The sequence below is a fragment of the Neophocaena asiaeorientalis genome, unplaced genomic scaffold, assembly GCF_003031525.2.
Source record: "Neophocaena asiaeorientalis asiaeorientalis breed wild unplaced genomic scaffold, Neophocaena_asiaeorientalis_V1.1 scaffold43, whole genome shotgun sequence".
Classification (NCBI taxonomy): Eukaryota; Metazoa; Chordata; class Mammalia; order Artiodactyla; family Phocoenidae; genus Neophocaena; species Neophocaena asiaeorientalis.
This window is the reverse complement of record NW_020173674.1, coordinates 11,672,386-11,741,655: the sequence shown is the minus strand read 5'-3', so window position 1 is coordinate 11,741,655 and position 69,270 is coordinate 11,672,386. Positions and strand designations below refer to the sequence as shown.

At 48.8% G+C, this 69,270-nt stretch overlaps 4 protein-coding genes across 9 annotated transcripts in view; 2 read left to right on the top strand and 2 right to left on the bottom strand.

Annotated features, from left to right (window-relative positions):
• LOC112402024 (serine/threonine-protein kinase LMTK3-like) overlaps positions 1 to 990 on the top strand; it is a 2,841-nt gene extending 1,851 nt beyond the window's left edge. The window contains exon 4 of the mRNA XM_024748548.1: positions 751 to 990. Within this exon, the coding sequence (XP_024604316.1) occupies positions 751 to 837 (87 nt within the window). The 3' untranslated portion in view covers positions 838 to 990. The remainder of the gene's footprint in view (positions 1 to 750) is intronic.
• An 8,571-nt stretch (positions 991 to 9,561) lies between these two features.
• Positions 9,562 to 11,893, bottom strand: TIMM10 (translocase of inner mitochondrial membrane 10). 6 transcript variants are annotated; one of them, XM_024749066.1, is made up of 4 exons: positions 11,597 to 11,818; positions 11,451 to 11,514; positions 11,225 to 11,340; positions 9,568 to 10,003 (listed from the first exon to the last, which is right to left on the bottom strand). In XM_024749066.1, the coding sequence occupies exons 3-4, from the start codon at positions 11,293 to 11,295 to the stop codon at positions 9,802 to 9,804; spliced, it is 273 nt and encodes a 90-aa protein (XP_024604834.1). In that variant the 5' UTR covers positions 11,296 to 11,340; positions 11,451 to 11,514; positions 11,597 to 11,818; the 3' UTR covers positions 9,568 to 9,801. The 6 variants fall into 6 exon arrangements, with proteins under 6 accessions (XP_024604838.1, XP_024604834.1, XP_024604835.1 ...); XM_024749067.1 differs by having other exon boundaries at positions 11,451 to 11,510; XM_024749070.1 differs by lacking the exon at positions 11,451 to 11,514 and having other exon boundaries at positions 9,562 to 10,003; positions 11,762 to 11,876.
• Positions 11,894 to 20,400: 8,507 nt separating this feature from the next.
• SMTNL1 (smoothelin like 1) lies at positions 20,401 to 29,586 on the top strand. Its single transcript, XM_024748547.1, has 8 exons — positions 20,401 to 21,405; positions 21,550 to 21,837; positions 22,089 to 22,221; positions 22,334 to 22,385; positions 23,621 to 23,779; positions 23,961 to 24,075; positions 24,228 to 24,379; positions 29,129 to 29,586. Exons 1-8 carry the CDS (start codon positions 20,725 to 20,727, stop codon positions 29,271 to 29,273), a joined length of 1,725 nt encoding a protein of 574 aa, XP_024604315.1. The 5' UTR covers positions 20,401 to 20,724; the 3' UTR covers positions 29,274 to 29,586.
• Positions 29,587 to 30,827: 1,241 nt separating this feature from the next.
• Positions 30,828 to 43,088, bottom strand: UBE2L6 (ubiquitin conjugating enzyme E2 L6). The gene is made up of 4 exons (XM_024748870.1): positions 42,793 to 43,088; positions 38,288 to 38,383; positions 35,107 to 35,293; positions 30,828 to 31,595 (listed from the first exon to the last, which is right to left on the bottom strand). Exons 1-4 carry the CDS (start codon positions 42,817 to 42,819, stop codon positions 31,444 to 31,446), a joined length of 462 nt encoding a protein of 153 aa, XP_024604638.1. The 5' UTR covers positions 42,820 to 43,088; the 3' UTR covers positions 30,828 to 31,443.
• Between the last annotated feature and the right edge of the window lie 26,182 nt (positions 43,089 to 69,270).

Below are 69,270 nucleotides of genomic sequence, written 5' to 3'. Positions count from 1 at the left end.
AAGTTAGACCGAGGTCTGAGAGTGGACTTGAAAACTGGCCTGGGTTATCCTGAACAAGTTGCTTAACCTCTCTGAGCCTCGGTTCTCATAACAATAGTACCTACCTTACAGCAGTACCCACAATGGTACTGCCGAGAGGTGGGGGCTGGGATTGGGGGTTGTGAGGCAGGTAAAGTGCTCATCACAGCGCTTGGCACAAAGTAAGCATAGTAAATGTTCACTGTTGTTACTACTGTCATTATTATTATTTTAGAAGATGTGGTGATGGGATGCTTCCAGCCACTTACTGATTCCTGGTAAATCTCTCAACCTCCCAGAGCCTCAGTTTCCTCATCTGTAAAATAGAGGGTGAACTGTGGTGTGGATTAATGGGATGAGGTCAAGGGCAAATAGATACAGATGTGAGTTTATTAGTGTGTAGAGAGTGATATTCGTGATACTCACAAAGCTCTGTGGGCATGTGAGCAACTGCCCAGGAAGTTCCAGACCCCAGACAGGAGGGGCTCTCTGAACGGCTGAGCCATCTAGCCACGAGAGGAACTTACATTTGCCGAGTGGATACTATATGCTGGGCACCTTCCAAACAAAAATTATCATTAAATCGTCCAAACATTACAGGCTCATCTAAACCTCAGAGCTTTTCACAGAGGGAGAAGACTGGAGGCTGGCAGCTGGAAAATGGTGGGTAGAAGCAGGATGCAAAGTCAGGTCTGTCTGGCTTTGAAAGTGTGGCCCTTTCCATTCCTCCAGGTCGGGAAGAAACAGCAAGAGCAAAGGCTTAGCAGCAGAAAATGCACAAGGAGTTCTCTCTGGCAGGAGCACAGTGTCAGGCTCTGATGCTTTCACTTCTCAAAATGAATTACTGGCTCCCAGAACTTCCACATCAAGGTCAAACTCCTTAGTTTCGCACAAGGGGCCCTAGAATAAGGACCCCCAGAATAAGGACCCCCATGCTCAAGGCGGTCATGGATGGATCCCTTTGAGAATGCAATAAAGTTTTATGAGTCCATTCCCTATGAAAATGCCTGTGTGAACATGAACACACACATATATTTACATTTAATTTCCAAGGGTTGTGGAACCCCTCTACAGACTCTAGGGGTCCATGGGCCCCCGTGGCTGAAATGCTTGCCGCTCCTTATCTCCAACCCACATTTTGATATTTTCCCCATGTGAACTGTCAGCTCCATGGGGGCAAGGGTCTGGTCTGCTGTGGTCACTGCTGTATCTCCAGCACCAAAAACAGCACCTGGCACCTAAGACGCATTCAGTAAATACCTGTGGAATGAAGTGTGAAGCCAGCTGGTTTCACACCTCCTGCCCTTTGCACCTGCTGTTCCTTCTTCATTTCTTTTTTATTTTTCCTACATATTTATTTTTGGCTGCGTTGGGTCTTCATTGCTGCGCATGGGCTTTCTCTAGTTGTGGTGAGCGGGGGCTACTCTTCCTTGTGATGCGTGGGTTTCTCATTGCGGTGGCTTCTCTTGTTGCGGAGCACGGGCTCTAGGCACGTGGGCTTCAGTAGTTGTGGCACATGGGCTTAGTTCCAAGCTCCACAGCACGTGGGAATCTTCCCTGACCAGGGCTCGAACCCGTGTCCCCTGAATTGGCAGACGGATTCTCAACCACTGCGCCACCAGGGAAGTCCCTCCTTCTTCATTTCTAATGCGCTCATCCTTCACAACTCACCTCAATTTCACCTTTTTCTGGAAGCTCTGATCTCTTAGGCTGGGTTAGGGGTCCTGCCCATGTACTCCCCCCAAAAGCGATTCTGTCCTGAAATGAAGCCCTCACACTGATCTAGAATCATCAGTTAGTTGCCTGCTCCCTCCCCATGAGCTATAAATCTCTGGGGGGCACCTTGGGAACCACATTGTAGGTGATTTGTATGTCTGCTACCCGTCCCAGGACCAGGCCTGTAATAGCCTGTGGTAAACATTTATGGAGTAAGTGGAAGAGGGCAGTGGGAGAGGGAGCTGGAAAGGTAGGCTGTGGTCAGTTTGGAATGACCTCTGCCAGGCCAAGGATTTCCCACATTGTGAGATAGGTGATGGGAACGCCTGGATTTTGTCTTCTTGTTTTATTTTGGTTTACTCTGTTTGTTTTTAAGGGAGGAGATAGATATGGTCGGGTTTGTGTGTTTAATGAATAGAAAGGAGAGGGACTTTAAAGCAGTTAAGAGGCCACTGTAATAGTTCAGATAATTAAAAAAAAAAATAGAGGAAAGAAGAGACTTTTTTCTTGGCCACACCACATGGTGTGTGGGATCTTAGCTCCCCCACCAGGGATTGAACCTGCGCCCCCTGCATTGGAAGGGCAGAGTCTTAACCACTGGACCACCAGGGAAGTCCCAGAAAAGAGACTTAAGACACACTTCCATATCAGAATCAATAGGACTTACCAACCCCTCCTCCTGTCCCCAGAAATAATCCCTTTTTAGACTCTGTTCCCTTGACACTACCCATAGCTTGAGTAGAACAGTGCTATCACATTGGATCTCCTGCAGGCCGGTGGCCAGAGTCGGCCTCACAGCTGAGGGAACAGGAGTACTGGCTCCTAATCACAGGCCGGGTCCCAGTCCTGGCTCTGCAGCTGATTAGATGTGCAGTTTTGCCCAAGGCACTCACTCCCGAGCCTTACTCTTCTAGTCTATTATGTGCTGGAAAAAATAGTATCCAGTTCACAGTGAAGAAATTATTTATTCAGCCTGACAAATAGTCATGGTAAACCCTTGCGTGAGGAATGTAAATAAATAGCGCAGCCACTTTGGAAAAACGGTTCGGCTGATCCTCAAATAGTTAAACAGTCACCACTATGACCAAGCAATTCCTCTCCTAGGTATATACCCAAGAGAACTGAGAACATATGTGGACACAAAAACTTGGACACAGGGCTTCCCTGGTGGCGCAGTGGTTGAGAGTCCGCCTGTCAATGCAGGGGACACGGGTTCGTGCCCTGGTCCGGGGAGATCCCACATACCGCGAAGCGGCTAGGCCCGTGAGTCATGGCCGCTGAGCCTGCGCGTCCGGAGCCTGTGCTCCGCAATGGGAGAGTCCACAGCAGTGAGAGGCCTGTGTACAGCCAAAAAAAAGAAAAAAAGAAAAACTTGGACACAAATGTTCATAGCATTGTTATTCATAATAGCCAAAAAGTGCAAACAACCCAATTGTCCGTTAACAAATGGATAAACAAAATGTGTATTGTGGGAATCCCCTGGTGGCCCAGTGGTTAGGACTCTGCGCTTTCCCTACTGAAGGCCCGGGTTCAATCCCTGGCTGGGGAACGAAGATCCCACAAGCCTCGAGGTGTGACCAAAAAAAAAAAAAATGTGTATAATAACAGTGAACGTATTATGGTTTGGTCATGAAAAGGAAGGAGGTACTGGTACATGCTACAACATGGATGAACCTTAAAAACATTATGCTAAGTGAAAGCCAGATGCAAAAGATCCCATAGTGTAGGGGTGCGCTCATGAAATGCCCAGAATAGGCAGATACGCTGAGACCGTAGATTAGTCGTTGCCAAAAACTGGGGGGAGAGACGGGAAGTGACTGCTAATGAGTATGGGGTTCCTTCTTGGGGGTGGTGAAAATGTTGCACTCTTAGATAGTGGTGATGACAGTACAACCCTGTGAATGTACTAAAATCCATTTAATTGTACACTTTAAAAGGGTGAATTTTATGATATGTGAATTATATCAGTTTAAAAAAATTTTTTAAACGCTTTCACATGCATCAGGCACTAGGGATTGAAGGATGAATAAGACACAGACTCCAACCTCAGAGAACATAAAGTCCAGTGGGGGAGAGGAGTAGATGAATCAAATTATCACATAGTAAGTGTAATTACATCTAAAGGAAGTGCCATTCAGTGGCTAAGAATCTGCCTGCCAATGCAGGGGTTACAGGTTCGAGTCCTGGTCCAGAAAGATCCCACATGCTGCGGAGCAACTAAGCCTGTGCGCCACGACTACTGAGCCTGTGCTCTAGAGCCTGCACGCCACAACTACTGAAGCCACATGCCACAACTACTGAAGCCCACGTGCCTAGAGCCCGTGCTCCGCAACAAGAGAAGCCACCACAATGAGAAGCCCACGCACCACGACGAAGAGTAGCCCCCGCTCACCGCAACCAGAGAAAGCCCGCGCGCAGCAACGAAGACCCAATGCAGCCAAAAATAAATAAATTTATTTTAAAAAATAAAGGAAGCGCCATGGAAGAGAAGTAACATATCATTGGGGAGGGGCGTTGATCTAGACTGGAGGGCAGGGAGGAGTCCTTAAAGGTGTCTGTGCCACAATCTGAAGATATAAGACTTCCCGTGTCTGAATCAGTAGGATTTATCAACCCCCAAGAGGAGGACACAGCGTGCAGAGGCCTACAACAGGAGGATGCCTGAGACATTCAGGGAACTGAAGGAGGGCCTGAATGGAAGAACACATAGGATGAGGCGGGCTGTGGCATGAAGCTGCAGCTGGAAAAGTAGATACAGGCCAATTGTACCGTACCTTCTAAGATAATAAGTGCTCAGTGGGACTTCCCTGGTGGTCCAGTGGTTAAGACGCCACACTTCCAATGCAGGGGGTGTGGGTTCCATCCCTGGTTGGGGAACTAAGATCGCACATGCTGCGCAGCACAGCCCAAAACATTTTTTTAATTTAAAAATTAAAATAAAAAGAAGTGCTCAGTGATGACAGAAAATGACCTTCCTCCTTCCTCCCTAACTCGCTCTACCTCCGTTGCTGCCTGTGTCCGTAAAAGCACCACCTTGCACACAGTTGCTTAAGCTCAAAGCAAAGTTATCCAGACTTGGCTCCCAGCCTTACTTTCCACGTCCAACCTACCAGCGAGCTTGTGGCTCCTGCCTTTAAAGACTTCTCCTCTCCATCTTCTGCTGGCCCCCAAGCCTAGGTCTCATCAACTCCCGCCTGGACTCCTGCGACCCTTTCAGCCTGGCCTTCCCAATTCCACTCGTGCCAGTGAACCTACCTTCCAGTCAGAATGATCCTGGCTTCAACCAGGCCTCTCCCCTTGGAAGTTTCCACGACTGTTGGGCAAACGTACAAACTCCCAACAATGCCCCCTAGTCCATCCGGGCCCTCCTGCTGCCCCCACCTCCCTCTGGCCTCTCTCTTCTCTATGCTTTCACTGTTGTGACCTGTTCTCATCCATTAAAACCCCGTGTTCTCCCACCTGGGCCTGGAACATTCCCCCACCCTGGCCTATCTAACTAATCCTTCAGATTTTGACTTAACGGACACTTCCTACAGGAAGGCTCCTTGCCTGACTCCAGCAATAAATCCCTTTGCTATATGACTCGTATAACATTCGAGTCACCCTTTGATAAAACTCATCACGACGTGTCTGTTTCCTCTGACAGACTGTATGGGCCAGAGGATAGGGACCTGAGCCCACCTTCCCCACCACTATCCTCCCACCACTTAACAAAGAAGCCACCACCCACCACTGCCCCCAACCTGGCAAATTCCTACCCATCCTTCAAATCTCACTCACCTACATCGCTTTCAGGGGGACAGCCTTCCCTGAGCACCCAGACTTGGGGGGGGGTCATCCATTTACATAGCCCCACACTTCCTTGGGCATCTCTTACAGCACTTATCACAGCTGTAAAAGTGACTGATTTTAATATGTCTCCCCCCTTTGATTTTCTGTCTTGTTTCTCTTTGCCCCAGCATTTTAAAAAATGCTTGTCACAAGACTCCCCCCAGGTCAGCCCACAAGAATTCTTCCGAAAATCCCTAAAATTGCATGCAAAATTCTGTGCGAGAACAATTTTCTGAAGAACCAGTCTGTGGCTTTTGTTAGTGTTTCAAAGGGGCCCAAGATGTGAAAGGTTAAGAACCTTCTCCCAGGAGCTGAAGGGGCTGTCTTTCCTTCAAAACAGCCCTGCCAACCGACTTCTATGCAAAACCATTGCCCTAGAATATAAGTTCCAAGTGGGCAACAATCTTTATTTTGTTCATTGGTGTACCCCAAATGCCTGGAACGGTGCCTGGTCCCTTCCAGGTGTGGGTGTAGAATGACCAAACATAGTCTTTGACGACTATAACAGTTGTGAGAACTGTGTAGTGGTTAACTATTGCTGCATAACAAATTCCCCCAAAATGTAACAGCTTAAAACAACATTTATCACCTCAGTTTCTCTAGGCTGGGAGTCAGCGTGCAGCTTAGTTGGGTCCTCTGCTTCAGGGTCTCTCACAGGGCTGCAAAGTGCCAGCCAGGGCTGTAGTCATCTGAAAGTTTGACTGGGGAAGGATCTGCTTCTGAGCTCACTCGTGTGGTTGCCAGCAGGATTCAGTTCCTCACTGGCTGTGGGCTGGAGGCTGCCCTGAGTTCCCAACCACATGGGCCTCTTCATAGGGCAGCTCACAACATGGAAGCTTGCTTCAACAGATCTTGCAAGGAGGAGGAGAGGAGGAGAAAGGGAGGAAGAGAGAGAGAGACAGTAACAAGATGGCCATTACAATCTTTTGTGTCTTAACCTTGGAAGCAGCTTTCATCCCCTTTGCTCTGTTCTGTTAGAAGCAAGTCTCTGTTTAGGTCTAATGCACACTCAAGGGAAGGAGATTATACTAGCAATGAACAGGAATGAACCGCAGTGGCAGCATCATTACATGTTTTCTCATATAGTGTCTGGCTCATCTGAAAACCCGAAGAGCAGAAGGTGCAGACCAAATGCCTACAGGTCAAGCAGATGGTGACGAGGGAAGAAATGAGAGGTGGGAGGTTTGGCGGACAGCTGAGCCTCTACCCATCCTCCAGCAGCAGACCACTGCCAAGCAGGAATGCAGGCTGACTTGTCAGATCTTCTAACTTTTCAAAAGAAGCCAAAGTCCTGATTTTTATGAGACACTTCCCGGTTTTTAAAATTGATAATCGCCGCAGAGCAACTAGGCCCGTGTGCCACAACTACTGAGCCTGCGCTCTAGAGCCCGTGCTCCACAACAAGAGAAGCCACTGCAATGAGAAGCCCGTGCACTGCAACGAAGAGTAGCCCCCGCTCACCGCAACTAGAGAAAGCCCACGCGCAGCAACGAAGACCCAATGCAGCCAAAAATAAATAAATAAATACATAAATTTATGAAAATAAATAAATGAAACTGATAATCTAGCAAACACACGTGAGCAGTTTTTGACTCTTCTCGATGGCAGAAAAGGCCTAACCTATTCTACTACTCTATATGTTTGTTCCATCTCTCCTATGCCCTCCCAATCGCCACACTTGTTCACTGAAGGCAGGGACCTAGTTAATTCACTTGCACACTTCCTACAGCTCTCTGCATGCAGCAAGCCAACAGTAACTACTGCTGAATAGAATATGTCATGGCTGACATCAGGGAGCGTGCCCCACCCACACCCGCACTCCAGTCCTAGAGGGGCGGGTAAAAGTGGCCGCTCATGTCTGAATTAGCTGGAAGCCTGGCTCTAGCACTTGCTTGATGTATGACCTTCAGCAGGTTACTAACTTTTCAGAGCCTCAGTTTCTTCACCTATAACAATAATGGTACATGCCTCAGAGTTATGAGTTTTAACTGAAATAATATACTATTAGCACAATGTAGCAACTCGATAGCTATTCTTACTGGCATCATCCCCCTGTTTCCTCACCAGCTCCCTGGCATGTCTCCCCTGAATCCATTAAGCCATCATCTACCACTATCCACCTGGCTGACAGCTAGAGGGAGCTTTAAAATGCAGATCTGTCATTTTCACTGCCAGGGTTTACATCCTTCAACAGTTTGCCGATGCCCTTTGGAGAAAATCCAAACTCTTTTAACTCAGCTCATCGGGCGCTTTGGAGCTGCGCCTGCGCAGCCCTCGGGCAGGTCTCATCTCTCACCACTACCTCCCTTCCCATTTGGCACTCCAGGCAGGCCAGAGCTTTGTTTCTTCACGGCTCCACACTTTCTGCCACTTCAAAGCTTTTGCAAGTGCTCTCTGTCGAGCTGGAACCTCTTCTCTCCATTCTCTACCACCCCCTCTAGATGTTCCAGCTATGTGCTCTGAAAATTTCTGACGTCCCTTGCTAAACCTGAGGGCAGGTACAATATCTGTTTTCCTCACCACTCTGCTCTTCCTAGTACAACGGCCGCAAGGGATACACCAATAATACACATTTGTAGAACTGGCCACAGCAGTGCTGATTCCCGTGAGCAGACAGCGCCACCTGTTGACGCAAGTTGGCACTTCAGTACCTAGAAAGGAGCCTTAGCTCTCTGCCCACGCTTAAGGTAGATGGACAATAGTTTTGAAGTTTTCAGGGGATCTATCTCGAGACTCCTTACATCAAAGTTAGCAATTAAAAAAAAAAGAGCTAACATTATTGAGTATTTAACGTGGGAGAATTAGGCACTTTCCTAAGTGCTTTAGTTATTAACACATTTAATCTTCACTCCACTCAATGAAGTAGGTACTTTTATCGCTTTATAGATAGGGTAACTGAGGCACAGAGTAGTCAACTGCCTCACCCAAGATCACACAGCCAGAAAATTTCATCCCAGGTGGTCTGACTTGAACCTGGATTTTTTTTTTTGGCCACACTGCGCAGCTTGTAGGATCCTAGCTCCTGACCAGGAAATGAACCCAGGCCCTAGGCAGCGAAAGCGCAAACTCCCAACCACTGGACCGCCAGGGAATTCCCTGAACCTGTACTTCTAAGCCTGAAACTCACTGCCTCTACCGTCTCCTTTCCTGTGAGCCCAATGACCTGGTGAGGTTACACCCCAGACACCTCCCTCTGCTGTGAAGGCACTGCTACCTGAGGCACTGACATCAACCAAAATTCCTTCTGCAGTGAACCCTACATTTTGAGAACTGCACAGTTCTGCAAGGGCACCCTCAGGACAGGAAGCAGATGCGGCCTCTCCTCCGCGAGCAGTCAACCCTGACCTCCGTTATTGCTCCTCGCCTGTGACCTCCAGCAAACAACCACCTCTCTGAGCTCCCTTCTCCTAACAGGGCCTTTGGCCTGCTGAGTGGATGAGGCTGGATACCCCATGAAGAGTGAGGAGCGCAGTCCCTGATTGAGATTCAGGTGAACACTGAATGGCAGTGGTTATCACTCGGTCCCCTCCCTGGATCGCACACATCACACATGAAGCTGGGTCCCTTCACGTTTCGATATTGCTGTTTAGAACCAAGAGGTTGTGGCTACTTCATGCTTAGGTTCCATCTACTTTCCACTCTCTCCTCTAAATCATTCCTTTATATCATTGAAGAAAATGCCTGCCTGCACTTGATTTTAAGTTGTTAGACATAAATAATATATACCAGGCACTTTCTATGGCCTAGTCATTATTCTAGTTTATTCATATTAACTCATTTAATCATCACAACAGCCCTGATTCTCCCCACTTTACAGATGAGGAAGCTAGGCACAGTGAAACGACACGTTCAGGGTCACACAGCAAGTGGCTGACGTGGAATGTAAACTTAAGCCATGGTACCAGTCTACGCTTTTAAACACTACGTTAGACTCCCTCTGCTGGTAGAGGCTGTGTCTGCTGCCTTTACTCCCAAGTGCCAGGCACACTGCTTTGCACACTGTAGGTGTCAACAAACTTGTTTTAATATATAATATATATAAACACACAGTCACATGCCAGTGTGACAAATACCCCTTCTCCGACCGGGAAAGAGCTCCATCATACCCTGGGCTCCTGGAGACTTTCCAGAAAGAGCCTAGGCCTGGCAGTCTTCACAGATGACACCCAATGGGGGCACTTTTATTAGACAAGTGGGAAAGGACAGGGTGCACCTTACGGTGTACTGCCTGGGGCCTCATGCAGGCCCAGAACTCTGCTGCACCCTCTTCATGAGCTCTTCGTCCTGCATAGACAATTCTGTCAACTTTTTGCCCATCCGCTCATGGATATCCAGGTACTTGGAGACACACCGGTCCAGGCACACAGACTCGCCCTTGGACAGTTCTGCTTCCTTGTAGTGGGGAGGCACGCACTTCCGGTGGCAGGCACTGGTCATTCTAGAAAGAAGGAAGGGCAAGGTCAGGTCAGCAGCCTCCTGTGGCATAACAGGAACCCTCAGCCATTCCTGCCCTGCTATACTGATTTCACCTCCCCGAGAAGGCAGTGTAAATCCTGTTTGCACCCCAACTATCTTGGAAGATCCTTGAGAGCAGGAACCATTAGCCATGTTTATGACTAATCAAACAGGAACCATTAGCTGAGTACCAGCTATGTTCCAGACATCGTGCTAAGTGCTTGACAGGGATTCTGTCATGCAGTTTTTACGATAATCCCAAGAGGTAGGCACCATCATTATCCCTCTTTTTACAGATAAGGAAATGAAGGCACAGAGAGCCTCAGGATCACATAAAGCTGGGCTATGAACCCAGGTAGCCTGACTTTACAGCCTACATTTAAAAATTATTCTGGTAAATAGCCTCCAAGATAAAACAACTAATCTAGGGAGGATACCAGAGAGCTCAAGCCAATAAAAATAGCAAATATTTGTTGACTGCTTACTCGACTTGTGTTGGGCTTAACGCTAAGAGCTTGTCATATACTTTTACATTTCATATTGATAATGTCTCTGTGAGGAAGGTACTATTATTAACTCCACTTTACAGATGGGGAAACCACTGGTCTAACAGTCCATGTAACTTGCCCAAGGCCATAGTAGTGGTGGTTGGTGCAGCTACGATTTGTTCCCAAATTTGCCAGATGGTTATGGGCACTAGTTAGGAGTCAGACTGAGTTACTGGTTCTGACATTGCTACTGACCAGCTGTGGACCCTGAGAGAGTTATTTAACCTCTAGAAACCTCAATGTCTTCACCTTTAAAAAAAGATAATGCATATAAAATGCTCAGCATGTGTCTGAGATGGATTAAGAGTTTAAGAAATGTTGACTACTAAGTGAGCTACGTGCTATTTGTCACAAGGCAAATGCTCTACTCTTCCCAGAACACAACCAGAGCCTGGACGGGACCTTCTCTTTCTGCTCAGCTCCTACGTCGCCAATTCCATCCGAACCTAAATGCCCAGTTCCTTCTAGTGACCCCACCCTGCGTCTGCATTAGCCCTTAAGCATGGGGTGGGAGCTGGGGGTGCTGGGAGGGTAAGCCCGGGCCTCAGGTTTCCCCGGAATGAGGAAAATAATCTTCAGAAGTTATCCACCTCTGCCTTGGCAAGAGTGACCTGGGATCATTCTCTAAGACAAGGCAGCGCAGAATCAGCCCTTACCTGTTGTACATATCAGCCATCATCTCAACCTCCAGCTCTGCCGCCAGCTGCTGGGCCCTAAGCGGGTCCATTTCAGCCCTGCACCGTGGAAGAGATCTCCCTCTGGCCTCCTAATCCTGGGGGCAGACATCATGGTCAGCACCCAGCCCTCCCATTCACCTTCCCATCGCAGGGGCTGGAGGATGTGGAGAAATCAGAGGGCATCAGACCAGCAGGGGCCACTGACCTCAGTGAATTCAAACGTCCCATTTCACAGATGTGGGAACTGAGGCCAAGAAGGGGAACACTGCCTAGGCCAAGGTCAAAGAACATGTCAATGGCGGGTCTGGAAATCGAGCCCCAGAGCCCTGACTCCCAATCCCTCTAGGTCACCTCTATCCAGGAGAAGAAGGGGAGACCGGAACGCAGCATGAACCTGCGGGGCCGTAAGAATTCGATCACACGCGGGACTAAGGCGCCCGGGCCCCAGCCCAGGGTCTACACCTCTGAAATAGCGGCGCCATCATCAGGATCACCTTGAGGTCAGACGTCACTCACCACGGCCTGGGGCCTGCCACAACGCCCCCTACGTCCCCAACTTCGGGTAAACTACAAACTCACCGGGCGCTCAGGTAGGATAGGGCGGAAGCACCGGGGTCACTTCCGGGAGGGAAATCCCGCCTCTTCTCTGATCCGCACGCACTTCCGGAATGAAGTACCAACGAGGCGGCGCGGGAAAATCCGCTACCATAGAGAGGGAGCTGCTGGCCCGGCCTAAGGCGTCTCCCAAATGCTAGAGAGGACTCCAAAATACCATAGAGGCTTGAGCGGGGCGCAGAGCGCCTGCAGACTGGTTAGAATTCTTGTCTTTAGGGGTGTCACGGAGAGATTTGAGTTTATTGGTTCTGTGAGAGGGGCAGGACCACAGGACTCAGTGAACCTCGTCGTCACCTCCGGAGAGCCGAGGCCAGAGCGCCAATCAGGCGCAGAGTAGGAGGAATGCCGCCGAACTGCAGCTCTCAGTTTGTGATGTACTTAAGGTCACCTGGGACGCTTAAAATAATCCCGAAGCCCAGGGCTCACTTCGTACCAATTAAATCAGAATCCCTGGGAGTAGGACCCAGGCATCAGTACATTTTAAAACTCCCCAGGTGATTCCCATGTGCAGCTAAGTTTGAGGACCAATGCTCAGAGGCCCTTTATATGAACACAGCTGTGTGTAGGTCACTAAACTCTCTGGGGTTGCAGAGACAAGCGAGGCACGGTTTCTGCTTGCAGAAAGATGAGTCAAGTATACAATATGTTTTAGTCAGCTTCTGTTAGACGCCCTGGGCCCTAAAGAGATGAATAGGGCCACTGTGGCCGCCACCAGAACTGACCTAGTGTGTTTGGGTGAGGAAGACAGAGGGTACTTGTGAACTTGCAACCCCCCCCCCCAAGAAAAACCCACCTCAATCCCTGGATTTTTCAAGGGATTTCAAGGGATGCAGTGGTACACTGCCTATAGGAGAAGGTGGGCTAGACACTTTATATGGCTGGTCACCATATGCTTCCCTAAGGAAGTCCCAATTCTGAATATTGGCCTCATTACTGCTCTAAGGACTCAAACTTCTTTGTCAGACCCTGTGCCTTGATACTTTAAATTTTAGGTATAGCATTCAGATAGTAAAGTAGTAAAATACACAAGCTTAATTTTTAAATATACATTCAGTTTTATAACTATCTCCCAGATCAAGATACAAAATATTTCCAGCACCTTAAAAAGTTATCTCATGTTCCTTCCCCGTCAATACTCGCTCTTCTGCAGTGAACCACTATTCTGACTTCTATCACCATCAGTTAGTTCTGCCTACTCCTGAACTTCACGTAAATGAAATTATACATTGTTTTCTGTTTTGTGCCTCACTTCTTTAGCTCAGTGTAGCATCCGTAAGATTTCATCCATATTGTCGTGTGTATCTCTTATTCCTTCTTTTTTATGGCTGTCTAGTGTTTGATTGTATAAATAAGCCACAGTTCATTTATCTATTCTCCTACTGATGGACTTTTGGGTTGTTTCCAGTTTGGGGCTATTATGATAATGCTGCCACGTATATTATTGTATATACGTTATCCTGGTTTTTACTTTTGAGAATCTAGTCAACATATTATGGAGTATTAAGAAATTGCATGGAAAAAGGAGATGGGTTCTTAAGAGAGGAATCTGCTTCCTAGATGGGATTTTTGTTAGGTTTTTTTTTTTTTTTTTTTTGCGGTACGCAGGCCTCTCACCGCTGCGGCCTCTCCCGCTGCGGAGCACAGGCTCCGGACGCGCAGGCTCAGCAGCCATGGCTCACGGGCCCAGCCGCTCCATGGCATGTGGGATCTTCCCGGACCGGGGCACGAACCCGTGTCCCCTGCATCGGCAGGCGGACTCTCAACCACTGCGCCACCAGAGAAGCCCTATTAGGTTTTATGAAAGGTTACATACTGTATGATTCCATTTAAATCACATTCTCAAAATGGCAATATTATAGAGATGGGAGAAGAGATTAATGGTTGCCTAGGGTTAGAGTTGGTGGGGGGAGGGAAAGAGGTGTGCCTAAGGGGATAGCACAAGGGAGATCTTTGTGTTGATGAAATTGGTTCTCTGCCCTGATTGTGGGAGAAGGTGTTTATTCAAATCTAAGCTGTCATAGAAGTATACATGCCATTGTACCAATGCCAATTTCCTGGCTTTGATATTGCATATAGTTATGTAAGATTTAGCCTTCAGTGGATAAATCTTAAGTAAAATTTAACCTTGTGTACCCTCTCTGTACTATTTATGCAACTTCCTATAAACCTATAATTATTTCAAAATAAAGTTTTAAAAATCATTACAAAACAAACGAACAAACAAAAACATAAAAGTGATATTGTATTTAAAGCACCTAGTCCGTGACAGATGCTCAATAAAAATGAATCTTTTTGTTTTAGATTTTTATTTATTAGGGAAACTTATTAAAGTACACGGAAGTGGAGAGCACAATATATTGAACTTCCACATATTAACCACCCATCCCCAAGATTTGACAGTCGTCAACATTTAGCCATATTTTCTTCATCTAATTGTATTGCTAACAGATGAAGTCTTTTTTCTACAACGACATTTTTTTCTTTGTTTTTCTTTCTTTCTTTCTTTCTTTTTTTGTTTTGGCTGCATTGGGTCCTCGCTGCGCACGGGCTTCCTCTAGTTGTGGTGAGCAGGGGCTACTGTCCGTTGCAGTGCGCCGGCTTCTCATTGTGGTGGCTTCTCTCGTTGTGGAGCACGGGCTCTAGGAGCACAGGCTGCGGTAGCTGCAGCACGCGGGCTCAGTAGTTGTGGCGCACAGGCTTAGTTGCTCCGCGGCATGTGGAATCTTCCCAGACCACGGCTCGAACCCGTGTCCCCTGCATTGGCAGGCGGATTCTCAACCACTGCACCACCCGGGAAGCCCCCCACAATGCCCTTAAAATTACAGACGTCTTATCACTAAATGCAGCTGGCAATCAACAATATTGCACTGTTCAACCATCGGTACCCAAATCTGGCTTTCAGATCATCCCAGGAACAGGCCCCCAAATTCCCGTTCCATAAATATCTACTAACTAATTAAATTATTTATTTAGTCACTATCCATTTATTGAGCACTTCATATGACCCAGGCGATTTGCTAGGTCCTGGGCATACAGCCATGAACATGACAAAGTCCCTGCCCTCATGAAGCTTAGAGTCTAGAGAGGAAGTCAGGTAACAAGGAAATAAATAAGGTAACTTTGGATTCCAATCCATATTCCATAAGAAAATAAAATATGCAGAAGCGATGGAGAGGATCTCAAAGTCATGGGAGACCTCTCTGTGGAAATGAAATTTGAGCTGAGAGCAGGAGAATGAGAAAGAACCAGCCTTGCAAAGAGCAGTTTACAGTCCTGAGTATGGAAAGGAATCGACTCATCGGAGGGATACGAAGGAGGCCAGTGTTGCTGAAGCAGTGGGGAGGGGGAGGGGGAGTCACAAGCCCCTCACACATTCTCCAAAAGTAGTACCTTTCTTAGATCACAGGACACCTACAGGAGGTAAAGGTGTTTCGTCTTTCTGAGCAAAATCTCGATTCAGCACAAAAATCTGTTGAGAGCCTCAGCTCCACGTAGAACTCGGCTTTGTATTTCCTAGACTCTCAGCGCAGCGACCCATCAGCTTGGGCCATCACTCTTCTCTCTCTCCCCAGCTGCTCCCCGTGCAGTGGGAGCCCTGAGAGACATCGCCACCTCCGCAGCTGGCCCCCACCCCTCCTTAGCCCACCCTTCCGCAGCTACTTTAGTCTGAGGAAGGGTAAAAGGGACTATTTAAAGGAACGTGGTGGGGGGGGGATGCAGAGAAGGCCTAGCTTGGGCTCTGGATGGGCAGGGGAGGCCAGACAGCTGGTGACCATGCTCCAAATGGGCCTGCAGATTGTCTGGGGAGTTGCCAGGGCCAGGCGAGTACATCGGGAAGGGAGATGATCGCAGGACGCATGCTGCCCCGTGTCAGGCGGGAGGCACTGGCTGTGATTGAAAGGTGCCACCTGCCAGATCTCCATGGGAAATCCGAGCCTCCCAGTTTGGGAAGGGGGAGGGGAAGCGGGGACTGAAGAGCTGGGGGCTAGAAGCCACAGGGACTTGAAGACAGCCCGGGAGTGCAGCCGCTCAGCTGGAGGAAGGAGACAACTGCAAGCCCCCAGGGAGAGGCCCTACAGGTAGGAGAGGCCCTGGGCCCCTTTCTAGGCACCCCCTCCATCTGCCAACTCCTCTCCCATCTTCCAAGGACCTGAGGAGCCTCCAAGCAGGGCCCCACAGTTGGAGAAATCCAGGCTCCTTCCTAAGTCTCTCCGTCACTATGTCCACTCTTTTTCAATGCCAGAGTTCGGGGACTCAGCCCTGCGGTGCTGGGCAACTTGAGGTCACCCACCGAGCAGCCTGCAGGTGGCCATCCATGTGGACCTGACAGGCACAGAGGGCCTTGGGAGACTTACCAGTCCAGTTGGGGTGGGAGGCAGAGTCTCTAAGCAGTTGAGAGTGGCATCTCCAAGGGATGTCCCCACTGAGGTGAGGGATGGTGAAAGCTTTAGGGCCACTGGAAGACAGACTGGGGGGCAGTGGGTCGTGGAGGTGTTAGCTGAACCATCAAATGTTGTCTGTACCATGTGGGGCTTGGAACTCGGCCTCCTGAGTACTTTTCCTTCCAGTCTGCTGAGAAAAACAGGAAGAGAGAGAGGGGAGCTGTCTGCAGTGGACACAAAACAGGGGTGGAATGAATCTTTCCTTCTTCCTTCCTGGGGAAGGAACGAGGGGGGAAAGTGGAGAGGAAGGTCTGCCATGCACTTGGAAGAGAGAGCTGACCTCTTCAGCCATATGTGAAGGGGGGTGGGGTGCCCCTCATCCTGGGCTGGAACCTTTGAAGGGACGCTGGCGGAGGAGCTGGCGGGGGCAGTGTCTCCGGCACACGCTCTGGACTGGTTGTCAGGACGCCTGGGTTCTAGGTACAGTTGGGCCACTTAACTGTCCTATGACTTTATCAAGGGACTCAACTCCCCAAGCCTCAAATTTCTACTCTGTAAAATGGGGCCAGTAACACTTATTCTGAAGGGTTAGAGTGAGGAAGTAGGAAGGTAAAGCAGGGCACCACAGTACAAGCTGTAAACTGCTATGGAATTAATGCTGGGGTGGGTGGTGTTATCCGGGTGTCTCAGTATTCTGAGTTTCTTCACTCCTTGGCTATTTATGACAAGCCTGGAGGGTGGAAAGCTGAGGTGATGAGCGCACAGGATGGCTGAGGGGTGTGTGTGTGTGTGTGTGTGTGTGTGTGTGTGTGTGTGTGTGTGTGTGTGTGTATACACCTGCCCTTCCCCTCCACCATGCTAAGTGTGTAGCATGTAGATGAAGGGTAAGATGGCTGCAGCACTCAGCTATGTCTTAGCCAATTACTCCCACATTTTTTTTTTTTTTTGCATTACGCGGGCCTCTCACCGCTGTGACCTCTCCCGTTGCGGAGCACAGGCTCCGGACGCGCAGGCTCAGCGGCTGTGGCTCACGGGCCCAGCCGCTCCGTGGCATGTGGGATCTTCCCGGACCGGGGCACGAACCTGTGTCCCCTGCATCGGCAGGTGGACTCTCAACCACTGTGCCACCAGGGAAGCCCTACTCCCACATTTTGAGGTATAAAAACGGCTCATCGGAACTTCCCTGGCGGTCCAGTGGTTAAGACTCTGCACTCCCAATGCAGGGGACACGGGTTCGATCCCAGGTCGGGGAACTAAGATCCCACGTGCTGCATGGCGCAGCCAAAAAATTTTTTAAATAAATAAATAAAAAGGGCTTATCATCTCATTGGTGTTCAGTTCTTTTTGCCTTGTCTTTTACCAACTAAATGCCCTCATGGCTGAGTCAGGACCTTAATCTGGCACAAGGCTGGGCAGAGGCCAGCCTACACCATACAAGCTGATGTATACTGAGTGCTCCTTCCAGGCCAGGCACACCCCAAAATACTTCCTATGCATTGGCTTCCTTAACCCTCCACTGTCCCTGTGAGGTGAGACCTATTTTTATCTCCAGAAATCAAAATACAGGGAGGGTAAGTAGCTTGCTCAAGGTCACAGTGGGAGAAGAAGTGGGAGCTGGGATCCCATCATAGGAAGCTCCAGAATCAATGATTTTCACCACTCCTCCATACCACCTTCCGAACAAGAGTGCAAGGCAGGGGTGTGTTGTGTGGATCATTTAGACCGGCACTTGACATAGTTTCTTCTGCTAAAGGTGGCATTGCTCAAGAGGGCAATAGATGCACCTCAGGGAAAATAAAGCAAAAAGAAAAGGAAGCAAGAAAAAAAAAATCCGTGGCCACATAAGTTTGGAGAAAAGTGAGTTAAATAGAGCTAAGCAAAATTAAGGTTCCTTTACCATGGGGTGTCTGGAATCCATTTAAGTGCTAATGAAGTTGTAAGACTCTAAAAGAGTCAAGAGTAGCCTGTTTCTGGAACAACCTTAGCCAAAGAACACCTCCCCCGCCACCGCAGCCCTTAATAAGGTCTTAGGAGACACCAGTTTTCCACAGAACACAGTTTGCAAACCTGATCTAGACCAATCCTGTCATTGTATTGGAAACCGAGGCTCTCTCCAGAGAGGCAAAGAGACATGCTCAGGTCTCAGACCAGGAGGTGGGGATCAAGGCATGCTCCTAGCTCCCTGCAGATGTGCATTCCATCTCCCAGGCTCATTGGTTTCCCTCTAACTTTAATAGATTCCCGGAAGGGAAGGGGCCCTGGTGGGAGGGGTGGAATTGGAGGGCAGCGTGAGCATCTTTGAAAATCCCAGCCGACTTCCTAGGAAACGGTGGGAGACCAAGTCCAGGGACACCAGGACTTTGATCTGGGGGCAGTAAGACCTGAATGGGTGGCAGAAACAAAGCCCTGTCCCTCATATGCCTGTCTTCTTGCCTCTGTCCCAATTACTCAGGTACCCTGGGTACTGTATCCAGAACGATGGCCCTGCAGAGGGCAGGAGGTATTTTTAGCCAGTGACAAGGAGTGTGTACTTCTTTTACTGCCTGAGTCATGCCCTGAACACGTTATTTGGGGATTATTTTCTCTGTAAACAGTCCCTCCCCCCCCAAGAAGGGCAGAAGGCTGAAGGAGCTGACCCTGTCCACGCCACACACACCCACCCCAGCTGTTTTTGTTTTTGTTTTTGTTTTGCGGTACGCGGGCCTCTCACCGCTGTGGCCTCTCCTGTTGCGGAGCACAGGCTCCGGACGCGCAGGCTCAGCGGCCAGGGCTCACGGGCCCAGCCACTCCGCGGCATGTGGGATCTTCCCGGACCGGGGCACAAACCCGTGTTCCCTGCATCGGCAGGCGGACTCTCAACCACTGCGCCACCAGAGAAGCCTCCCCCCCCGCAGCTGTTTTTGTAGATCGGACAGTACAATCATCCCTTGATGTCTGTGGGGGATTAGTCCCAGCTTCCCTTGCGGATATGAAAATCTGCGGATGCTCAAGTCCCTCATATGAAATGTTGTATTTGCATAGAACCTTACAATCCTCTCTAATACTTTAAATCATCTCTAGATTACTTATAATACCCAGTACAATGAAAATGTCATGTAAACAGTTGTTAATAACAATGTAAATGCTATGTAAATAGTTGAAGTGGCAGCAAATTCAAGTTTGCCTTTTGGAATTTTCTGGAATTTTTTCTTCAAATTTTTTCCATCCAAGGTTGGTTGAACCCACAGAACCCATGCAAAAGGAAGGCTGACTGTATATACAGTACTTGAATAGGAAACCTCATGATAAAGTTGGAGGATCAGATCTCCCTGCAGAGGTTAGTTAGGGAGAGTCTCTTCTGTTCTTCACCAAAAGAAACTCTTCCATGCCCAGTCCCAGCTCTTCAGAGAACCACACACACAGGCTGGCAGTGTTGGCAGAGACCCAGCGACCAAGCTGGCCCAGGGTTTCCCAAATTTCAGGCATTTTAACACCACCTCCATGATTTAGGTATTTTGTATCCTGTATTCCGCTTTCCTGAACGTCTTCCTTTGAATTAACTTACTTTACTTCAATAAATGTATTCATAAAATAAACTTTATATCACTATTGGAAATGGAAACTCGGTATCACTGGCCAGAAACAGAAAGTAACTGTAAAAATAAATACAATTGAATCAAAACAGTATTATTAGGGACTTCCCTGGTGGTCCATTGGGTAAGACTCCGAGCTTCCAAGACAGGGGGCCTGGGTTCGATCCCTGGTCAGGGAACTAGATCCTGCATGCATGCCGCAACTAAAAGATCCCATATGCCTCAACGAAGACCCGGTGCAGCCAAAATAAATAAATAAAGTAAATACTCAAAACAAAACAAAACAAAAAACAGTATTATTAAGTTCTATCTAGAGACTTCTGTCTGCTTTGGGCTCTGAGCATGAGGGCAGCTATCTCCATCAAAAGGGGAGAATAGGGGCTTCCCTGGTGGCGCAGTGGTTGAGAGTCCACCTGCCAATGCAGGGGACGCGGGTTCATGCCCCGGTCCGGGAGGATCCCACATGCTGCGCCATGGTCACTGAGCCTGTGCGTCCGGAGCCTGTGCTCCGCAATGGGAGAGGCCACATCAGTGAGAGGCCCGCGTACAGCAAAAAAAAAAAAAAAAAAAAGGGGAGAATAGCAAGTGCTCCATGGGGGTCTAGGAGGCTAGTCAGACTCTAACCACCTCACTGGCTTATTCAAAAAGAGGCCAAATCATTAACAAGGCATCACAGAACCCAGTGTTCCTTAAAGCCCAAGTCACAACCTGCAGAGGGCCTTTAGGTGAACGCACCCAACATCAGGTAAACGTGGCTGGCCCAGCACCCCATTGTGGGGGATGTGGTGCTCTACCGTTTCATTTAGCCAAAGGGAAAGTGGATACTTGTGTCACATGTCCGAGTAGTGGGGGACCCAGGACTGAATCGCACGTCTCCAGACTCCAGGGCCTTCACCGGCAGAGAGGGGGCATGACAAGGCCTGCTTGTCTTCTCTTTTCAGAGATGGAGCAGAAGGAATGGAAGCCCTCTGAGGACGGGACCCCTGTGTCCCCAGCCACGGAGGTCCCAGAGGCAGTGGGAGGGGGAGCCTCTGCTGAGGAGGAGGCCACAGGCCCAGCTGAGAGGACCATCACAGAGGGGCCTCCAGATGGGGCAGGAAAGCAGGAGAGGGCACCCGCTGAGGACAGCATTACAGCTGAATTCCAGGGGGAATCCAAAGGGGAGGCTGAACTTCAAAAGGTGGACAGCGGGAAGAAAGAGACCACCGTGGCTCCTCAGGAGATGGCTGATCGGAAAGAAGAGACCAACTCTGAACCCAAGGAGGCTGAGGGAAAAGAGGAGATCACGTTGGCCTCTGAGAAGCAGCAGGCTGATGAGAAAGAGGCCAAGCCTGGATCTAGGGAGAAAGCCAATGTGAATGATGAGGTGCAGGCTGCTGGGAAGGAGGAGGCCAAGGCTGGAGACAGGGAGGCTGCTGGGAAGGACGAGGCCAAGGCTGGAGGCAGGGAGGCCAAAGGGAAGGAGGAGGACAAGGTTGGAGGCAGGGTGGCCAAAGGGAAGGAGGAGGCCAAGGCTGGAGACAGGGAGACTGCTGGGAAGGGGGAGGCCAAGGCTGGAGACAGGGAGGCCAAAGGGAAGGAGGAGGCCAAGGTTGGAGGCAGGGAGGCCAAAGGGAAGGAGGAGGCCAAGGCTGGAGACAGGGAGGCCAAAGGGAAGGAGGAGGCCAAGGCTGGAGACAGGGAGGCTGCTGGGAAGGAGGAGGCCAAGGCTGGAGGCAGGGAGGCTGCTGGGAAGGAGGAGGCCATGGCTGGAGACAGGGAGACCAAAGGGAAGGAGGAGGCCATGGCTGGAGGCAGGGAGGCTGCTGGGAAGGAGGAGGCCAAGGCTGGAGGCAGGGAGGCTGCTGGGAAGCAGGAGGCCACAGTGGCCTCTCAGGAGGTGAGCAACAAGACGGAGGAGCCCAAGGCTGAAACCCAAGAGAAAGCCAGTGCCCCAGAGGCCAAGTCGGACTCTCAGAAGACTGCCGTGGAAGATGAGGCCAAGCCTGAAACACAGGAGGAGGAGGAGGTGAAGGAGGAGGTGGTGAGTGAGGAAGAGGAGAGGAGAGGAGGGAGGAGGCCCCACGATTCTCCGGAGCCCCCTGCCCAGCCCTCCCCCAAGCAAGCCCCTCCCCTGCTTTATTCCTTTGGGACAATCCAGTCTTCCACCCACTGATATCAAGAGCCTGGGGTGGGGGATGCAGCACTGTGGCTCCAGGCTGCCTTCCAGATCTTTCTGAAGCCCTCACAGAGCCTCAGGCAGGTGCGGGCCCACACAGCCCATGTTCATTCCAGGAGCCAGGCTGTCCTGATGAAGAGCAGGACCAAGGTGCGGAGAAAGGGGCGGAGGAAGGGGCAGGAGCGCTTCCCCGGTCCGCCGAGGAATGGCCCGAGAGCCCCACGGAGGAGGGCAGCGGCCTCAGCCCAGGTGAGTGAGAGCCCAGGAGCCCGCTGACGCCGCAGGGGCCTCCCTGAGGGAGCACGCGGGCCGCGCACCACGGGTCACCCCAACCTGCCTCCCTCCCGTTCCTTTCCCCTAGATGGGCTGAGTCCAGACACCGCAGCTTCCGGAGAGACCAGTCCTTCAGCCAGGTAATGTCAGGCTCTGGAGACCCAGATCCAACCCCTGCTACCGCTTGCTTCCTTTTTTTATTTTTTATTTTTTTGCGGTACGCGGGCCTCTCACTGTTGTGGCCTCTCCCACTGCGGAGCACAGGCTCCGGACGCGCAGGCTCAGCGGCCATGGCTCACGGACTCAGCCGCTCCGCGGCATGTGGGATCTTCCCGGACCGGGGCACGAACCCGTGTCCCCTGCATCGGCAGGCGGACTCTCAACCACTGCGCCACCAGGGAAGCCCCCGCTTGCTTCCTTTAAAGGCTGCCATCCCCTGGGCCTGGGCCTCCCCAGTGCTGGTCTCAAGATATGCCAGGAATTATGGTTTTCAGCCCTCTAGCCTAGGGCAGAGCCCAGGAGACAAAAGGAGCCGGAGTGTGGGAGCAAAGGGGCCGTGGAGCACACCTGGTCCGTCTCTCACTCACTGCTGAAGCCTCCTGGTCTTGCTTGCCTCCGCAGTGTCAGCCTCACCCATAAGCGAGTGAGCAGAAAGCCTGAGTTTGGACAATGACGCTGCCACTTACCACCTGTGTGACCTTGGCCACATCACTGCCCCTTTCCTCCCCTGTGAAGTGGGCACAGTCACGGTACCTACCTCGTAGGATTTTTGTGAGGCTCAAACGACATCTGTGTATAAAGCCCTCAGCCCAGTGCCTGGTGCCTGGCTGGTGCTGGATACCATGATAGCCTTACTCTCGCCAGGGCACAACTTTCGTCATTAAAGAGTCTTCCTTTATTTCGAGCTGAAGCTCACCTCCGTGTCACCTTCTTAGGGGAAGGTACCAGATTGAACGTTCGTGGAGCGTGGTCTACACTCCCCCTCCCACGCAGGCCTTAGAACCACCCTGTCAGGTAGCTATTCTTGCCCCATTTTACAGATGAGGAAGCTGAGGCTCAGAGGAGTGACACGACAGTCCCAAGATCACACAGCAACTAAGAGGCAAAGGCAGGATTCAGCACCAGGTCAGACCTCAGATGTGCTCTAGCTCTGTCCACACATGCCACCAGACCTCGTGCTCACCAAAGTGAGACTGAGCCTTACTATTCCTTCCCAGCCCCTCCCGGTGCTGGGCCCAGAGGAGAACGTGTGCGAGAGTGGGGACCACAGCTTCGTATGCCTCTTGAGACTGCAGGGGCCGTGCTCAGCCAGCCTCCTCCCTCCTCAGTGGCTGGTCCCAGCCCCTCTCACCTTGCTCCGAACTTTTCCATGCAGTGAATCTTCACCCAGCGACGTGTCCCAGAGCCCCACGGAGCCCCCTCCCTCACAGGAGAAGAAGAAAGACAAGGCACCAGAGCGCAGGGTGTCAGCCCCTGCCCGGCCCCGGGGGCCCCGTGCCCAGAACCGCAAAGCCATCGTAGACAAGTTTGGGGGGTAAGATGCGGGCGAGGAATGGTGGGGGCTGGGTTGGTTGGACAGTCGGTGGGGGGCAGTCCTGAGGGGCAATAGGAACAGCCTGAGCCCCAGCAGGAAGACTGACATCTGGGGCTGGGGCTCCTCCCTGATGGGACCCTCCCACCTCTCTGGCCTGACCTTCTCTGTCCCTTGTGCACAGGGCAGCCTCGGGCCCCACGGCCCTGTTCCGGAACACCAAGGCCGCGGGGGCAGCCATCGGCGGCGTTAAGAACATGCTCTTGGAGTGGTGCCGGGCCATGACGAGGAACTACGAGGTGCATGGTGGGCCAAGGGACCCTTCCCCAGGGCAGCAGTGCTGGGAGGGTCTGTGTGGTGCAAAGCCCAGAGGGTGGGAGGTCCAGAGGGGGCAAAGTCTGGGTCCTCTGGCTGAGGCTCACCGAGGCCTCTGGGCCCCGCTTGCCCGCAGCATGTGGACATCCAGAACTTCTCCTCAAGCTGGAGCAGTGGCATGGCCTTCTGCGCCCTCGTCCACAAGTTCTTCCCTGACGCCTTTGACTATGCTGCGCTGGACCCAGCCAAGCGCCGGCACAACTTCTCCCTGGCCTTCTCCACAGCCGAGTAAGCCATGCCAGGGGATGCAGAGGTGGGTGGGAGCTCGGCTCACCTACACAGAATCGAGGGCCGGATTCACAGGGGTCGGGTAGTGCGGTGGTCAGGTAGAGGCTGTCACCACACATTCATGAATTCAACAGATATTTCTTTACGATTTATTTATTTATTTTTGGCTGCATCGGGTCTTAGTTGTGGCACGCGGGATCTTCACTGAGGTATGCGGGATCTTTTGTTGCAGCGCACGGGCTTCTCTCTAGTTGTGCATGCGGGTTTTCTCTTCTCTAGTTGTGGCGTGTGGGCTCTGTAGTTGTGGCGCGTGGGTTCCAGAGCACGTGGGCTCGGTAGTTTGCAGCACGTGGGCTCTCTAGCTGAGGCGCGCGAGCTCAGTAGTTGTGGCGCGTGGGCTTAGTCGCCCCACGGCCTGTGGGATCTTAGTTCCCTGACCAGGGATCGAACCCGCGTCCCCTGCATTGGAAGGCGGACTCTTTACCACTGAACCACCAGGGAAGTCCCCAACAGATATTTTTTGATTGCTGGGAACTGTTTTAGCACATAGCAGTGAGTGAAACTTACAAAATCCCTGCGTGCCTATGACACATTCTAAAGGGAGAGACAGATCATAAACTCACACACACGTGTGAAATATAATGTAAGGGAACAGGTGCTGTGAAGAAAATGCAGGCAGGGTAAGGGGTAGAGAAGGGGCAGGCAGGGTGGTTGCTGGGATTTAGGGCCAGATTCTGACTCTGCCATTTGTTAGCTGTGTGATCTTGGACAGGCTCCTTCACCTCTCTGAGCCTCCATATTCTGACCTTTAAAACGGGCATGACATTTCCTCTTTGGCAGGGCTATGGTGAGAATTAAGTAAGTAAGTAAGTAAAGTCCCTATAAACAGTGCCTAACCCATGGCAAACACTTCAAAAAAAAATCTTAGCTCCTATGTTATAATGAATGATATCACACTTGTTACGATAATTATTATTCAGTGTGGGACCTGGAGGGGATTTATTGCTGGGGTTCACATAGCTGGGTGCCGGGGTGGTGGAGGGATGGAGACAGGGGTGGACTAGACAGGCAGGAGGGGTGTGAGGATCAGTGTGGCCCAAGGAAGAACCTAAGAGACCAAGACACGGCTGCCAGGTGGCAGGGGAGGAGGGGGCACTCCCACCACCGAAGCATCAAAACCAGACTCAGCCAAAGGCCTCCATCTCCACCCACCGGAGAGACATGACCTGATGGTCTTGGGGCTCCCAAGGAGCTCACGCCTGGAGTGCCCGTCCTTTCCCACCTGGGAGGGGCTTCTGAGCCGCCCGGTAGAGATAGGACTATGCATAGGGAGTGGTCCACGAGGACAGCTCTGAGGCCCGGGAATGCATTTCCCACTGAGTGCATTTCTAAAGCCTGGGGGCAGGGAATAAGTCACTGGGGATGTTAGCAGCACCTTGGTCCAGGAGGCTGAGCCCTTTGGTCTAGTCCAGGCCTGGCCGCCAGCCTGCAGGGAAGCCTGGGCAGCAACCTTCCCCTTTCGGGGCCTGCGTGTCCCCATCGGCAAGACGAGATGGATGAGATGGCTGGTATTGATCTGTGCTTTTCAGATGTTTTTTCCCCCCGACAGATTCCTCAAGCAAAATATTAAATGAATGCCCAACATATTAAACAGATTTTAGGGAGGCCTTTTGAGGTTGGGAGGGGTTCTTGGAGCACTCCAGCTCTGCTTCCCAAGATGGTCCCTGAAGCATGTCTATAGGGCCCTAGGGCACCAAGGATGCCGTTTGAAATCCACCAGACTTGGTGCTACAGAAGATCCCTTCCAGTTGGTCCCGCCAAGGGAAGGGGGGAGTGCCCTGGGGTGGGGGATTGAGGGCATCCGGAGCACCATGTCCTGCTCTGGGCTCAGAAGCCCCTTTTTTTTTTTTTTTGGCGGTACGCGGGCCTCTCACTGTTGTGACCTCTCCCGCTGCGGAGCACAGGCTCCGGGCGTGCAGGCTCAGCGGCCATGGCTCACAGGCCCGGCCACTCCGCGGCATGTGGGATCTTCCCGGACCGGGGCACGAACCCGTGTCCCCTGCATCGGCAGGCGGACTCTCAACCACTATGCCACCGGGGAAGCCCCAGAAGCACCTTTAATGGTGATGAACCAGGATTGGAAAATGAAACTCCTAGTCGGGGCTGAGAGCTCTTGGTGAACATCAGAAGAGCACGTGGCTTGGCCCTGACCAGGTGTCCCCGGCCTGTGGGGCGGGGTCGTGGTCCTCCTGCAGCTGCCTTGCCTTGGCTGCAAGCCTGCAGAGCCACAGAAAGGCTGAAGGAATAATCAGGTGATGGTGACAGGCTGAGAGGAGGCATCAGGCAGCAGTGAAAAGGGAAGGATGTGCAGGGGATGCGTGGGGATGGAGGCTGGAGGGAGAAGAGGTGGGGGGTGCCTCCTTCTTCCTAGCTCTTTTTTTTTTTGGCTACGCCATGAGGCATGCGGGATCTTAGTTTCCTGACCAGTGATGACCAGAGATCGAACCTGTGCCCCCTGCAGTGGAAGCTCAGAGTCCCAACCACTGGACCTCCAAGGAAGTCCCCCTTCCTAGCTCTTTGACCCTTGGCAGCTGACTTAACCTCTTTTAGGGCCTGGTGTGCAGATTAAGCGTGCAAAGTAAGGGGGCCCCTGCCGCAGCTGGCTCCCTTCTAGAAGTTGCCTCTGATTCCCATGGAACGGTCAATGCTGGGGCCCCCAGGTGGCTTGATCGGCTGTGCTGCTCGAGGAGCCCGACCCCGTTCCCCAGGCCCAGTGGGAGTGAAGCTTTTGCCTCTCCTGCATGGGAACAGCACCCCAACCCACATCCAGGAGCCAAGATCACTGCATTGGTTGCAGGGAGCTTGTCCCATTCTTCGAAATCCTCCAGTCTGTGCTCCTGCCTCCCGCTCCCAGGCCAGCCCGGCTTGGGTTTCGGTCCAGCTGCCTCAGCTCTAAGAGAGGATTTCCGCTGGGACCCTGGTTTCTCCTACTGCCAGCACCCATGGCGGTTTGGCAGGCTGGGACTGCTGAGACCCGGCTACAGGGCAGGGATGCCAGAAGCATCAGGCAGGCCTGCGGTGGAGTCCCAGCTGTGTCACTCACTTTGACGTTGGGCAAATCACCAAAATGCTCCGAGTCTCCAGTTCCTCTTCTGCTGGTTGAACACAGAGGAGTGGAGTAAATGAGACCATTCAAGGGAAAGCACTGGGGAGTTCCCTGGTGGCCTAGTGGTTAGGATTCCAGGCTTTCACTGCCATGGCCTGGGTTCAATCCCTGGTTGGGGAACTGAGATCCTGTAAGCTGTGTGGCGCAACCAAAAAAAAAACAGGGGGGAAGGGAAGCACTTGATCAAACTCCTGGCACATGGTGGCAAGGTCCCAACAGTGGTTAGATCAGATGATCGGCTTTAGCAAAGCCAGGAGTAGCACATGGCCCCAAAGAGCAGCTGGGAAGTTAGAAAAAGAGGACTTGCTGCTAAGTTCTATGCGGTTGCTCAAACACATTAAGCATTCCTGCCTCAGGACCTTTGCACATGCTGTTTCCTCTGCCTGGAATCCTCTTCCCGCAGATATGTACCCGATCTACTCTCTTTTTAAATTTTGTTTAATAAATTTGTTTTATTTATTTGTTTTTGGCTGTGTTGGGTCTTCGTTGCTGTGCACGGGCTTTGTCTAGTTGTGGCGAGCGGGGGCTACTCCTTGTTGTGGTGCATGGGCCTCTCACTGCGGTGGCTTCTCTTGTTGCGGAGCACGGGCTCTAGGTGCGTGGCCTTCAGTAGTTGTGGTGCACGGGCTTAGTTGCTCCGCGGCACATGGGATCTTAGTTCCATGACCAGGGATTGAATCTGTGCCCCCTGCACTGGAAGTGCAGAGTCTTAACCACTGGACCACCAGGGATGTCCCCAATTTACACTCTTTAAGAGAACTTTCCTGGGCTCCCTATTAAAATTCTCCTTGGAGAATTCCCTGGTGGTCCAGTGGTTAGGACTCCGTATTTTCACTGCCAAGGACCCAGGTTCAATCCCTGGTCAGGGAACTAAAACCCCACAAGCTGCAAGGCGCTGGCACAAAATAAATAAATAAATAGATGAAAAATAAAAAAAATAAAGCCATTACTAACATATTTTTAAAAATCCCCTTGAACACAGAAACATACCCTGTCCCCCTTCCCTGCCTTATTTTTCTCCACAGCAACTCTCATCATCTGATGTACCATCGATTTCTGTTTGATAACTGTCTGTCTACTGCAGTGAGAATGTCAGTGACATGAGAGTGGGGAATTTTTATTTTGTTCAGTGCTGAATTCCCTGGAAGAGTACCTAGCACGTAGTACCCCTCAATAAATACACGGAAACTGGTTGAAGCTGGAGATGTTGCAGCTACAAGCCAACACTCTGGCTAGTGTTGGGGTTCTGTCTTTTAAACTCTCCCTGAGGACAGGTATATGAGCACGTGGAAGGGGTGGGCTAATGCAGAACTATAGACCAGAAGGTCCCGCTCCTACGTGAAGGCACACAGTGCAATGAAAACAGGGGCTTAGGAATCAGACCACGCTGAGTTTGAGTCTTGACTGTTGGGCCTCAGTTATCTAATCTGTACAATGGGATGGTTGCCCTAGGTGACCTCCCAGCTCTGCCACACACAGTTCTGTGGGTTTCATCCTCGCCGGGCTGTCCCCTTAGGCCCCGCATCCTTCACCGTTGGCTCTCTGCTCCACCCCTCCTCACCCCTCCCCAACCTGCCCCTCAGGAAACTGGCCGACTGTGCCCAGCTGCTGGAAGTGGATGACATGGTGCGGCTGGCAGTGCCCGACTCCAAGTGCGTCTACACCTACATCCAGGAGCTGTACCGCAGCCTCGTGCAGAAGGGACTGGTGAAGACCAAGAAGAAATGAGGGAAGAAATGAGGGGCTGACCAACCCTGTGGGCAGAGGCGGGCAGGGAGCCCAGCTGACCAGCCGTGGCCCAGAGGCTCACTTCTGCTCATGGTGGCAACAGTGCTGGGGCTCAGACAAGGGCAGATGGCACCAGTCTTAACTACATGAAAAGTTCTTTTGTAAAATCCGTGCTCCCTCCCTAACCCAGCAGGAACATCTCTCACTTGGATAATAAACCCCGGCCGCCAGGGTTCCTCATCTGACATGATTTTCTCAACAACCATGAAAGGCAATTGGGAAAGGAGAGTGGGCTGGGTCCTACCACTAACCAGCTGTGTGTCCCTGAGCCAGTGAGTGAACCTCTCTGAGCTTCAGTTTACCGTCTGCATGGGGATGATAGGAGCTCAAAATCATGCAGGCGCTGTGAGCGTTGAATGAGATCATGAAAAGGACAAACAGCCTTGCCCGGGGCCTGTCACATAAGTGTTCTTTAAGTGGTGGCCCAAAGTAACAACACATCTTACATTTCCAGCCATGGGTGGCACTTGCCCAATTCTGTTCCCTTTTTCCACACTTCTCCCAGATTAGGGAATTCCAGGGCAGGGACTAGAGTAGAAGATTCTCTACAAATCTCACCCCAACTAGGCTAGTGGGGCCTGGAGTGATTCCCCTGACTCAAAGATACCCCATATTCTGTCTCTTAAAAGCCAGTGGTCTTCTAGGAGCTTAGAACCACTGCACCCAGAAAGCTCCTCCTTTGTGCTAAATTAATCCCTCCAACCCTGGCCAGAGTTTTGGCTTGTTTTTGTCTTTCTGTGGCTCACTAGAGATGAACCCTGGAACTGAGTATAATTTCCCGCTAACAATCTTGTCTGGCTTTATCAGCCACTTGGAGCATGTGCGCTGACGAGAACAGTTCATGAAAAACACAAAAACAAAACCCAACCAGCTTGGCACTGCAGCTGGAGGGGTGGCCTCTGCCCTGATCAGCAGAGTGGACCTGGCCACCCACTGAAGCGCTCTGTGCCTTGGTTGCGTCCTCTATAAAAATGGGGATGTTATCCTTGTGGACGTGTCGACGACCGCTCAGGCCAAGGGTGGTCTAATCCCTCATGGCCAGCTTTCCCCACAATGCTTGGGGTCACACAAGGCTCCACGCCCAGCGAGCCCTCAGCTGATGGAGAGCAGGGTCACACCTTTAGCTAGGCTGCAGCTAAATCCCCAGCCTCCTCTTCTCCCGATTAACCACCCATCCCCTCAGTGAACACTCAGTTGGACTCCACGGTCCATCTGTGGCTTTAATAGCTGGGCAAACACATGGTCTCCGTGGCTCCCGTGGACTGGAAGCTGGAGGGGAAACACCTCCCCGCCTAAAGCCTGGTCCCTAGGAACCAGCAACCTAATGGGATAGCAAGTGGTTTAAAACCGTGTAGTCAGGGGACCTCCCCAGCGGTCCAGTGGTTAAGACCTTACGCTTCCACTGCAGGGGGTGTGGGTTCGATCCCTGGTTGTGTGGCCAAAAAAAAAATTAAAAGGAAAAAAAAACAACAAAAAAAAACCCATGTAGTCAGATTTCTGGGATGGAGATTAGTTTCTTCACTTTATGATTCATCAGTGGAAGAGAAAAGGTTTTGCATCTATACATGTCTATCAGCGGTCTGGCTGTTTTCAATCACTCAATCAACAAAACCCTCCTCCCTGTGCCCTGTCTCCCTCCCATACTCCCCCCTGCCCCTCTGCCCTCCCTGCAACCCCCATGCCTGGGCCCTCAGCGGAATCTGGTTGGCTGCTGGGCTCATTTCCTGCAAGCTGGCCTGCAAGGCAGCCTGAGTCTCTAAGGATCAGGCTTCCCACATCACAGAGCGCTGGAGAGCTGGCAGTGCGACCCTGCAAACCTAAATGCCCCTGGCTCTGGGGCAGAGAAAGGAAGTGGGGAAAGCACACCTGAGGCCAGTGGATCCCCGTACCACACACATAACTGCGGCCCCACCACCACCAAACACACATATGCACACGCACACACGCACACGCGCGCACACACACACACAAATGACTAACAATCTAAGAAGGAAAACTTGGAAGAAATGAACAGGAAATGGACCACAAAGGGGCTCTGGCCCCTAGCCTATGACATGTGTCGGTCCATCACACAGAAAGCATCCAGTGCAGAGATGGGCCAGAGGCAGAGTTAGGAGGGTCGGTCCACTCCAAACTGGAGGGTGAACTCTTCGGCCCTCCTGTTGAATAGCTCCGGGTCCTGTGTCAGCTGGTCAGCAAGCTCCAAGCGAAGGGGCTGCCCCAGCTCTGGTTTATTCACCAGCACGTTGAGGGCCTCCAAAACTGGGGAGAGAGGTCAGATCAGGACATCAGGATGGGAGGAAAAAAATCCTGGGAAGGAAGCGATGGCTGCCCACTCCCAGATCCCCTGAAACGTCACACTCACTCCTTGGGAGATCCCCCCAGGAGGTTCCATGTCTTAGGATGACGCTACAACCAAATGAAATGCCTCTTACCACATTCACTGATGATGCCCAAAGCCACAACCAGTTACATCAGTGCTTTTCAAACTATGTTTCACGGTGTCACAGAAGCTACCCATCATGGGGGTTGGTGAGATAAACAGGGTTTCTGGGTTCTATTCCCTTTTCCAGAAGAAACACTTTGCTTTTCTCTGCTGTGTTATTAGGATTCCAAAACAACTTTTATTTGGGAAAAAGGATTCTGAGGCTTAAGACTGGAAACCACTGCTGCCCCGTGGCTGGAAATCTTTCACGGGCGACTTTGGAAACCTGGTGAAGGCAGTGGCCCATCTCCCCAGGCACGTGCGCATACGGATACACACAGACGTGTGGTTCTGGGTCCAGAGCGCTTCACCGACCTCCTGAAGCTCATCCAAGGAAGAGTCCTCCCCATCCCCGGCCCCAGGATTCTTGTTTCCAGGGTTAAGAACTCCCGAGCTGGTCCAGAGGCAGGATTGATCGCACACTGATTACGTCCATAGGCTCTAGAGCCACAGTGTGCACTATGGTAGCCACCAGCCATGCGTAGTTATCTCAATTTAAATTAATGGAAATTCACTACAATTAGGAATGCAGTTCATCGTCACATCAGCCACATTTCAAGTGCTCGAAAGCTACATGTGGCTAGTGACCATGGCATTGGACAGAGCAGCTACAGAAGGATTCCATCACTGCAGAAAGTTCTGCTGGACGGTGCTGTTCCAGAGTCACCCAAGCAGGCTCCAAACCCCAGCTCTGCCACCTGCCAGCTCAGGCAAGCGCTTCTCCTCTCATATGCCTCGGTGTCCTCAACTATTAAATGGAGCTAATGAGAGCACTGTTTCAGGGGGCTTCTGAGGGGATTAAATGAAGTTGGTGGGTTAAAAATGGCTGGTGTCCCTGGGTTAGAAAGTTCAAGTTCTCAGTGGTGCAGGGACATGTCTCAGACCAGGTCCTCAATGGCTACCCAACTCCATCTTTGTATGCCTGAACTATGTTTACTCCATTATAATTTCAATTTGTCATCAATGGATAGATACCAAAAACGTAATATGGAATAAAAAAGTGAATTTTTATACTGGAGAGGGTGTGGAGAAAAGGGAACCCTCCTACACTGTTGGTGGGGAATGTAAATTGGTGCAGTCACTATGGAGAACAGGATGGAGGTTCCTTTAAAAAGCTAAAAGTAGAGTTACCATATGGTCCTGCAATCCTACTCCTGGGCATGTATCCAGAGAAAACTCTAATCCAAAAAGATACGGGCACCCCAATGTTCAAAGCAGCACTATTTACAATAGTCATGGAAGCAGTCTGAATGTCCATCGACATATGAATGGATAAAGAAGATGTGGTACATATATACAATGAAATATTACTCAGCCATAAAAAGGAATGAAACAATGCCATTTTCAGCAACATGGATGGATCTGGAGCTTATCGTACTAAGTAATGTAAGTCAAACAGAGAAAGACAAATATATGGTATCATTTGTATGTGGAATCTAAAATATGATACAAATGAACTTATTTACAAAACAGAGACAGACTTAGGGACATAGAAAACAAACATATGGTTACCACGGGGAAAAGGGGGGCGGGGAGGGATAAATTAGGAGTTTGGGATTAACATATACACACTACTATATATAAAACAGATAAACAGCTAGGTCCTACTGTATAGCACAGGGAACTATATTCAATATCTTGTAATAACTATAATGGAAAAGAATCTGAAAAAGAATATATGTACATAAGTATAACTGAACACATGTACATAAGCATAATTAACACAACATTGCAAATCAACTATACTTCAAATAAAAAAGTGAAATTTTGAGACTTCCCTGGTGGTCCAGTGGCAAAGAATCTGCCTTACAATGCAGGGGATGCAAGTTCGATCCCTGGTCAGGGAACTAAGATCCCACATGCCACGGGGCAACTAAGCCTGCGCGCCACAACTACTGAGCTTGCACGCCTCAACTAGAGAGCCTGTGTCCGTGAACTACACAGCCCACGTGCTCTGGAACCCACGTGCCACAACTAGAGAAGAGAAACCCCACACGCCATAACTAGAGAGGAGCCCGTGCACCACAACGAAGAGCCCGCGCACCACAAGGGAAGATCCCGCATGCCGCAACAAAGATCCCACGAGCTGCAACTAAGAGCCGATGCAGCCAAAAATAAATTAAATGAATAATAAATAAATCTTAAAAAGAAAAAAAGTGGGGCTTCCCTGGTGGCGCAGTGATTAAGAATCGGCCTGCCAACGCAGGGGACACGGATTCCATCCCTGGTCCGGGAAGACTCCACATGTCGCGGAGCAACTAAGCCCGTGCACCACAACTACTGAGCCTGCGTTCTAGAGTCCGCGAGCCACAACTACTGAAGCGCGCATGCCTAGAGCCCGTGCTCTGCCACAAGAGAAGCCACTGCAATGAGAAGTCCGTGCACCACAATGAAGAGTAGCCCCTGCTTGCTGCAACTACAGAAAGCCCACGTGCAGCAGCGAAGACCCAACGCAGCCAAAAATAAATAAATAAATTTGTTTTAGAAAAAGAAAAAATGGCATGTGGGAATTCCCTGGCAGACCAGTGGTTAGGACTCCGAGCTTCCGAGCTTCCACTGGGCTGGGGGCCCAGGTTCAATCCCTGGTCAGGGAACTAAGATCCCGCAAGATGCAAAACACAGCCAAAAAAAAAAAAAAGGCATGTGAAGCTCTTAGCACAGTGCCCAAGTGCCTAATTAAGTGAGGTATGTTATCATCGTTAGGCCAGTCCCCTCAGCTGTCATTTAGGGCACTGAGCCCTGGAAAGGAACAGACTTCACCAAGGTCCCCAGATAGGGCATGCGGCCTTCTTATCCCAAGCCCTTCCCTCTATAGCCCAGCTGCTTCTCTCTCCCCTGACCCAGAGCAACGCTGCTCTCTCCCACCTGCCCAGGTATGAGAACAGAGGCAGGAGCAGGTCAGCCAGCCCAGGATCTCAGGACGCACCCCTTCTATCTGACGACAGGTTCAGCTGAGACTCACAATTTTTTTTTTTTTTTTTTTTGCGGTACGCGGGCCTCTCACCGTTGTGGCCTCTCCCGTTGCGGAGCACAGGCTCCGTATGCGCAGGCTCAGTGGCCATGGCTCACGGGCCCAGCCGCTCCGCGGCATGTGGGATCTTCCCGGACCGGGGCACGAACCCGCGTCCCCTGCATCGGCAGGCGGACTCTCAACCACTGCGTCACCAGGGAAACCCAACTCACAATTTTTATCTCCTTTCTTCCGGGCTTCTCTAAGTGAAAATCGGTCCCATGACACCCTCCCCCATCCAGTCCAGGTCCCTCCCTCTAGGCAGGGCCCAGGCCCACCTTGGCAGGTCTTGGTGAAAGGCTTCCAGTTCTCCTTGCTGATGATGGGCAGGCACACCCGCCCGTTGCTGTCCACATTGGGGTGGTAGATCCTGGTTGTGAATGTCACTGTCGGAGGCTTGAATGGATACTCCTCAGGGAAGCTGATGCGCAGGTTGAAGGCCTTGAGGTTGTAGGGAGGTCTCTCCTGTGCAGGAGAGGGATCGAGCTCTGCGCCAAGGCACCACTGCTTATTTTCTTCTGGGGCCTCGATCTGGTTTCCCCCTCTCCCCGCCCCCACCCCAGGGTCCCAGGCAGCCTCTGCTCCACTCCTAGGAAGAATCATGAATGGCGACAGGCCACAACACAAACACACTCTGAAGGCATTGTGCTAAGTGAAATAAGCTAGATCCAAAAAAAAAAGAACAAATATTGTATGATTCCACTTATGTGATGTACCTAGAATAGTCAAATTCATAGACATAAACTAGAAAATTAGTTACCAGTTGCTGGAGGGAAGGAGGGATGGGGAGTCAGTGTTTAATAGACACAGAGTTTCAGTCCTGGAAGATGAGAAAGTTCTAGAGATGGATGGTGGTGATCGTTGCACAATAATATGTGTGTACTTCGTGTCATTGAACTCAGAACATAAAAATGATGAGGGTGGTACATACTGTTATGTGTATTTTGCCATGTTAAAAGAAGAAAAAAAAAGAACTGGGAGTTGGAGTGACCAGTTGCCAGGAGCCAGTAGAAGACCCTCTAGACTTCCAGCAACCAGAAGGCTTTCCTGGGCATCTACTCTGTGCCACCCTGTGCTAAGGGCTCCACACACGTTAGCCCATACAGCACAGCGTAGGGGTTACGTGGACTTTGGAGCCACTCTGAGTGTGACTCTTGGCTCTGCCACTTCCTAGCTGTGTAACCTCAGGCAAGTAACTTAACCTCTCTGTGCTTTCCCATACAGAACAAATAACAGACTTCTTCATAGGGTTTATGTAAGAATTAAATGAGCTAATTTATGTTAAGAGCTTAGAATAGGGCCTGGCACATGCAAGCACTATGTACATGTCAGCTATTGGGATAAGTATTGTGAAAACGCACGTATTAGCATCTCCACTTCCAGATGAGGAAACTCAAGTGTAATGTATGTAAGTAACTTGCCCAGGGCCACAGTGACAGTGCTAGGATGGGAACTCAGCACTGTCACCTTGACTTCTCCACACATGGGCAGTACTCTACAACCCTAGTGGGGAGAAACCTCAGGACTTGGGTGACCCCAGCATAGAGCACAGGGGCCTTCAGGCTGGTTTCAAAGCTCCAAAACCTTTCAGAACCTTCGTGATAGAGAAGACAGGACAAAGACAGTCAGAATGACACAGGTATGCAAGCGTAGAGTCAAGGTTTTAAGAGAGCTCCTCTCCCTCAGCAGAAGGCAGAAAGGAGGCCGTAGCGGTCTTGGGTGTGTCTGAGATAAGAACTGGGGCAAATGCTGGCAGATAAAGAAAATGCCTTAGCTTTCATGTTCTCGATAATAAGAAGAGGCTGGGACCTGGGAAGCAGACACAAAGCCACGGGTGAGGCCTCAGAAAAGGACGAGACAGCGTCTGTGTGTCCTTCTGCAGGGGTTGCAGGCTGGGCTGCCCGGGTCTTATCAGAGGAGGGAGGTGGCGAAGCCATGAAGCTGAGAGCCCTGGGTCCTGGGAACCCATCCTGGCTCCGCCTCGAGCTTGCTGTGTGGCTTTGAGCAGCTCTGGGGCTCAGTTTCCTCATCTGTAAAAATGAGGAAGTTGGACCAGACAGAGGGCTTCACACTGCACCTTAGGGTCAGCTGAGAAAGCCCTACTTCTTCCAAAGTCCTGAGTTAAATAAAGCATTTTGTTATTCTTCCAGCCCAGAGCAGGTGTGGTGGACTGTTTCAACCCAGCAGCCCACAGGACATGACAGAGGGTCAAGGATTGCCCTGACTCAAGCCTTTCTCCATTGTTCTGGGCTACAGGTCAGTTGAAAGAGAAGATGGCACAGGGACTTCCCTGGTGGTCCAGTGGGTAAGACTCTGCGCTCCCAGTGCAGGGGGTCTGGGTTCGATCCCTGGTCAGGGAACTAGATCCCGCATGCATGCCGCAACTAAGAAGCCCGCATACCGCAACAAAGATCCCGTGTGCCGCAACTAAGACCCAGCACAGCCAAAATAAATAAATAAATAAAATTTAAAATATAAAAAATAAAGGAAAATGGCACAACCCAAGCCATTGCCTTGTTAGTAAGAAGTCCAAATCCTAAATAATCAAATGAATCGTTCCCATTAAATTACAAAGAGCTAATAAAAAGCTCAATTGTTTCCATTTTTATTTCCTAGTATCCAAAGGTATATAGATGAACTTCTCAAAGAAAATATCTGTGGTCACTAATAATTAGATGATACAATAGACATCTTGCACTTTGATAGGTCCTTTGGAATATTACTTTCAAAGGGACATTCTATCGAGATGATCTTTAATAATAAACAGAGAAAAAGCAGAATAGTAGAGATGAGTTATCTGTGTTGTCATATGTAACAATAATTTTCTGAAATACGATTTTTAAAAGAGAACAAAACACATTTTAGGTCTGAGGCAGCAAATTCTACCAACTGTGGGAAACAGGAACTTCATCCCTATCCTTTGACAAAGACCCAACAGATCTCTTCTTTTTCTTTTTCTTTTTAATGCCCTTTGTCTACTGAAGCTTCCATGGTGGGCATGGTAGCTACTGGCTTGCAGAAGGGGTCCCTTACTAAATCCAAAAGGCTTCTAGCCTCTTCATCAGTCGGCCTGAACCTCAGAAGCAATCAATCCAGAGAGAGACCCCCTCTGCCAATGATAACCTCCAGTGAAAAACAGGATTCAGGGGGCTTCCCTGGTGGCGCAGTGGTGGAGAGTCCACCTGCCGATGCAGGGGACACGGGTTCGTGCCCCGGTCCGGGAAGATCTCACATGCCACGGAGCGGCTGGGCCCGTGAGCCATGGCCACTGAGCCTGTGCATCCAGAGCCTGTGCTCCGCAACGGGAGGGGCCCCAACAGTGTGAGGCCCACGTACCGCAAAAACAAAACAAAACAGGATTCGAAGGCAGGGAAGATTCTTGCCCAGTCCTAACCCTCCCTGCCCAGGCTCCTGGCCTAAGTGGCCCCAGTCCCCGGCCACGGTCCTGTGGATACTCACAGGCAGGAGGAGAGCATGCCACACCAGCACGTTGGCATCATCGCTGAACAGGTTCCGCAGGTACCTGGGGAGCTCCTTCTGAAGGTCCTCCAGCTCCTGCAGGGGGACAGAGCACGGGCAGTTGGCCTAGTCTCCCCTACTTCAGCCCCCTCCCCCCTGCCCCCCAGCACACTGTCCAAGTCCCAAACAGGACTGCCCAGGGGACAGAAGCTGGCAGAGTCATAGCCCCCATTTACTGAGCACTTGGTATGTGTCAGGCACAGTGCTCAGGCCTTTGAGTGAACCACCCAGTTTTAGCCTCACCCCAGCTCCGTAAGTACCAGGTGGCGGGAGCCCGCACATCACTGCTTCCAGATATTACAACTCGGGAGTAAACTCTCATAGGAGCCTTTTCTCCTGAAACCGAGGTACTTAATGTCTGTCCTCTTGTCCTCTTCCTAGAGAGTCACGAGGTCCTCCCTCCCTTCCATAGCACCCAGTATGACGACGTGCCGTTACAGTGCTCAGGACAGAACAGGCAGCAAAGGCGTCACCCTGTGCCTGTCAAACTGCTCCAGACCAGGCCTGGGGAGGGGAAATGACTCAGGCAGACCATAGCAGAGGAGAGCTCTACACACCAAGCAGAGAAACAAGAGGACAAGCAGTGTCACTTGCCCAGAAAGGTGACCCAGTCACCTGGACATCACTGAGTGCCCCCAACAGCCCTCTCCTCAACAGCACCCTCTGTTGACACTTGACTAAGACACGGCCCAGCCCTCGAGAACTTCACTGGAGTAATGGAAGAAACACGGATGTGATTATGTGAATAACATGTGGACACATAATAGGGAAGGAGAGGAGAGGGGAGCAGGAAAGCTTCACGCAGGGTGACACTGTGAGCTGGGTCATGCGGAATGAATAAGTTCTGGGGCTCAGTTTCCTCATCTGTAAAAATGAGGAAGTTGGACCAGACAGAGGGCTTCACACTGCACCTTAGGGTCAGCTGAGAAAGCCCTACTTCTTCCAAAGTCCTGAGTTAAATAAAGCATTTTGTTATTCTTCCAGCCCAGAGCAGGTGTGGTGGACTGTTTCAACCCAGCAGCCCACAGGACATGACAGAGGGTCAAGGATTGCCCTGACTCAAGCCTTTCTCCATTGTTCTGGGCTACAGGTCAGTTGAAAGAGAAGATGGCACAGGGACTTCCCTGGTGGTCCAGTGGGTAAGACTCTGCGCTCCCAGTGCAGGGGGTCTGGGTTCGATCCCTGGTCAGGGAACTAGATCCCGCATGCATGCCGCAACTAAGAAGCCCGCACACCGCAACGAAGATCCCGTGTGCCGCAACTAAGACCCAGCACAGCCAAAATAAATAAATAAATAAAATTTAAAATATAATGAATATATATAATGAATAAGTTCTCTACCATGCAGAGAACTGAGGAGGTACCAAGGCAGAGGGCCCAGTAAGAGCAAACGTATACGGTGCGTCCCATGCAAGATTCATAGTTATTATGGGAAAAGGGCTCCACGGTCAAGTACACCGGGAAACACTGGACTCTACAGACTTCTTTCCTGCAGGACTTCCCAAAGCCTTTAATACGCTATTGTGCATTGTGATTCTCCAAGGTACGAGCCCAAGCGTGCAGTACGTCTCAAATGTATGAGACCAAAGAACCCCTCTCTCCGTTCTGGGGTCCATCTTGTGGAACAATAGACTTTAAAAAATATATATTTCCTTTTCTTTTTAAAAAAATTTTTAAAAATTGAAGTATAGTTGCTGTACAATATTATATGTTACAGGTGTACAACACAGCGATTCACAATTTTTAAAGGTTATACTCCATTTATAGCTATTACAAAATATTGCCTACATTCCTCATGTTGTACAATACATCCTTGTGGCTTATTTTATACCTAATGATTTGTACCTTTTACCCCTCTACCCCTATGCTGCCTCTCCCCACTGTAATAGACCTTTAAAAAAAAACAACAGCGGGACTTCCCTGGCGGTGCAGTGGTTAAGAATCCGCCTGCCCATGCAGGGGACACGGGTTTGAGCCCTGGTCCAGGAAGATCCCACATGCCGCGGAGCAACTAAGCCCGTGCGCCACAACTACTGAGCCCATGTGCCACAAGTATTGAAGCCCGTGCATCTATAGCCTGTGCTCTGCCACAAGAGAAGCCACCACAATGAGAAGCCCACGCACCACAACAAAGAGTAGCCCCCGCTTTTCACAACTAGAGAAAGCCCGCGTGCAGCAACGAAGACCCAAAGCAGCCAAAATTAAATAAATAAATAAATTTATTAAAAAACAAAAAAACAGCACCAGATAAAAAGACATTCAGGGAATTCCCAGGCAGTCCTGTGGTTAGGACTCCACACTTTCACTGCCAAGGGCATGGGTTCGATCCCTGGTTGGGAACAGAGATCCTGTAAGTCACATGGTACAGCCAAAATAAAAATAAAAAGTAAATAAATAAAAGTATTTTATAAAAAAAGACTTTCAAGGGCAGGTCATATTTTTCTGGAACACCAAATGGTATAAACCAGTGGTTCTCAACTGGGGGGTTACTTTACCTACTTGCCCCCAGGACATTTGGCAATGTCTATGACCATTTTGGGCTGTCACAAATGGAGGAGTGCTACTACCTCTAGTGGGTAGAGGCCAGGGATGCCGACAAACACGCTACGGAAAATTATCCGGCCCAAGATGTCAATAGTGACAAGGCTGACAAGCCCTGGTATAAACAAAGGCAGAGAGAAAGGTCCCCAAAGCCAGTCCACAGCTGGGGAGAGGTCCCTTCCCACTGCCCACCATCTAAACTTTCTCTGCCCCCCAACATACAAACACACCCTTATCTCCTGTTTCTTATCTTTCCGTACTCCAACTCTGTTCACGCCAACAAACTGCTTCTTGCACCTTCTGCCCAGAATCTATGACCCCTCATTTATCTTTTACCCCAAACTAGAAGCATCTGCTACTACAAGTCCTAGTTCCAGTATCACCTGTGACTCTTCAGCAAGAATGAAGCCCCAGGTTGAACAGAGAAGCTCTGGAATGGACATTTTCCCCAAGTTTACTATAACTGGAAGAACTTGGACTTTACTGGTTGTATATGAGTTCTCTTAGGGTTTTCCCAAAGCCTGGGGATGCTGAAAGCCAAGCTAGGACACACAGTTTGTTCCTGAGGCCTGTTAGGAAACCACCTGACTCAGAGGAACAGAAAATGAAAGTAGGGAAGCCACTGAAAGAGCCTATGGGTTGGAGCCCCACCAATCTGGGCTCTAATCCCAGCCCCATCACTCCCTACTGGGTGACCCAGGACAATCAAGTTATTCTCTCTGAGCCTCAACTTCCCCATCTGTAAAATGGGGGTATAGGACTTATCTCACAGGGTTGCTGTGAGAATGAGATGAAATAACTAATGTAAACTACCTGGCATTTAGTGGTGCCAGTGCTATAAATACTGGCTCCTAGCTCTTTCCCACTTGGCTGGAAAGACTCTCTGCCCTATTTTGCTGCCAACCTCCAGATTTCAGTCCTTCTGGGCTGAGCCTGCTCTGGGTGCCCCAATCTCAGATCATTTTCTTCTCAGAGGCTGAGGGTAGCACTCCCTCTTCACCCCCCTCAAGCCTGCACGTAGGAGGGGCACTTCTGAGAGCCTCAAAGCCTGAGGGGTGTCCTGATGATTGCTCTACCTTCCCCATCTGCCTCCAGTCCCAGCCACATCTCAGTCCTCCAAACACCCTGGGTTTTCCCACCTCGTGGGGAAAATCGCCAACTCCCCATCCTTCCCGACCTCACTTCAAATTGTGTCTCTGATCGGAATGAAAGCTCAGAAGGGGTAGGTTTGTTTATCTCTGCCTCCTTATCTCCTAGAACAGGAGCCAGCATATAGGAGGCATTCAACAACATTTGTAGAACAAATGAATACACGCCACCTACTCCAGGACACCTTCTAGGTTCTCCCTGGCATCTTTTCCTCCCGAGAATACCCTGAGAACGTTGCTTTCAACTCCCACTCAGCATCGCATACTTCTCGGGACTCTAATGTGGGTACGAAAATATGGGGCGGGCCATGGGCTATTCCAAGGCAAGGACCTTGTCCTGGTTCTCTCTGTTCAAAAGGCACCTGCCACCACCCCCAACAGAACGCCTGGCTCCAAAAAAGACGCCAAGGAACCAACCCTTCCCGCACCTGAGACGCACGTAATTGTTATCACAAGTTTCTGGCAGTGAAATGAAACTGAAACCAATTTGGGGGGAGGTGGCTCATCCCCATCCCCAGCACAGCTCAGGGAGCCAGCGACACCCCAGTTCGACACGTCCTCACCTCCCCAAACTCCAGCTCTGGCCCCTCTCGTAGACCCACTCTTCCACTGGGGAGGGGGCAGGGATGCAGGGATTCAGCCAGCCCTGGTACCCAGACAAACGAATGCGCTCGGAGAGCTGGAGGAGGGATGGAGGGAGGACGGAATAGAAAGTCACCGGAACCGTGACAAAGGGGTCGTCCTACTCGCGGTTACCTTCGCCACCCGCTTGCTCGCCGTCATCTCGGGACCGAGTGTGAAGCTCCGACGGACTCCAGCTAGAGTGCGCACCGGACTGCGAACTCCGCGCACCCCACCCCGGGGACACCACCTCCGGGAGCCCCGCCCACTTTCCGTTCCACCCGCGGGGACCGGGTTGACCTGCTCCCCGCCGCCTCGGCTGAGACTGCGAGGCCACCGAGGGGAGGACCCGCCCGGTCCCCGGGGCGGTGGGCTCGGATCCCCGGAACTTGAGCTCTTTTGTCGTGAGACCAGGCGGGCCTGGAAGAGCGCGGCGTTGCCGGATGTCGGCGTCCCGCTAGGGGGCGCCCTGCACCAGGCAGCGAGCGCGAGGGGGCGCGGGGCCGGGGTCCGCCCATCCGGGTTCTAGTTCCAGCTCCGCCGCTAGAGGCCCAGCCGGGGGCTGCACCGTCTCCTCTCAGCCGCCGCCCCTAACACACACTCGCTCTAAGCAAATACAGGATGCTCGCTATGCACGCGCAGCTCCGCGACAGGTCGCTCGGGGATCTCCGCCGTCAGACCGCCGCCCTAAGCCCCTCTAGCGAATTCCCAGAGCCCCCTGGGCAAATCATTTCCCCTCTCTGGACCCATGTGCCCCATCTCTAAAAATGGGTGGGAGACAGCGTAGACTATAGCCCCGACGAGGACGCCTCCCCTGGCAGCTTGGGATCCTTTGTGCTGTCCAGCATTCTGTGGTGGAACTGCAGACGTTTCTCCCAGGTGACTTCTTGATGCAGAGCACCGCAAGGGGGCGCTGTTGGATCCGTTCTCTTGCTTTGGGGTTTGGTAGACCCTTCAATCCTTTACTAGGTTTAATACTTAGTAAGTGCCTACTATATGTTAGATTTGGGAGACAGTTGGGGTGTTGGGAGCCCCAAGATGTACTTAAGGGGCCTGACTTATTTTACCATCACTCCATTACAAACTGCAGGCCTACTGTGTGCCCCAAAACACAGCCCGGAGTCTCCACCCCTGTGCAAGAGCAGAGGGCCGATCCCGCAGCACGAAGCTGAGGCCACTGTGGACTAGCAGCCCCAGAGCATGGAGCAGCATCTGGGGAAGAATCTCCTAGTAATAATGAGACTCTTTGGGAGGACTGAACCCATCTTCCTCACCCCCATCCCCAGTCCAGAGGAGGAAGGAAATCAGAAAATATTTTGAGCGCATATTTTGAGTTCTGAGCTCACTCCCTCGCTTACTTTTTTTTTTTTTAATTAATTAATTTATTTGGGTGCGTTGGGTCTTCGTTGCTATGCGCGGGCTTCTCATTGCGGTGGCTTCCCTTGTTGCAGAGCACGAGCTCTAGGCACGCGGGCTTCAGTAGTTGTGGCTCGGGGGCTGTAGAGCGCAGACTCAGTAGTTGTGGCTCGCAGGCTTCAATAGTTGTGGCTCACGGGCTTCGTTGCTCTGCGGCATGTGGGATCTTCCCGGACCAGGACTCGAACCCGTGTCCCTGACATTGGCAGGCGGCTTCTTAACCACTGCACCACCAGGGAAGTCCCCTCACTTACTTTTTATCTAAGTGTGTTGGAACCAAGCAACTTCTCTGCTCAGATGTGGGATGTACTGTATTTGCAGGATGATTAATTCTGTTTAATTCAATTCAGGAAACTATTTTTTTGGGGGGGCGGTTCGCGGGCCTCTCACTGTTGTGGCCTCTCCCGTTGTGGAGCACAGGCTCCGGACGCGCAGGCTCAGCAGCCATGGCTCACGGGCCCAGCCGCCCGGCGGCATGTGGGATCTTCCCGGACCAGGGCACGAACTCGTGCCCCCTGCATCGGCAGGCAGACTCTCAACCACTGCGCCACCAGGGAAGCCCCAATTCAGGAAACTTTAACTGGGCTTCGGCTGCTGCTGCTGTTTCTTCTGCTTCTTCAGGCCCCACAGCGGCTTGTGGGATGTTAGTTCCCCAACCAGGGATCAAACCCCGGGCCCACAGCAGTGAAAGCACCAAGTCCTAACCACTGGACCACCAGGGAAGTCCCAAACTGGGCATCTTCTATATGTCAAAAATGAATAGGACACTGTCCACAATCCCTTAACATAGGTAGCAATGAAAGAACTGAGGCGTTTGAACCCACCTCCGGTCATTCATCTAGTTAACAAGCATTTACTACAGAGTGCCAGGCACTGACCACAATGAGAAAGTAGGGTCCCTGCGCTTGAGAAGCTCTCTGGCTATTGGGACAGAGAGAAAGAATGCAGCCCCTGCATTTTTAATGCAAAGTGGTCAGCATTAAGCTATAGGCAATCAACTGATGCTGTGGGAGCTGGGAGGAGGGTCACTGGTTCCAGCCTCAGAGAGGGGCAGAGGTTTCCTAGAAGAGATAAAGATCTAAGTGAATTGCAAGCCCGATGAGTTATAGCTAGAATAGAACGTGGGATGAGGGCATTCCAAGAAGAGGGAACATGAGCAAAGGTGCCCGGCTGTGAATATGGAAACTCAAAGTGCTTCCGTAATGTGGAGCAAAGTCTGTCCTCCACTCTGTGGTTCGCCTTCCTTTCTTTCACAGAAGCCCTGAGGCCCCGAAGTGAATTCAGGATCATGGACTTAGCCCAGCCTCCCCATCCTGGGGTGGATCCCAAGCCCTCACCCAGCTGCGAGGCCCACAGGTGTGGCCTTCACATTCTCACACAAGGCAGACCTTTGTGTGTCAGAATGAGCCCTATTAGACCTGGATTCTAGTTCCATATCTGCCCCCCAGTGCAGCATGGCCTTTGGTGAGCTGTGGAAACTTCCCCCTGCTTCCCAGGACCACTGCGAGGCTAAGCTCACAGCCCCGGAGGAACTTTGAAAACTGTAAGTCTGATGCTGAAGTCTCAGCCTTTGTACACCGGTGCCTAATCGAATCTCAGAGACAGAGTTTTGGGTGAAGTTAAAAAGAAGAGCTTTATTGCTTTGCCAGGCAAAGGGGGACACAGCAGGCTCATGCCTGTCAAAATTGTGTGTCCCAACCTGGGAGGATTTGATGCGGGGATTTATAGCAATGGTTCAAGGGCGGGGTCTCTGACAAGGCTGGGGTGTGTGCAGGATGTGCACTCCCTTAATCTCAGCTCAGGTGGGCAGCCTCCTAATCCCGATGAGCTTGTCTGCTCCCTTTAATCTTTTTTCTTTTTAAATTATTTGTTTATTTATTTATGGCTGCAATGGGTCTTCGTTGCTGCGCGAGCTTTATCTAGTTGTGGCGAGTGGGCTTATCATTGCAGTGGCCTCTCTTGTAGCGGAGCAAGGGCTCTAGGCACACGGGCTTCAGTAGTTGTGGCTCGCGGGCTTAGTAGCTGTGGCACACGGGCTTAGTTGCTCCGCGGCATGTGGGATCTTCCTGGGCCAGGGCTTGAACCCGTGTCCCCCGCATTGGCAGGTGGATTCTCCACCACTGCGCCACCAGGGAAGTCCTCTGCTCCCTTTAATCTCGCCTCAGGTGGTTTCTTGGCTGCTCCTCCCTTGATTAGCAAGTGTTAGAATCTGCCCTTTGGAACTCAGGAAAGGTCATGGAGGCTGGAGTCTTGCGTACAAGAAATGGGAGACAAAAAGACCTCTGTGCCTGGGAGCCCCACTGGGCCCCCGCTCAGTTTCAAGCTCAAGATATAAACAATCAGGATGGAATCCCAGCTGCACCACCATTGGCTGAATAACCTTGGGTAAATTACTTCCCCTCTCTGTGTCTCCAGGGCCTCATCTGTAAAACGGGGCTAGTAATAGTGGATGTGAGGAGTACTGCGCTTATATTTGGACACGAAGTGACAGTCATAACAGTAAAAATATTGCAATAGCAGTAATAACCAGTATTAAAATGAAGTCCGGTGCCTGCCCAGGAGTGAATGTCCTGGGTTGGAGGAACGGAGATGCCTGAGTTTGCGCCCTTAGAGCGACGGCAACACTATCTTACTGAGTAGGAGAACTCTTTTTACTTCTCTCTGATCTTGTCGGCATTTATTCATTTAGTCCACAAAAATGTCCAAGCGCCTGCTCCTGCAAGGCTCTCTGCTGAGCTCCCTGCGGGACGCAGGGAAGGGTGAGGCCAACCCTTTGCCTCTACCATCGAGTAGAAGGTACATATGTCTGTATAGACGACAAAAGTTGGAGGAGAAAGGCCTCTAAGTCACTTATATATGGAATCTAAACAAACAGACAAACAAACAACCAAGCTCATAGATACAGAGAACAGATTGCTCGCCAGAGGCGAGGTAAAAGTTCTCATCACAAGAAAAATAATTTGTAACTTGCCTTACTGATTGTGGTGACCATTTCCCAGTACATACAAACAGTGAGCCATTATGTTGTATAGCTAAAACTAGTATAGTATGTCAATTATATCTCAATAAATTTTTTTTTTTTTTTGCGGTACGCGGGCCTCTCACTGTTGTGGCCTCTCCTGTTGCGGAGCACAGGCTCCGGACACGCAGGCTCAGTGGCCATGGCTCACAGGCCAAGCCGCTCCGCAGCATGTGGGATCTTCCTGGACCGGGGCACGAACCCGCGTCCCCTGCATCGGCAGGCAGACTCTCAACCACTGTGCCACCAGGGAAGCCCTCAATAAAATTTTTTTTAATAAAGAAGATATACCCCCAACAAACTCTAGGTTTGACTTATTGTCTGTTTATTGTAAGAATAAAATGAGATTAGGAAATTCCCTGGCGGGCCAGTGGTTAGGACTTGGCACTTTCACTGCTGAGGGATCCCTGGCCGGGGAACTAAGATCCTGTAAGCCAAGAGGTGTGGCCAAAAAAAAAAAAAAAAAAGAACAAAATGAGATTGTATACATGAGGGGCACCTTGTAGGTACCAAAGCACTTTACCTGTTTATAATGCAGAGTTCTGGGCCAAAGGTTCAAGTTGTTCAGAAGGGGCCAGGACCCTTCAGAGCATCTTTGAGGGGAAGATTGGGTTAGAAAGGAGCATTTGTTGTCCTCCAGGCCTTCTCCCTGGGCTCCTTTCTGTCTGGGACAGGGAGGGTTAATCTCAGAATCACCCTAGCCCTCCCTCGTCTCCATCCAGCCCAGAGAAGTTCTCAAGGAACCAAAGGCAGAAAGGAATTTCCTGCTTCTTTTGACTGAGGAAGGACTCCGTCTTCCTGTCCCCCTCACACATCTCCTTCTCCTGGGTAAACCTCACACACACGCACAGACACGCACACATACAAACCTCTCTTGATAGGCTGCACCCCCGTGAAGGCGAGCCCTGCCCTTGCGGGTGAGGCGGAGGGCGTCAGCAGAGGTAGCCATGGAGACGAGGAGGCCCAGGAGGGGAGCTGGGAGGGGAGGTTCTTGCCCCGAGAGCAGGAAGATGGCCTGCTGAGTCTAGGAGCCCGCTTCCTCAGCCTGGCTCAGCCACTCACGCACTTGCTAGTGAGGCTGAAAGCTCAGCTTCTGTGTACCGGTGCTGAATCAAATCTCAGAGCCAGAGTTTTGGGTGAAGTAGAAAAGAACAGCTTTATTGCTTTGCCAGGCAAAGGGGGACCCAGCAGGCTTGTGCCTCTCAAAATTGTGTGTGTCCACCTGGGAGGATTTAATGAGGAGCTTTATAGCAATAGTCCAAGGGTGGGGTTGCTCACAAGACTAGGGTGTCTGCAGGTCCTGTACGCCTTTAATCTCAGCTCAGGTGGTCAGTCTCTTCATATTTTTTTTTTTTTTTTTTTTTTTTTTTTTTGCGGTACGCGGGCCTCTCACTGCTGAGTCCTCTCTCGTTGCGGAGCACAGGCTCCGGACGCACAGGCTCAGCGGCCATGGCTCAGGGGCCCAGCCGCTCCGTGGCATGTGGGATCCTCCCGGACCGGGGCACGAACCCGCGTCCCCTGCATCGGCAGGCAGACGCTCAACCACTGCGCCACCAGGGAAGTCCCAGAACATTAGCTGTTTTGTGTCTCTTCTTATAAAGACACTAACCCTGTTGAATCAGGGCCCCACCCTTATGATCTCGTTTAATCTTAATTACTTCCTTAGAGGCTCCATCTCCAAATACAGCCACATGTGGGGTGAGGGCTCCAACATATGAATTTTAGGGGAGCATAAACATTCAATCCATAGCACAGGCACTGTGCTAAGTGCTTGGTATGCGTTATTATAATTGATCTGTCCCATCATTCTCACTTAATTTTCACTTTAACTGTATAAAATAAGTTCTTTTATTGTCTCCGTTTTTTTGTTTGTTTTTTTTTTTTTTTGGCTGCACTGTACAGCTTGTGGGATCTTAGTTCCCCAACAAGGGATCGAACCCGGGCCCCTGGCAGTGGAAGTATGGAGTCCTAACCACTGGACCACCAGGGAATTCCCAGTTGTCTCCATTTTATAGGTAAGAAAACTGAGGCTAGGTTATTGGCCCAATGTCACATATCTGTCCAGTCTCTAAGCTGGAACTTAAACACAGACTGCTGACTTCTCACTTCTTAACCGCTATGTCTACCTGGGCCTCCGTTTCTCATGTTAAAGATGGTGGTGAAAATTTCTGTCCTGTCTGCTTCATTAGGTTATACTCAGGAATTTGATTCCTGCAAAGGGATGTGTACTTGTAAGTTGTCTTTCTTAACAGGGAACAACCTCTAGAATGTGGCTGCCCCGGGACCTTCAAATTAGCCTCAGGTCCCCTTAAACCCAGAACTGGAAAGGAGTTTTGAGATTGTCTAGGGTTGTCTAACCACTCCACTCTCTGCAACATTGCACAGTGTGGATGAGAAAACAGGGGCCCCGACAGGGGAAATGGCTTACCCAAGTCATGGATCAGAACCCAGATATCCCTATGCGTGGTCTAGTGAGTTCTTTGCAGGTTTCCTCTAATTGTCTCAGCCTCAGCCTCAGTCCCTGACATTTTCTGAATTGAACCTTTTGATGGGAGCAAAGGGGTCACACTTCACTGTTGGTTTGCCATCAGGGACAACTGGTATTTAGGAAGCATTCCCTGGTCCAGACCAGAATATGGTGAGTTCCATGCTCATGGCCACATGACTCTGGTCAATGCAATTTACAGCCTCCATACCTTGGTTTTCCCATTCATTTTCTTAGGATTAGCAAATGGAAGTGGTAACTGGTGGCTCAGAAACAAGGTCGATTTTGCAGGTATTGTTTGTGTGGCTTGTGCCAGTTTTTAACTATAATACAACATTTTAAAAATGAGAGCTATAAGCACCAAACTAGGAAACTCATTTGCAATGTATTCCAGACAAAGTATTAATTCCCCTAATATATAAAGAGCACCCACAAATAAAGAAAAATAAAAACAACTCTAGTAGAAAACAGATGAAAGATATGAAAAGATAATTCAATGAAAATCATGTAGAAATTATTCTTAAACATGTGGAAAGACCAGCAACTATGCTCACAATAGGAGAAATACATATGTACAATACTAAGTTACCATTTTTCACCTATCAGATTGATGAAAAATAAAAAAGATGGATAATACACATCTTTGGGAGAGTCTGGAAAAACAGACACTCTCATATATTGCTAGTTGAAATGTAAATTTGTACAATCTCTCTGACGAGAAAATTGTCAGTAACTATCAAAATCATAAATGTACGTTTCTTTAATCCATCAGTTCTACTTCTAGGATTTTTGCCTATAGATGATATATTTATCAATGTGTGAAATAATATAAATAGAGGTTTACTTATGAGAGCAAAACTTTGGAAACAATCTGTATTTATCAAGAGGGGTCTGATTAAGTTAATTATGGTACATGCATGCAAAGAAATATTAGGCAGCTGTAAGCAAGAATGAGGAAGCAGGGGCTTCCCTAGTAGTGCAGTGGTTAAGAATCTGCCTGCCAATGCAGGGGACACGGGTTCGAGCCTTGGTCCGGGAAGATCCCACAGGCCGTGGAGCAACTAAGCCTGTGCGCCACAACACCTGAGCCTGCGCTCTAGAGCCCGCGAGCCACAACTACTGGAGCCCTCGTGCCTAGAACCCGTGCTCTGCAACAAGAGAAGCCACGACAACGAGAAGCCCGCGCACCACAACGAAGAGTAGCCCCCGCTCACCACAACTAGAGAAAACCCGCACACAGCAACAAAGACCCAATACAGCCAAAAATAAAAACAAATAAGTTAATTAATTTTTTTTAAAAAATGAGGAAGCTGCTTATGTATTGATAGAGAAGACTCTTAAAGATAAATTTTAAGGAAAAAAGCAAAATATAGTACAAAATGAAAAGTATGTTATGATCTGTATAAGTAAAGGAAAAATAATATTTGTGTCTGCATGCCTGCAACATCTCTGGAAGGTTATAAGATATTCTGATTTTCTCTGGGGAGGGTAACTAGGTGACTGGGTATGGGAGGGGGAGGAAATCCTTTCATTATAAACCCTACTGCCTTTTAAATTTTTGAACAATGTGAATGAACTACCTCTTCAAAAATAAATAACATTTAAATTTAAAAATATTCTCTCTTTAGGAAACCACGAACAAAAAGAAAAGACAACCTACAGAATGGGAGAAAATATTTGCAAATGATGCAGCCAACAAGGGCTTCATTTCCAAAATATACAAACAGCTCATACAACTCAACAACAAAAAAACAAACAACTCAATTGAAAAATGGGAAGAAGACCTTAATAGACATTACTCCAAAGAAGAAATACAGATGGCCAATAGGCACATGAAAAGATGCTCAACATTGCTCATTTTTAGAGAAATGAAAATCAAAACTACAATGAGGTATCACCTCATACTGGTCAGAATGGCCATCATCAAAAAGTCTACAAATAACAAATGCTGAAGAGGGTGTGGAAGGAAGGGAACCCTCCTACATTGTTGGTAGGAATGTAAACTGGCGCAGCCACTATGGAAAACAGTATGGAGATTCCATAAAGAAAACTAAAAATAGAATTACCATATGATCCAGCAATCCCACTCCTGGGCATATATCCAGACAAAACTCTAATTCAAAAAGATACATGCACCCCGATGCTCATAGCAGCACTATTCACAATAGCCAAGACATGGAAACAACCTAAATGTCCATCGAAAGATGAATGGATAAAGCAGATGTGGTACATATATACAATGGAATATTACTCAGCCATAAAAAAGAATGAACTAATGCCATTTGCAGCAACATAGATGCAACTAGAGATTATCATACTAAGTGAAGTAAACCAGAAAGAGAAAGACAAATATCACATGATATCACTTATATGGGGAACCTAAAATATGACACAAATGACCCTATCTATGAAACAGAAACAGAATCACAGACATAGAGATCAGACTTGTGGTTGCCAAACGGGAGGGGATTTGGGAAGGGATGGAGTGGGAGGTTGGCATTAGCAGATGTAAGCTATTATATATAGGATGGATAAACAACAAGGTCCTACTGTATAGCACAGAGAACTATATTCAATATCCCTATGATAAATTATAATGGAAAAGAATAATTTTAAAAAAGAATACATATATATATATAACCGAATCACTTTGCTGTAGAGCAGAAATTAACACAACATTGTAAATCAACTATTCTTCAATTTAAAAAATACTAATTAAGAAAATAATAAATAAAAAATATTCTCTCTTTATAAAGGAAATATTTTTGCATTAAAGTTTTTATTTCTGACTTCTCTTGGAAAAGGAGGCTATTGGCAATATGTAGGCCCACACCTGCTTATGGCAATGGTTGGCTGGAGCTGAGTAGGGGCTGCCCCTTTAGAGCAGGAAAACTTGCCCTCATTTACTGCAGTTCTCACCACTCCCTGTTGCTCCCGGCTGGGCCAGTTTCACTTGCTTTTTTAGCTGCCTAGCCCTGTAAGAGACCCCTGCTCTGGAGTCTCTTTGGATTGCTACCTTCCTATATTGCAGACCCTCTCCTTTCCTTTCTTCCCCAGGGTCAGAGACATAGATGTGTACCTGCCTGGGAGGTGTGACAGTGCCTGGTCCCTCCTCAGGACCCCTCCAGGCACTTCTCAGGTGAGAATAGTCATCTTCCACCCTTGGGAGAGCCAGGACCTTCCTTTCTGACAGTTCTGTCATTGACAGGGGGTCTCAGAGACCATCTGAAAAACGAGTCAGGAAATACATTAATACATGAAAAACAATGAAAACAAAAACAAAAAAACCTTTTCAGGACTTCCTGGTGGTGCAGTGTTTAAGAATCCGCCTGCCAATGCAGGGGACACAGGTTCAATCCCTGGTCTGGGAAGATCCCACGTGCCGCGGAGCAGCTAAGCCCGTGTGCCACAAATATTGAGCCTGCGCTCTGGAGTCTGCGAGCCACAACTACTGAGCCTGCATGCCACAATTACTGAAGCCCACACACCTAGAGCCATGCTCTGCAACAAGAGAAGCCACCACAATGAGAAGCCCGTGCACTGCAATGAAGAGTAGCCCCAGCTCGCTGCAACTAGAGAAAGCCCGAGCGCAGCAATGAAGACCCAACACAGCCAAAAATAAATAAATTAAAAAAAAAAAAAAACCTTTTCAGACACCATAGACAGTATGACATCCTAGCTGTCTGCTTAAAGACTACAGTGTATACATTTATGTTTGCAGGTTAGAGACTCACCTGAAAGGATACTTAAGAACTTGATAAAATAGTTATCAGTTTGGGAGGGAAAAAAATGTTATCTACAAACAGCATACCCTTTTCAGACTGCCTGCCTTTCACTGTCTTTGAAATTCTGTAATTTGTAGTAACTGATGCAAAATAATTCTTAGGGACATGAAAATTTTTTCTGTCCAATAGAGGTTTAGTTGACTTTCTTTCTCCCACCCCATGGAAAAACCAGTTTTGCCTTTATTTGTATGTTCATTTCAATACTCTTGATCTATAAATGTGTCTGTTTCCAGATTCTCTTTGAGTTTAACATCTGCCTGTTTCCCTTGTTGATTAATGAGTAGAATGAAATCTTTAACATGTGTCCATTTTATATCTGTATGAAAGTCATGGTTTTATCTTTTTCTGGAAATTATCTTTAAACAGTTACAGACTAACCTGGAAGGATGCAACTGATGTGTGGTTTATCAGTCTGTGGAGAGAAACTGAGTGTCTTGGGGTGGGGTGGGGAGACTTAATTTCAATTATTTTGTATTTTAAAAATTTCCTACTTTGTGAATAACTATCCATTCAAAATTATAAACAAATACAATGTGTTTTTTAAAGACAATTGAAAAGAGGGAAACAAAAATAGGAAGTATAACCTAGGAATTAAGAATATGGGATTTATGGGCTTCCCTTGTGGCGCAATGGTTGAGAGTCCACCTGCCGATGCAGGGGACACGGGTTCGTGCCCCGATCCGGGAAGATCCCACATGCTGCGGAGCGGCTGGGCCCGTGAGCCATGGCCGCTGAGCCTGTGCGTCTGGAGCCTGTGCTCCGCAACGGGAGAGGCCACAACAGTGAGAGGCCTGCGTACTGCAAAAAAAAAAAAAAAAAGAATATGGGATTTAGGGTCAATCGGGGCTGGATTTAAAGCTCTGATATTTTCTCATAATACCTTGTTCCCAACGTCTCTGTGAACATTAAGTGAGATTTGAATATGAAAATTTTTAGCCAAGGACCTGACACATGGTAAGCATTCCTAACAAACCTGGACCACGATAATATGGTGGTCAAGGTCATCATCATCATCACCATCATCATCAAAGCCAGTGTCTCGCATGTACAGGATGAACCCACTGAAGGGATGTCAAACAATTTTAGGTGGTACTAAATAACAATAAATCATAAGCTGAGAAAACATTTCCCTTTTCAACTTCTTTTGATCCTTCTTGATTTCTCCAGGACAAAGTATCAGTTTGGTGCTAATCAGTGTTTAATACCTAACACATGTTAATTTCCATTTTTAACAAGGAATGAGGAGGCACAGAAGGAAGGAAGTACAGAGACTTCAGCAGGTGGAATCTGCTAGAATTTAGGAACGTCGTTTGTTTTCATTGCATTTCTCTTGTAGGTACGTTCATTCCATGGCTGCATTCTGACTTTGATGGACCCTAGGCACTTTTGCCTTGGTGAGCCACCTTCCTGCATTAAAAAAAATTAAAAATTACATTTCAAGACTTTATTGGTATAAATAAGAATATAATCTAGACTGGTTTCGTTATTGCATTTGTTTTTTCTTCTGATTCATAGGCCCCTAAAAGTACTCTGGGCTCAAGGCCCTGTGTCTGGTTGGCCCTGATTCATTCTATTTATGGTGAGGGCTACCGATTTTCCATTTACAGAGGAGAATTCAAGTTTCCTTTTTATATAGGTGTATTCAAGTAAACAAAATGAGTCCATTAGTCAGCTCAGGCTGCCATAAAAATATCCTAGACTAGGTGGCCTAAACAATAGAATTTCATTTTCTCACAGTCCTGGAGGCTGGAAGTCCGAGATCAGGGCGCCAGCACAGAAGAATGTTCAGGGAGGTCCCTCTCCTCTGTGTCTTCACGTGGAGGAGGTGTAGGTGTTGCAGGAAGGGGGACCCCTTCCAGGGCCCAAGAGTGGGCTCTTGTCTAACACTCGAAAATGAATTGTCCGAGGAGACACGCGTGCTGACAAAGCAGGAGACTTTATCGGGAAGCGGAACCTGGGTGGGGTCCGGGAGGGTAAGGGAACCCTGGGGAACTGCTCTGCCACGTGGCTCACCGTCTCTGGGTTTATGGGAATGGGCTCAGTTTCCGGGTTGTCTCTGGCCAATGACTCTGGCTCAGGGTCCATCCTGGTGGCGCACGCATCGCTCAGCCAGGATGGATTCCAGCGAGAAGCCTTCTGGAGGTTGGTAGGACATATAGACTGGAGTCTCCTCTCTCCTTTTGACCTTTCCCGAATTCTTCTGGTTGGTGGTAGCTTGTTAGTTCAGCATTCCCTACCAGGACCTCCTGTTTAAGATACCTCATGCGAGTGGCTACTACCTCGCCTGTCCAGGGCAGGCAGTTTCAGTCAGTGTTTGCCCTAACATGTGTGTGTGTCTCTTCCTCTTCTTAGAAGGCCACCCTCCTATTGGATTAAGACCCCATCCTTATGACCTCACTGAACTTTAATTACCTCCTAAAGACTATCTCCAGGTAAAATCACATTGGGGTTAGGGCTTCCACATAGGAACTTGGAGGGGGTCGGGGAGACACAATTCAGTCCACAGCAAATATGAAAGTACATACTAGTACAGCGGTGCGAGAATATGGCAAAAATAAAAGTCCACTGTTTTAGGGGCTTCCCTGGTGGCACAGTGATTAAGAATCCGCCTTCCAACGCAAGGGACACGGGTTCGACCCCTGGCCCGGGATGATCCCACATGCCGCTGTGTAACTAAGCCCGTGTGCCACAACTACTGAGCCTATGCTCTAGAGCCCGCGAGCCACAACTACTGAGCCCGCGCACCTAGAGCCCGTGCTCCCAACAAGAGAAGCCACCGCAATGAGAAGCCCACACAGCACAACGAAGAGTAGCTCCCGCTCGCAGTAACCAGAGAAAGCCCGTGTGCAGCAATGAAGACCCAATGCAGCCAAAAATAAGAATAAATAATAAAACAAGTAAATTTATTTTAAAAAAAAAAGTCCACTGTTTTACAGATGAGGAGACTGAGGTCTGGGAATATAAAGCCTTGTGGAGCCAGGACTGGAATCCCTAAGCCTTGTCCACCCTTCAGGACAATTTGTGACAAGGCACTTCCCAGGAATAGGATTATCCCTTCCCCACTAGCTTAGGTGGTCTGCACAGGGATGCAGGACTTACCCCACAGCCTGCTCTTGTCAAGCCCTTGGGCCTGGGGAGTTCACTGCCCAGAAGACCCTACCAGGAAATTACATCAGAAATGGGTTTTGTTGGCACTTCCCCCGTGGCGCAGTGGATAAGACTCCGTGCTCCCAGTGCAGGGGGCCTGGATTCAATCCCTGGTCAGGGAACTAGATTCCCACATGCGTGCTGCAACTAAGAGTTTGCATGCCACAGCTAAGACCCGGAGCAACCAAATAAATAAATATTTTTTTTAAAAAAGAGATAGGTTTTGTTTCCATCAGAGCACTGCTTTAAAAACCATTCAGAGAGGCCAAAAAAGGACAAAGTCCCTTTAAATCCAGGCGGCGGCACCTTGTTAAAAAAAGAGTAAAAAAGAAATGAAGGAGCTTTGAAGAAGCGTAAACCAGCATTCTGACTAGGGGGCTCTTCAAAGGCCTGAAAGCCGACTCTGGTCACCCAGGTAGCCACATCCCGATCAGAGCACACGTCCTGAGGTGGAAAGAAGGGCCCTGGCTACCCCATCCTCCCAGGGTTTTGTTCCCTCTTCCTTTTCCATTTTAGCCTAAAGGAGAAGAGGCTGAGGGGAAGGTCCAGAGACCTAGCAGGAGAGCCAGAATCCACCGATGGATCCAGCTTTCCGGGTCAGCTCTCTGGATGGCAAATTAGAATGGCGTTGCAGATGAAAGGGTAGTCTTTGAAAATGCAAACAGGACAAGAGTTCTTTGAGGTGGGAGCTTTTGCCACTTGTCTGAGCTGCACCGTGGCCGGAAGCGTGGCCCAGAGAAGCCCTAGGGAGCTTCTGACTAAATGAAAAGACAGCGGGGTTTGGATCCCCAACGAATACCCTGGGATGAGGTGAAGCGATGATAGAATACGGTTAGGATGGATGGAAAGCATCAATCCAGCCCTATTTGTAATATTAAAGAAAATTTTACCAAAAGATCATTTTATTGCAGCACACAGGTAAATGAAGGCAATTAATGTTAATGTTTAAATTTCTATGTATTTAGTAAGGTATGAAAATGAGAGTAACTTGGGGCTAGCAGTTACAAGGAAAGCATGACTGAAATATATTGGGGTGAGGGTGGGATCTAGAGCATTGCCTCCACAGTCTTGAATGGTTAATGTGCTCCTGGTATAGCTGTTTCTCTGGGATTTGGGAGAGGGCTTGCTCTCCTCTGCTCCACTCCCACCTCCCTGTAATATCTTTGTGTCTCTCCTCTCTCTTAGCCTCATCACGTCTTTAGAGGAGGTAATGGGCATCACCAGCCTCCTGGTTGCAGCTGCCAAAGGTGCCTACTTGGGTGGGTGTGCAGGAGGAAATAACTGCTAGAAGGCATGGGAGGACAATTTCATCTGTGTCCTTTTTTTTTTTTTTTAATATTTATTTATTTGGTTGCACTGGGTCTTAGTTGTGTCACGTGGGCTCCTTGGTTGCGGCATGCATGTGGGATCTAGTTCCCTGACCGGGGATCGAGCCCGGGTCCCCTGCATTGGGAGCGCAGAGTCTTATCCACTGCGCCACCAAGGAAGTCCGTCATCTGTGTCCTTGATGGCGCATGTCAAAAGAGTCATCCAATCAGTCAACAAATATCTGTTGAGTTTCTGCTGTGTGCCGGGTGGTGGGCTGAAAGGAAGTTGCATGGAGCAGAAATGGAATCTGAGCCTCTCACAAGGTAGGCAAGAACTGTGATTGCAAACCCTGAGGATGTGTCACATTAGCCCCCAGCCACAGCAGAAGTTAGCAGTTGATACCAGTGTGCCATTGGTGTGCTTCTTTTCATACCAGTTCTTCCTGTTTGTGGGTAGTTTTCGTCCTTTAACTCACTGAGATGAAGGATGGAAAGGGATCAGAAAGATGGAATTGTTAGGGACCAACGGGTGGAATCCCCTGTTGATTGAAAAAAAAAAGCTCAATGTGAGTTAAGTTTTCTTTGGAGTAAAATGAGGACTGTAGGGAATTCCCTGGCAGCCCAGTGGTTAGGACTCTGAGCTTCCAACCCGATCTGGTTCAACCCCTACTTGGGGAACTAAGATCCACAAGCCACGCAGTGCAGCAAAAAAAAAAAAAAAAGACTATAGCCTGGGACTTAACATTTCAGATAGCTCTGAGAAACTGCTCCAAAGACGTAGAAGGTGTTGACTGAAAAAAATGCACAACCTACAAGCTGAGAGTTATGTTTTATTTGGTGGACATTCTGAGGACTTCAAGCCCAGGAGTCAGGACTCTCAGATCACTCTGAGGGACTGCTCTGAAGAGGCGGCGAGGGAAGGATACATAGGAGTTTTTGCAACAAAGACCAGGTAGTCAGAACATCAAAAGATTACTGTTAATTAAAGAAAATCAGATATCTCAAGTTAAGGAATTGAGTGCTTTTCTTTGTGAGGGAAGATGCAAAATCTGGACTCATTGAAATCATTCCTCTGGCTGTCTGGGGCAAGTATCCCGTGTTTCCTCATCCTGAGGTCTCCTCTGGGTGTACTGTTAGGGGGTGGCTGCATTAGCAGGCATTGTTTCCATCCCGAGTTCCCTCAGGGCTCACCATCGGGGTGGCTGTAATGCGATAGTTCGATGGCTGCAACATCCTTTGTCTACAGATATGGCAGGCAATATTTTTTATTCAAAGAGGGAAGGTCAGTGTTCTCTACGATTTTAGTGAAGGGGGCACGTACAGTCAAGACACATGTTGGCAGAGGCTGGCTGCTTGTCACGAGGAGCAGATGTCACATTTAATGATTTCAGTGCTTTTCTAGATAGGAGGAAATGCAAGCATTGGGCTCATAAAATCTTCTCCTGAAAATATCTAACTTGCTGAAAGTCTGCTCTGCCAGTTGTTCCCAGAGCAGTGTGCCTCGCTCCTAATCTCCACCCTGAACTCCCTACAGAGGCTAGTGGCTTCATCCTTGTACAGGCAGATGGCGAATGCCAATTTTTAGTTAGCACCCTCTCACTGGGTGAAGAACGTTTATACTAGACTCATTCACCCAACTCCTATCCCAGTCACACACACGGTTGTCAGCGATCACTACACGCAATCATTTGAGATTCTCAGCAGTTCATCCAGCTCCTGTGAGGAGTCCCCACCCTCAGGACTTCTGTCTTTTAATTTAGGCAAGATGTATCCACCTATTCAACAAACAGTTACTGAATCTCTTCTAGATGGTGAGCACCGTATGATGTATCAGGAATAGAATGGTGAACAAGACAGGTGGGATCCCTGCCTTCAGCTGGTTCACAGTCTAGAGCGGAAGACAAATGACAATCAAGGGAACAAGGAGCAAACAAAACGATAGCCCTCTTGTGATAAAGGTAACGAGGAAAGCGAAAGGGCAGTATGGCAGAGAATAACAGTGATGGTGGTCAGAAAGCCTGCTCTGAGGAGGAATATTTAAAGGTTCAAACCCACCTGAAGGATGAACCAGCCACACAGAAAGTTGGTGAAAGGAAAGTCCTGGCACAGGAAGAACAAGGAGAGAGGCAGGAAAGAGTATGTGGAATCTAGAAACTGTCAGAAGGCTGGGGGTCAGATGGAATAAGGGGGGTGTTGAGTAACACAAGAGGAGATTGGACAGGGAGACAGAGGTAAGCTGGACCAGTCTCATAGGCCAGAGAGGCTGGAGAATTTCGATTTTATTAGAAGTGTGGCGAGAAAGCCTTTGAAATGGCTTCCCATCAGAATGGTCTCCCACGAAAATCAGCTCATATTCTTTACAGTTCTGGTTGTGGCATGGCGAATGCATGGAAGAGGCAGCGTGGGAGCATGCAAGCCAGTTAGGAAGCTATTCAGTGGTCCAGATGAGGTATGACTGTGGCTAGACTGGGGGTCATGCCTCAGAGAAGGAGAGGAGTGGATTCAGGATACATTCTGATGTTACTGGAAGGCTTGCTTAATGGGCTGGATATAAGGAAAGATCAATCTTCCCTAGACCCTCTGGTGAGAGGTTAGTCAGTCTTCTAGCACCTTCTAGCCTCACACACAGAACCTGACGTGGAGGTAGAGGGTTCAAATTAGGATCTAAGATTTTTTTTTTTAATATTTATTTGTTTATTTGGCTGTGCCAGGTCTTAGTTGCAGCGTGCGGGATCTCTAGTTCCCTGACCAGGGATCGAACCTGGGCCCCCTGTATTGGGAGCATGGAGTGTGAACCACTGGACCACCAGGGAAGTCCCTAAGATTTTTTTTACCTTTTTATTTTATATTGGAGTATAGTTGATTAACAATGTTGTGATAGTTTCAGGTATACAGCAAAGTGATTCCGTTATACATATACATGTGTCTATTCTTTTTCAAATTCTTTTCCCATTTAGATTGTTACATAATATTGAGCAGAGTTCCCTGTGCTATACAGTAAGTCCTTGTTGGTTAGGATCTAAGATTGAAGACCCAAACCCAACCAAATTCAATGTAACTGGAGCTGTAAAGTAGATACAAAATCCAAGACTGCTAGTCAGTGATAAAACTAGGCCTTGCTACATAAACAGAAGAAAGGGGAAACTAGATACAAAAAAGATTTTTAGTGACATTGATCAAACTAAAATATAAACTACGTCTAATAGCATAAAATGTATCAAGCACCTAGGAAAAAAATGAACAAAAACAGGTGGGATACATCTACAGAAAAAAATTAACAGCTATACTGAGAGATATTAAAGAAGACCCAAATAACTGGAAAACTATAATATATTCATTAATTGGAAGAGTTGTCAATTCTCCTCCCAAATAATCTATAGATGTAAATTAATACCAGTCAAAAATCGCAACAGATTTTTTTGTTTTTTTCGTGGAACATGACGAACGGATTCTAAATACATAGAGAAATGCAGGGATCAAGAAAGTGCATTGGGTCTTCATTGCTGCGTGCAGGCTTTCTCTAGTTGTGCTGAGCAGGGGCTACTCTTCGTTACGGTGTGTGGGCTTCTCATCGTGGTGCCTTTTCTTGTTGCAGAGCATGGGCTCTAGGCATGCAGGCTTCCGTAGTTGTGGCTCGTGGGCTCTAGAGTGCAGGCTTCGTTGCTCCGCGGCATGTGGGAACTTCCTGGACCAGGGCTTGAACCCGTGTCCCCTGCATTGGCAGGCGGATTCTTAACCACTGAACCACCAGGGAAGCCCTGCAATGACACTCTTGGAGTAGAAAAAAGTGGGGGGACTTGGTCTACCAGATACCAAAATTTATAAGTGATGTTGTCACAATTTGAGATCCACACAGGAAAACAAGCAAGTTGTACACCTACTTCACATCATACCAAAAAAATGAGTCCCAGGTGATTCTAAACTTAAATATGAAAGCTCCCCCACCTAAAAAAAGTTTGGATGACAAAACAAGAGAATATATTATTAACCCCACGTGGAAACATTTTATGAGCAAATGCAAAATCATGCTAATCATAATGGGAGAGAGTGATAAATTTGACCATATTACAATGAATAGTTTTTATTCTTCAAAAGACAGCATTAATAGAAGGAAAAGACGAACCACAGAAGAGAATATATTTGCAACACAGATAACTGACAAAAGACTTATATCCAAAAGGAACTCCTAAATTAAAAGTCTCAATAGATAAATCAGCAAGTATCAGTAAAGGTAGACTAACAGCTATGACGACCAACCCCCAAATCTCAGTGCTTTATACAATAGAAGTGGTAGTTTATTTTTTGCTTAGGTGAGGTCCGAAATTGATGTTCTTGACCACAGGAGGCTCTGCGCCACAAAGTCACTTGGGTACCCAGGCTGACAGACACTCAGCTGTCTTCATCACGAGGCCTCCAAAGGCACCCTGGACATCAACGTCTAGCCAGCAGATGGGGGAGAAAGGAGAGTTTCATGGGTGGCGGATTTTTCAAGGCCAGGCCTAGAAATAGCTCATGTCACTTCTGCTAGCATTTCCTTAGCTAGATCTTAGCCACCTGGCTCACATAGCTGCAAGGGAAGCAGGGAAATGCAGTCGAGCAGTACAGCCAGGAGAAAAAGGAAACAACTTTGATGAACAGCCAATCGGTTTCTGCCACAAGACATTCCACCAAAGAAAAAAACACAAACGGACAATGCTCATGAAAAAGTGCATATGGTCTCATTAGTGATCAAGGACATAAAAATTAATAGCATGATGTGCAGCCACTGTTGAAGGCAGTATGGAGGCTCCTCAGAGAACTGAAACTAGAATCACCATATGATCCAGCAATCCCACTCCTGGGCATATATCCAGATAAAACTATAATTCAAAAAGATACATGCACCCCTACGTTCATTGCAGCACTGTTCACAATAGCCAAGACATGGAAGCAACCTAAGTGTCCACCGACAAAGGAATGGACGAAGAAGATGTGGTATGTATATACGATGGAATACTACTCAACCATAAAAAAGAATGAACTAACGCCATTTGCAGCAACATGGATGCAACTAGAGATTATAATACTAAGTGAAGTAAGTCAAAAAGAGAAAGGCAAGTACCATATGCTGTCACTTATATGTGAAATCTAAAATATGACACAAATGAAGCTATCCATGAGTGAAATGAAGACCCAACACAGCCAAATAAATAAATTTATTAAATATATATATATATATATTCTCTATATATGTATGTATTTTGGATGTTGATAGATAGATAGGGAGAGAGAGAGAGAGAGAGAAATTTATTTTAAGAAATTGATTCAGGGACTTCCCTGGTGGTGCAGTGGTTGAGAATCCACCTGTCAATGCAGGGGACACGGGTTTGAGCCCTGCTCTGGAAGATCCCACATGCCGCGGAGCAACTAAGCCCGTGCGCCATGGCCGCTGAGCCTGTGCTCTGGAGCCCGCGAGCCACAACTACTGAGCCTGCGTGCCATAACTATTGAAGCTCGTGAGCCTAGAGCCCGTGCTCTGCAACGAGAGAGGCCACTGCAGTGAGAAGCTGGTGCACCACAACGAAGACCCAATGCAGCCAAAAATAAATAAATTAATTAATTAAAAAAAAAAAGAAATTGATTCACATGATTGTGGAGCCTTGGTGAGTCCCAAATCTGATGGGATAGGCTGGCAGGCTGGACTCAGGGAAGAATCGCAGTTAGAGTCCACAGGCTGTCTGCTGGAAGAATTTCTTCTTGTTTATCGGTGGTCAGTCTATGTTCAGTTAAGACCTCCAACTGATTGGATGAGGCCCATCCACATTATGGGGGTGATCTGCTTTACTCAAAGTCCACTGACTTAAATGCTAATCTTTTCTGAAAAAAAAACCAACCTCAACAGAAACATCCAAACATCCAGAATAATGTTTGACCAAATACCTGGGCACAATGGCCCAGCCAATTTGATACGTAAAATTAACCATCACAAGGTCTAATACAACAGTTTTATAAACCGCTATGAAAGTTTAAATTGGTAAAATCACTTTGGATGTGGTAGAAAAATTGAAGGTGCTCACATCTTTTAACTCAGCAACGTCGGCCCTAGAGAAACAGGCCACACGCACAGGTATATTCATAAATGCATTACACAGGAGAGCCTGAAACTGGAAACAAGTGTCCATCAATACTAGAAAAGATAAAATTGTGGTATATGAACATAAAGGAATTCTATAGAATACTGAAAATGAACAAACCACAGCTGCATGCACTGATATGGACAAATCTTAAAAGCGTAATGTTGAGTGAGAGAAGCCAGATGTTTAAGAATACATACTGCATGACTTCATTTATATAAACTTCCAAAATGGGCAAAACTAACGATATTGGTTTTTTTGCGGTACGCGGGCCTCTCACCGTTGTGGCCTCTCCCGTTGCGGAGCACAGGCCCCAGACGCGCAGGCTCAGCGGCCATGGCTCACGGGCCCAGCCGCTCCGCGGCATGTGGGATCTTCCCGGACCGGGGCACGAACCCGTGTCCCCTGCATCGGCAGGTGGACTCTCAACCACTGCACCACCAGGGAAGCCCACGATACTGTTTAGGAACAGTGACATAGGTGGCAAATGTATAAAGAAAGGTAAGGAAGTAATTACTATAACATTCAGACCATGGTTTCCTGTAGGGAAACAGAATTGTGATTGAGAGGTGAACGGTGGCTGCTTATGGCTTGACAATAATAATCTATTTTTTTGAACAGGGTTGTGGTTACATGGATATGAACTGTATAATATTTTGTTAAATTGTACATTTATTTTATGTAATTTTCTTTATGAATTACTCTTTATAGTTGTTGTTTTTTTTTAATGTTACAAAGACACTGGGCAGCCATGGCAGATTCCTTGTGCATTATGTGTCTCACCGGAAAACGAAATGAAACGTCTAGGTGGGCCTACAAGGATGATTTGCCCAAGAACGAACACCCACCTTGACGGAAAACTCCATTCGTGAACGCGCAATTTATGACCACTCTAACGGGAAACAAAAATGATTCCTTTTTCTGGAATTTATGGGAAATTAGTCATCACCACTCAAAAACTGCTACCTTTTCAAGCACATTTTACGTACTTTTCACCTGCCTTACTTAATCCTCAGAATGGCCCTGTAGGGGAGACAGCACAACCCCATATTAGATTCTGAAACTATGACTCCTCAGAGACATTAAGTTCCCCCCGGACAGTTAATAAGTAGAGAAACAGGATTTGACTCCAAGTCAGTGTGACTCAGAGGCATATACCCTTTCCCCTTTCTGCACTGCATCTAATCACACACGGCCCTGGGTGGGGGTGGGGGGATGTGCAGCCCCTCTTCCAGATGAAAAAACTATCATTTGTAGCAGATAAATAGTTGGATGATGAAAGATACTTACATGGTTTGTAGGGCAAGGGTAATTACATATTAGAGGGTGGAGCATAGAAAAGTCCTCAGTTGGATAGGTGACCACGTGGGCTGCATGTCCAAAGAGGGCAGTGCTAGGATGTTGGCTTCCTGTCCCCTTGTCAGGCATGGATGAATGAGGGACGGAGCAGGTGAGCTGGCTTTCCTGGAACTGGGGCGGGCACTTTTATCCTCAGGAGCAGTGCAGGGAAGCAGAAGCAGCAGGTCAAAACAAGAAATCATAATCTGAGGACTTCCCTGGCGGTGGCGGTCCAGTGGTTAAGACTCTGCACTTCCAATGCAGAGGATGCAGGTTTGATCCCTGGTCAGGGAACTAAGATCCCAGATGCTGCAAAAGAGAAAGGAAGGAAAGAGAAAGAAGGAAGGAAAGAAAGAAAGAAAGGAAGGAAGGAAGGAAGGAAGGAATAAATAAATCATAATATGAAAGGAACCAAATTCACAGCTGAGTAAATTGTCCAAACCTGGGTTTTCTATCCAAAAAGGTGGCAACAGAGAACTGGAGCCAAAGGTTACAGGCAGGATTGTGGCAGAGAAGCCAGGTAAGCTGCTGAGTAAAAGAGTAAAAATGGGCAGGAGAGAGGGAGCCTTCTGGAACCAGAATGCAATTGGGGGCCTGGGAATCGACCCAAATGCCTCTCAGTGTGAGATCAAAGACATAGTTTATGATACATCCACACAGTAGAATACTAGGCAGCTGTAGGGAAGAATGAGGTACAGCTGCCTGCAACGACATGGAACCATGTCCGTGACACTCAAGTGAGAAAAGAAGTTACGGAAGAGTAATAATTACGTGTGCAGGAGAGGTGGATATAACTTCATAAATAGAGAGGAGGGTCTTGAAGAATACACTTGCAACTGTTACCAGCAGCTGTGTCTGGAATAACTCTTCATTTTATAAATGTCTGGATTGTTTGAAAATTTTTACAAAGTACACATGTGACATTGTAGTGATAACTTTGAAAACATGATATAAAATTTCCTTAGAAAGAAATAAACGAGGAACTTTTCTGGTGATCCAGTGAATAAGACTCCTTGCTCCCAATGCAGTGGGTCCGGGTTCGATTCCTGGTAGGAGAACTAGAATCCCGCACGCATGCCACAACTAAAGATCCTGCATGCCTCAACTAAGACCTGGCGCAGCTAAAATAAATAAGTATTTTAAAAAGAAAGGAAGGAAGAAAGAAAGGAGCCCATTTAGGACACCCATTAGGAGTCATCATCTGTTTCTGTTCTACCCAGAAAAGCTTTGTATTCTTTGGCCTTCCAGGGCCTTCAAATAGGTTGTGAGTCTGGGGTTTGGGTGTTTGTTTCTCAATAATTATTTGGATCTAATCCAGGTCTTTGTCTCTCACACCCCACTACCTCCTACCGGTAGACTGACAGGAAGATGAAAATCGAGGGTTATTTTATTTTATTTTATCGTGATAACACTTAACATGAGGTCTATCCTCTTAAATTTTAAGTGTACGTTGGTGTGGGCTATAGGTACAATGTTGTATAGCAGGTCTCTAGAGCTTGTTCATCTTACTTAACCAAAGCTTTTTTTTTTTAATATTTATTTATTTGGTTGCACCGGGTCTTAGTTGCGGCATGCATGTAGGATCTAGTTCCCCGGCCAGGGATCGAACTCAGGCTCCCTACATTGGGAGCATGGAGTCTTACCCACTGTGCCACCAGGGAAGTCCCTAACCAAAGCTTTATGTATATTGATCAATAATTCCCCATCCCTACCCGCGACCCATCCCTAGTAACTACCATTCCGATCTTTGATGTTATGTGTGTGTGTGTGTGTGTGTGTGTAGTCGAGTAGGTGGTGTGTTGCTGTGCGTACATAAGAGAAATGGTTGGCTCATGTCACACACGTCGTAGGTGAATTTGTGCACCTGGTCTACCTGGTAGGGCTAATCAGAAGAGATGTTTCCACTTCACTCTCATCTCTCCCAGACAAAAAATATTTGCATCTTTTCCTTTTTGGCAGGTCAACATCTGACATTACAGATTCTGGGCGCTCATCTATAGTAAATAAGAAATCAAAGAAAATTTTATTCTCCTCGAATGGTATTCCTCAGCCAGGGTTCTGAAGAGAGGATTGAGCCCTATTGCCCAAGACATTCTTTGTACGTAATCATTCAACCTCTCTCTGCATCTATAGTGGTACTAGTTGTGCGCTATCTGTGAGAGAAATGAGGAAATAATCACCCAAATGATTCTCTGTCTTCTGAGAATCTGGTGACCCTAATTCTTCTGCCCAATTTCCAAGGTTGGGGCAATTTTTTTCAGAGGAGAAACTACAGGTGTACACATTTTGAGAAAGCGTTTCACCCACAGCAATTTGTACCTTCTGTATCTGAGGACTCACCCAAGAGGAAAAACCTGATAAAACGCTCTGAGTACAGGGCTTCCCTGGTGGCACAGTGGTTGAGAATCTGCCTGCTAATGCAGAGGACACGGGTTCGAGCCCTGGTCTGGGAGGATCCCACATGCCATGGAGGAACTAGGCCCATGAGCCACAACTAGTGAGCCTGCACGTCTGGAGCCCGTGCTCCGCAACAAGGGAGGCCGCGACAGTGAGAGGCCCATGCACCGCGATGAAGAGTGGCCCCCGCTTGCTGCAATAGAGAAGGCCCTCCCCAGAAACAAAGACCCAACACAGCAAAAATTAATTAATTAATTAATAAACTCCTACCCCCAACATCTAAAAAAAAAAAACCTCTCTGAGTACAGAAAGAGCTTTAGTGAGAACTCATCCACCACCAGGAACCCCTGGGAAAAGTCATGTACACATATGACACGGAGAAAGAGCTTCCTGTGGGCTTATCCCTCCTCACCCATTGGAAGGGAAGGTTCTAATGGCAGAGAAGCCCAGGACCTGCCCCCAATGGTGGGGAAAGGACTGAATTCACAACCCTAAGCTGATTGACTATCGGATCGTCCACACCAAGGAGAAATCGTGCAAACACCTGATTAAGTCAACCTCAGGCCATTCACCTTGAGGAAGGGCTTCACCTTCGCTCCAGTTTCATCAGGCAGGACAGTATCCACAAAGCAGAGACACCCTCTAAATGTCCAGAAGAGATGGCTTTGGCCAGAGAGCTGAGATGCCTTAAGGAGGTCGGGAAGACCTCTCCACTGGTCCTGGTCCATGCTGAGACTCTGGTCCACGGAGCACCACAGTCCTGCAGCCGGACACAGGATGTTCACTCTGCTGCTGGCTTTAGGCTAGCTCCTGGCACGTGCCAGGAGGCCATATATAAATCCTGTTGATACAGGATTTCGGGCTCAGAGAGATGTGGTCCACATCCTGGCTCTGTCACTTACTAGCTGTGTGATGTTGGATGAATCAAATAATTTCTGAGTGAGTCTTATATTTTAAAAATTTGATTTCAGGTGGGATTAATATTAGCACCCACTTTACTGGTGTCATGAGAATTAATGAAAGGATGAATGAGGTTGATTTCCATCATCTTCTTTTTGTTTGGCTGACCCACAAGTTCGAAGGCCCCACCTTGGGCGCTGGGGATGGAGAAGTGGCACTGTGTGCGCAGCTGTTTCAACCATGGCACTGATGTGAAGGAACTTCCCCATGACTTTGGAGGTTCCCCAGTGGTTGCAGGGAATGAAGTACCTGCAAAGCTGGTGTATTTGTCTTTTCTAAAGACACCCCTTCCCACCCCCAAGGAACCACACAAATATTCTCTCTCGTTTCTGTCCTTGGTCAACCCCTTAGAGTAGCAGTTCTGGCGCTAGCAGCCAACTTTCCAGAACGTGCCAAATAGGACAGGCCCAGCAGTGAGGTGATCATAGAACATCAGAGCTGTATCAGGTCATCAGAGACCACCTTGTTTTGCAGAGGTAGGGTTGCCAGATTTAGCAAATAAGACACAGAATGTCTAGTTAAATCTGAATTTCAGATAAAAGACCAAAAACTATTTTTTTTAGTATAAGTAGGCCCCATATTGTGTGGGGCTTATTTCCAAATAAACTTTTTTTCGTTTATCTGAAATTCAAATTTAACTGGACTT

Excerpts from the sequence above, each read along its gene's own strand:
- TIMM10 (XM_024749069.1), bottom strand. The coding sequence starts at position 11,295 with ATGGACCCGCTTAGGGCCCAGCAGCTGGCGGCAGAGCTGGAGGTTGAG. Across the intron at positions 10,004-11,224 it reads ATGGCTGATATGTACAACAG|AATGACCAGTGCCTGCCACC; the intron begins GTAAGGGCTGAT and ends CCTTCTTTCTAG.
- SMTNL1 (XM_024748547.1), top strand. The coding sequence starts at position 20,725 with ATGACAAGGCCTGCTTGTCTTCTCTTTTCAGAGATGGAGCAGAAGGAA. Across the intron at positions 21,406-21,549 it reads AAGGGAAGGAGGAGGCCAAG|GAGGAGGCCATGGCTGGAGA; the intron begins GTTGGAGGCAGG and ends GCTGCTGGGAAG. Across the intron at positions 22,386-23,620 it reads GAGACCAGTCCTTCAGCCAG|TGAATCTTCACCCAGCGACG; the intron begins GTAATGTCAGGC and ends TTTTCCATGCAG.
- UBE2L6 (XM_024748870.1), bottom strand. The coding sequence starts at position 42,819 with ATGACGGCGAGCAAGCGGGTGGCGAAG. Across the intron at positions 38,384-42,792 it reads CGAGCAAGCGGGTGGCGAAG|GAGCTGGAGGACCTTCAGAA; the intron begins GTAACCGCGAGT and ends GTCCCCCTGCAG. Across the intron at positions 31,596-35,106 it reads TTTCACCAAGACCTGCCAAG|TTTTGGAGGCCCTCAACGTG; the intron begins GTGGGCCTGGGC and ends CTCTCTCCCCAG.